This window comes from Terrapene carolina, unplaced genomic scaffold (genome assembly GCF_002925995.2).
Source record: "Terrapene carolina triunguis isolate 2854851 unplaced genomic scaffold, T_m_triunguis-2.0 Scaffold67, whole genome shotgun sequence".
NCBI classification, from domain to species: Eukaryota; Metazoa; Chordata; order Testudines; family Emydidae; genus Terrapene; species Terrapene triunguis.
The window spans coordinates 49,952,304-50,004,721 of NW_020664418.1; the positions used below are offsets into that span (position 1 = coordinate 49,952,304).

Here is a 52,418-nt window from a genome sequence, read left to right on the forward strand (position 1 = left end):
GAGACACTGCTGCTGCTTTCATGAGAGGATGGCACGGATGAAGAGCAGATGAAGATAACAAAAACAATTATTGTTCACCACATATAGCCTGAGCATGCTTAGACCGGGTAGCATTGGGCCTGGCTTTTCCCACTGCTCCAGCAAGCACTTGCTTAGCTTAGTTAACAGCCAGAGGCCGGCATGGGACTTTTGAAAGACAGAACAGATGACTTTGCAGCATCCCATCAAGCAACAGTGCAGAAAACTTGTGGAAAATCAAGCTGTATGCCATCTCTCCAGTGGGGCGGCACAGCTCCCTCCCTGCCAGGGAACACAACCACGATAAACACCACACAGGGAACATAACAGGACACAACTAAATCCATCAGGCCAATTGAATACGTCAGCAGTCAAGAGGCCATGGACGCGAGCTTTTTCCTGATAAATCCTCAGGCACAAAACAAAGTGCAAAGAGGAGCTGAAATAGAAACAAAAGGCAGAGAGTCGATCGATCCTGAGGAACAGATTCCTCGCTGGCCCCTGAGTGTTTTCAGGTACATTTCCTTCCATTCCCCTGGAACGGGACGCTTTTTTGACAATTATTTGCTTTGCTTCGTATACAGGGGCTGCTTGAACCAGAGAGCGTTAAACAAATAGCAGTTGCTACAGATGACCTTTGAAATCAAAGCATAAAGCTTCCCCAACGAAGCCCCTCATCAAAACAAAGACCAAAAATGCTGCAAGTCTAATTCAGCAGCCTGGGCTGGCTCTCGCTTGAAATACACTATTCTTTTAAACTCAGGTATTTAGAGCAACCCCCAGACTGGAGTAACTGACAAACAGGACATGCTAGGCTTCCACGTGGTCAAACCATTTGCTAAGCTGCCAAGTGAAGTAGCGACGTCTTCACTTTACTCTACGGTATTTTATAGCAACATCAGACCAAAGCGGAACTAAAAGCATCTTTACAAGCCCTTATTAATATGCAAGATAAGAAATTAGTGCACGCAGCTTGGAAAGCGATGAGAAAGCCCAGCTCATGAAGAGGGCCTTGCTGGTAGAGTAGAGGGAAAGTGGAATTAGCTTATTCAAAAATTTATCACCTTCTCTAGTCAGTGCTTTTTGAAAGGTTACAGTCAAGCCAAATTAATTATAAAGGCCAACACATTGCTGGAAGTTGTTGAAAGGAGAACATCACAATACGCATACATCATCATCAATAGTGCAACATAGGCTTGGTCCTTTAGTAACGACCCAACTCACTGGCCTAGTACAAACACATTTTTATGCCTTTGCGTTAAATTCTTCCAAAGTTTACAACAAAGAATTTCTGGTGATTTTTGTGTCGTTTAATGGCCCCATGTGTAAGTGCCTCATTCCATTCAGCTTAAAATCAGATTTAATGCACTCATAACCATTTACTGCTGTACATTATCGGAAACCCAAGCCGCTAGAGTGCTGCTCCGGCTTTTTATTTCTCCCTCCCAGCAGGCTCTGTCATGTTCAATACATCACTGGGGAAACCCCTGTAGGATGTTACATATGTCCTAGTTCAAGAAAAGTGCTTTATCTCTGTCAGGGGTCGCCTGTTCTGAAAGCAATGGAACACTAGACATTTGCATCAAATAATTTCCTCAGAGGAGACCAACTTATCCCCACCCCTCTGAGAAATAAAAATTCGGTTGCACGCCTACAGACCCCAAAGACTTTCTCCTCCCCGCAAACGGCACAGAGCATTGCATTACTCCATTTGTCAATGGAAACAGCAGTCTCACTCACCACCCCGACAGAACGTGTGGGGCAGGTATTTATGTATCAAAGGGGCAGAGTAGTGTCCGTTTGCCCATGTGCTTGGCCACAGAACCAACCAACCAAAAAAAATTAAATTACCAACTTAATTCTACATCCATAGGATGTGTGTGAAGACCAAGATCATCCCAGGGTTGATCAGTGCAGAACTGGGGCAAGATTGTTCTAAGGAGAAACTTGCACCAAGAACTTTGAAGTATCCAGATTTTCTGTATTAATTTTTGTTCAACTTTTAATTAAAGGCAAACTCTAGTAGGTGGCCAATTCTCCATCGATCTCTTGAAGCAGGTACCATTGTATTGCCAATACTAGCAGCGGTTGTGATCATCTTCCCAGGTTACTTCTTTAGTCTCTTCATCCGGGGAGTGGGAACTCTGTACAGAACAGATGTTTTCCAAAATAGGACTGAGTTTAAAAAAAAATAAAAATAATAATAATAATGGGGAGGAGGAAATCCCATCCCCAAATCTATTGGATTACAGCACACAGCCAGCTTCAAGGCCTGGCTATAGTGTTCTCATGACTTGTTTGGAATCAAACATTTTAGAAACATCTGTCACAGGAAAAGGAAAAAGTAAAATGCTGGCAGAGGTACTTTGGAGTCTCATTTAGCAGCTCTAACGTATTCTGCTGTTGGTTTGTCTTTCACAGGTGACTTCAGCAGTCATGTACATATCGTAACACTGAACAGTCACACCCATTACCCACCAGTCACCTGGGGAGGAGGAGGAACATGAGCCACATGCTCTAAACTGCTACTCTACAGTGGCAACAGGGATATAGCATTAAGAGCAGAAGGAGCAACTACAACCCTACGCACTGTGTATGATCAGGAGCTGGCCTGGGGGATTGGCCCTTTGATCTCTGCTTCCTCACTTTCCCTTCAAGTCCCGCTTCCCAGCCACTGTGCTCACGACGGGAGACAGAACAACGCAGTCGGTCCCCAGCGCAGATTCATCTCGGCGTTCCTGAGCCAAAGTTCTTCAACATCAATGCAGACTCCCATTGACTTCAAGGGGCTTTGGATCAGGCCCGAGCTTAGCAGCAACGGCCCAGCCTGTGACCATGGTGAGTAGAAAACAGAGATACCGACCTTAGGTTTCATCCATCCACCAGTCGACGTGCCAGGCTCACCGCCCGCAAGAACAACAATGGCCGTTTTGTTTGTTTGTTTTTATTAACAACTCAGTGCAGGTTTTCAGAGAGCAAATGGTTTATAGACACTTGGTTTTCAGTTGAGCTTCATTACATTTAATTTTTATTCTCTTTACTTTTTTTTTTTTTTACAAAAACAGTTGTAGTTATTAACAGCTGTACATATTCTGCTACATACTTTGGTGTAAAGTTGAGACAGTGTGACTTAGTAACCCTCCGCCTACTTAGCTACACCCAGTTTATCTTTTTTTTTTTTATTATTTAAAAAGCACCAACTTGCAAACAACCATTTTGGGACATTAGCTTGTGGTGTTATTAAAGTGGGAATTTTCACTCAAAGTTCAAAACCCTCTAACCCTTTCCAACTCATTCCAAGCTGGTTGTAAAGTGTGGCTTGTACACTGAAAAGTGACTCTAAATATGGCATTCTCTGGCTCTGTGTTCATTGATTCTCAATGGATTAATTCACATGGGGGTCTGAGAGTCAAGCTGGGTTCATTAGCACTCTCACATTATCACCAGTAATAATGATCCTGCAACTGGAACTTACGAAAATCATTCCGCGGATGATGAGGAGGCCATAAAAGAATCCGTCTCCTTCTACTATCGCAGTGCGGAACAATACAAGTGAACAGAAAAGAGTAAAAATGTGTAGTCATTAAAAATAAGCAGATCTGACTCTCATAGAAAGCAGATTCACTGAACATGGTGCCATCTTTACATAGTCATTTTTCTGCACATAACTGCACTTCAAAAAACCACTCTCTTTTTAAAAAGATGCTTTTTTACTTAAGAGCTTTTTGTGACCGTGCATAACAAATCAAAATTCACACTTTTGCATGACAGGCAAGTTTCTTGGAATCAGAGGTGCATCACTACTACTAAGTCTCCTGGGGTGCATACTTTTTGCCTTTGAAATTTCCCTTGTTTTTGTTCTGGGGGGGAAAAAGTCCAATCTTAAAATGTGAGACTTTGGGGAAAAAATTCCTATGAAGTTTACTTTCACCCCCAAATCTATATTCTCCCCCACCCCAAACCAATAGCTACTGCTGGAGGGTACTGCTGACTACTTGCAATTCAGACGTGATGCTGAATGGACGTCCAAGAACAGAAAGTTAAAGAACATCTCCAACTTCATTGTCCGTTTCTTCTTTTGTACTATCGCTTTCAAACAGGTAGTTTTCACCGTAACCCTAATTATTTTTGACCAGATTAAAATCAAAAATTAAAAAATAATCCATAAAAATGTAGTATAAAAATTCTCTTCCATATGCTACAATACAGGGTGAGCACTTCTGCTACACAAATACTTTTATTTCCTGTTTATTTATTTAACCTTTTAGTACAAAATGTTGACACACCGGCCTGTGTGGGGATGGGTTTTGCTCCGTTGGAACCAATATACCAAAAGTGACAAGACCATAAAGCCACGGACCCCTACCAGAGACAGCCCCTCGCCCCCACCTCACACAAACCCTACTTGTTAGTAAACTTTTTAAAAAAAAAGAATTGTATTTTAAAGGTTATCAATTCTAATTCTTGACTTTCATTTGAATACAAAACACATAAGTTGCTATTCTCTTTCGTGGCTCCCTGAGCTGAATTTTACTAGGCTTTCTTTGAAATTATTCCTCATCGTTTATGTCCGAAGATCAAGAAGGGCTTGAGCAGAAGTTTCTTAGAACACGGACTTCCTGTTTTCTTCAAACATACGAGCACAAAAATCCATAGAAAAATGTGATTGTTTTGCCGATGTCACATCAGTAGCTGAAGATCTGACCAATTTCACTTCAGTCCATACAGTGTTCAAACATTTGACTAACACACTGAACAATTCACATGTACGACAGTAGGAACAACTTTCACCAGTGGACATCTCTGCTCAATCTGGTTACAAGCTGCAGGTCAAAGTAGAATCTCAAATGGATACTTGGGAGGGAGGGGAGGGGAGGGGGAGAAATTGCCACCACCAAACCCATCAGTGGAATACAATTACAGCAGACAAAAAAAAATAAAAAATACACAACTAGTGTACCAGGAGGATTAACCTCACCCTTTCAGTTCTATTTACTAGTCCATTATTTACATTTTTCACAAGTCTTATATAGAGCGCAAAAAAACAAAAAGTCACAATAAAAAATAAGTCCTTTATAGTGCCACCAAAGCGCAGACAAAAGAACAACCACAAAAACCCTAAAACCAAAACAAAACCTGTTTAGGGCTTCAATGTGTGCCGTATTCGCAGACCTCCAAATAAATCCGGATATGCCACGGCTTAAAATAAAAATTGCTGAAACGCATCAGTCCATGTACATTACTTGGAGTCCATGAAGATCCACATTACACAGCCTGGCAGGAAACAATCTCTCAATGCATGGCTGCTCTCCTTTCCTTTTCCTACATCCTTCAGAATTTTGCCATTGTCTTGTCAGACTCGAGCCTAATATTCAGAGTTGACGGCCCTGTTAAAATCCTTGTTTAATAGATGACCTCATAGACTGTGGCCTTCTTGTCACCAGAGCCTGTAACAATGTATTTGTCATCTGCTGAAATGTCACAACTTAAGACAGAGGAGGATTCTTTCGACTGGAAAAGGGGAAAAAAAAAACAAAAAAAACCCAGAAAAATCAGTTCACATTCTAGATCTTCCACTTTCAACTGCAGTTGACTAAGGAGAAAAGCTTCTTTGTGATGAGACAGTTACTGTTATTTACATGCAAAACAGTGATAAATTTAAAGTTGCAGATGCACCAAAATACACTTTTCTGTCAAGTTCCTTTCAGCCACATTCACTATCAGTCATTTTTAGCCAGTGGGTTCTCCTCCCAGCTCCACATGTTTTCTGTGAGACACTGACAGGACGGCTTGCAGACATCCCTGGCCTCACTGCAGAAGAGCGGGATGTTACATCTGCCCCTGTTCCTGCGGTAGGTGAGCCCTGTTTTTAGTTTCTGTACCTTCCAAACTACACATACAATGGTGTTAGCCCTGTGCTTGGAGACCAGAGGTCACTCTCAAACCCGGCTCACTGCACAGCAGCATTTAACGTTACTCTGCGGCTGTAATGGCTCTCCCCATTGCACGGCTGGTACAAGAGGGACAGACGTTCGAAAGGCCCAAGCAAGAGCGCCCTCTTACCTGGAATATGCTTGCTCCATATGGCGTTCTCCAGGCATTGAGAAGATTATCTTTTCCTGTACTCACAAACCATTTACCTAAAACACACAGAGCACGGCGTCAGTTCCCCCACACCAGGGCAGGTCAGACACAAAAGCTGCAACTTATATTGTGTAGGTTAGTTTCACAATGGGAACATTATTCCAACGGTGGGGCTTTTCTGAGCCAAGCCTCTGTGAGCTCCCAAGCAGGAGATTATTAGTGACTGTGAAATCAATGCATGCACGGTAGGGAAGGTCACGCACTGCCCCTCTCATATATAGCACACATATAGGAACAATTCCTACCAATGAGAAGGTCTGGCAGAATCCTGGCAAGTGACACTACGTTTCCTTGTATTTGCTATCTACATATGTACCAGCGTGGGATTATAGAACAGAAAAGGCCATTTTATTATCATTAGTACCTTTTAATCAACCGCCTTGATAAAGTTACCACCACCATTTGCTGGCCTTGTCACTTCAGAAGGCAACTGGCTTGTCTTTGAGGATAGCAGCAAACTGAGGTAGCTTAAAATGCGCAATTTTTAGTTAGACGATTCACCACTCCTAAGCCTTGGCTTCCAATCAGTGCATTTTCCCTCTGCTTTGGTTAGCGAGTTAACGTGTGGGCAGGACTTTGATTAACACAGTTTTCAGTGATATTGCTTAGCACGTCACACCTTCAGTCCAATTGAGCAGGGAGATTGTTTAACAACTGGAACCTACAATTTAACCATCCTCCTTACAAATCCTATTGGAAGTCATTTACACATGGACCAAATGTCTACAATCTCTTATGGAAGTGCTCAGGATAGTGGCTCAGAGAGGTCCCAATTCAGCAGGGACTTACCCCCACGCCCAACTTCGAACACACAAGCAGCCCTGTTAAAGTCAATGGGGCCAGAGCTCTTAACTAAGCCAGAGGTAACTTACCACAGTAGGCAAATTTCAGAGAAAGGACGCAGCTCTCATGCAGGTGAAGCTGGTATTTATCCGGTTTGGTGTGGTGCAACACCTCGACGTTACTGCTCTCCATGCCCACCGCAAGCCACTCACCGGTGGGGCAGTAACCCAGCGAGAAGATCTAAAGGGATATTCAAACAGTCTTAGAACAGTCGTTCGTCTCCTCACCAGCCAATCAGCTTCCTGGATTTGCCCAACCTTCTGCAACCCACCTTGCTACAGACATGGTTTTTGCCAAGAGAAAAGGTACCGGACTCACAGGCTGGGCTGGAGACCACCAGGGTGTTCATTTCCCCAGAGCGCAGCCATGGTAGGCTCAGATGCATGGCATGCTTCTCGACCTGGCCCATGCAGCAGGCCGTAACCATGCTGGGGTCACTGTCACAACAAGGAAGTGGCTGAGACAGCTACTCTGGTGCCAGTTGTGATGTGGGCATCCATCAGCGAGGGCCCAAACTCACGCCATCAACTGTCCCACATCGCAGACCTCACCCAGATTTAAACAAGCAATCTCGAGGCGAAGATTTCTGTAGCTGGAACTACCTAATCCCCTAAGAACGTCTCTCCTTGGTTGCTGAAGTGTGAGTATTTTCCTCCTGACTGAGTACTGCCCTGTATATGACTAGTCCTAAACTAACAACAACAGAAATAACTGCACACTTCGGGGCTGGCAGAAACACAAGCCCGGTTCCATACAATGAATTTCCCCCACCCCAGAAGAGTACACATTTCCATCACCACCCAAAGCTACAAATTCTTTGAGCCCTGGTCACAGGGAGTCCAGGAGCAGTAATTGCTGAGGAAAACTGTTTACATAACATATGAATTGATCTACTTAAATGAACGGGGGGGAAAAAAAAAAAATCAATGGAGAATTATCCAGGAAACCGCAGGCCCTTTCTCTCATACCCCTATGCACACTCAGAATCTTAGTAACCAGGAACTAAACACTGATTATCCTGTTTTTCCTAACTTAAGCTTCAGTGCAATTAAATACAAGACTAAGCGTCTGCAACTGCTGGATTTGCCATGGCTTCTGCAGCCAGGCGTTACTGACTCCAGCTCTGCTGAAAGCAGAGGATCAATACAAAAGGCACATCGTGAAACAGGAACTTTTTATTTAAACACACACAGATTTGTTCCGAGGGAGATTCTGGTACCTCTGTTGATGGAGCTGGAGTGGGTCAGGAGCAGTGTTTCCCTGGAATGGCAGAAAATTCCCTGCTCTTCATTTATAGTTTTGTGTTATTCCAAGTTCCAGTAGAACTGAATAAAAATTAGGGCCTCTATGCGCTCTCCTATACTGGGGGGCACACGTGCCCTGGGTTGATATTAAATGTGTGTCCTTGCTACCACAACGGACAGCAAGATCGACGACTCAAAACAAAAGCGGTTTGGCGAGTTTGGAAGGATTCTGCTTCCATCACCTAAGCGACTGACATTTCCAGTCCAACAAAACCAGGACCCACATGAACAAGCGACAAGAGATTTTCTTCTTTTGAATCTAGCACTGTAGCCTCAAATGCAACCTACTCCAGGGACAGGTTTCCAGCCAGAGTATTTATGGAGGTGGACAGAATGCGTCTTTCCAGCATTTCCCAGCATAGGAAAACTCTGCCTGGAAAGCAGCAAGATTAACTGGGCTCTAAGTCCTGCCTGTTCATGGCCTGGAAACCACAGCAGCACTGACGGCATGGCATCAGGCTGGCCAGATTCCCAATGCCAAGCGTTAACACAGTGGGAACTCCTGACAGGCCGTGCCTGGGGCTTAGCAGCTGAGACTCTCTCTCATTCAGCAGAGCAGTCAGAAATGCATTGTTTCTATTCCCTTATCAGGCACTTACTTACAAGTTTAACTAGCAATATGGGGTCTGGGGGAACTGATGTGCAGTGACAATAGCCGCCCAGCCTCAGGTATTTGGAGTAAGCCTCAGACTACTGGGCGTTCAGTTAAATAGAAACTGGAAATCCCATAGGAAGTTGGGAATTCATATCACTTACAGCAGCAGCAGACCTGGTTAATCCAGCAGGGGTTTGCTTACCATTAAGACAACAGCATTTACCAACAGTAAGATCTGAGGTACCAGTTTACCCCTAAAGAGGTAATCCAATGAAATTAACAGGCAGCATGTTTAGAGCAAACAAAAGGAAGTGCTTCTTCACCCAACGCACAGTCAACCGGTGGAACTCCTTGCCAAGGGAGTGGCAAAGGCCAAAAGAGCGTGAAGGCCAAAAGTATAAGAGGGTTAAAAAAAGAATTCGATACGTTCATGGAGGATAGATCCATCAACGGTTATTAGCCAAGATAGTCAGGGACACAACGTCATGCTCTTGGTGTCCCTAAACCTCTGACTGCTAGAAGCTGGGACTGGACAGCAGGGAATGGATCATCCAATAAATTGCCCAGTTCTGTTCATTCCCCCGAAGCATCTGGCACCTGACATTGTCATAGACAGGGTACCGCGCTAGATGGACCACTTGTCTGACCCAGTGTGACCAGTCTCATGTTCCTAACTATGGCAATTGTGTGGCACCTGTTGACAAATGCTGGCTTCTTAACGGCAACCACTGCTCATGTCACTGACTTATTGACAAAGGAACGACCGCGGTGTTTAATTTAGACATCGTTAGTCTGTACACTAACAAGGAAAAGCATCATTCCCCTCCCACCCACAGCCCACTAGGGACACAAACCTTCAAGCAGCGCAGTCGGGTCTGCCCCTCTGCCCCACCTTTGTAAGACACCCGAGGTGCCAGAGTTGTGGCACCCTCCCGTTTAGATTGATAAGAATATTAAGAAGCACCCTGCCAGTTGCCATGGAGACCCTTGAATGACATTTCAACACAGAAGAGAATCAGCCACAAACTCCAGCCAAATACTGGTGATACCAGATAACCTTAAACCCACTGGTTAGCGCATAGCCCACCCTGCTCCGGGATCAGTGCCAAAGGAAAAACACCCCATTCATCAGACGCCACAACAAGATGAATTTTGCAATAGCCCGCTATCAGGCTGTCTTCCCTCCTCTGGAGGCCAAGAGAAACCCAGTGCTTACCTGGGAAGTGAAGTCGTGCTGCTGGAGCTGTCTTCCTTCCCTAAGGTCCCAGGAACGCACCGTGTTGTCCAGACCACCTGTCCATAATTTTGTACCATCATGCGAGATATCTATGCAGCTTGCGCCATCTGTGTGGCCTTGGAATTGCCTGAGAAGCAAAAATCCAACACACAAGAGGAAGGGCTTTAGAAATCTCACCAAACACAGTTGTGTCTCTCTCAACACTTGTGTTGCTTTGCGTTACATTCAGGGATCAACAACAACCCATCAGTATCTGTACAGTCACTCCAAGGCCAAAACAGTTGCTGATAAGGAAGCTGGATGCCATGTTTATACAAAAGAAAATTGTGCGCGTGAGACGATACAATCTAACAAATGAAGTTGCACAAGTTCCAGTCTGTTCTACAGCCGAGTATTGGCAGGGACTTAACTGGGGAACGAAGTAGTCGTTCTTTCCCCAGCTCTTCCCACAAAAGCAACCTCTCCCATCTCTCAGAGCTAACGTTTCAGGCTCGGACACCTCCACCGGTTTGCCCTCAGTTCCCATTTTTAAGGTTTCGTAGCAGCTAGAAACTCACTTTCCTTTTTCAGTAAAGCTGAGACTTGAGAACAAGGAAGAAGCTTGAGAGAGATGCCAGTGGACACTGGCGCAGTTTGAGCTCTGATCACTACTTATATCCTGCCCCCATAACCTAAACTAACACGATTTCCTTTCACGTGCTGCCAGACTTTCTGCCACCTGTCTTCTTGAACAGTTCAAGAGTGTCCAAAAATTAATGTTTTGGTATGAAAAGCACAGAATTCCAAACACCAACCTCACATAGTTTCACACTGGTGTCTTGGCAATATCCATTTCTAAAGACTCACCTAACCAGCGTTTGGTTGTGGAGATCCCACACAGCAATATTGCCGTCGCTGCAACAGGAGAAGCAGACTTTTGCATCAGGACTGATTGCCAGAGCGTAGCATGCTGGGGCAGAGGAGGTCAATTCAGCCTTGATCCTTGGCGTCGGGGATGCCAGGTCCCAGATCGTAAGCGTACTCGCTTCCCCTCCCACAATCAGGGTGCGGCCGTCGGGGAGGAGTTTGCAGGAACGGATGTAGTTGTCTCTGTTCTGCAGGAATAAGCGATGGCGCGATGGTTACTGGGAGGTTCTTGTCCAACACGTCTTGTAACAGGCATAGGAGAAAGTAAGTGACATTCTATCTGCATGGTCAGCATGAGCAAGCTCACGATGGTTCTGAAGCTAGTCAGACCGGATCAGGTTAGCAAGAGCACAGACACAGACACAGACACAGACACAGACACAGACACAGACACAGACACAGACACAGACACAGACACAGACACAGACACAGACACAGACACAGACACAGACACTCGCACCCATGGACATATTCCGTCTGCAACTTACCAAACAATCCAGCTGCGAAATGGGACTCTTACTGCCTGGCTGGCTGATATCCCAGATCTTCACACATCCCTTTCCTCCGGTGTACACGTGTCTGGTTGGATTGCTAATGGTCACAGCACATACCACCTCCCCATGACTTAGTGTGTTGATCTGCCGAGCGTGCCTTGGAATGCCGGGGCCAGCCAGGGCGTCATGAGGGAATGGGACCGGCTGCATCTGCCCATCAGCACTTACGTGAAACGAGTAGGCTCTGTAGGGGGAGGACAAAGGCGGGGGGGGGGGGGTGGTGAGAGGGATTAGGTCAGGAGAGAGGTTTGCACACATGGCACAGAACCCGCAGTCATCATGTAGTTGCTTGACTGCTCTAACGTCTGGGCTGTGCGCCACACGGCACGGCAGGACAGACAGCAAGGTCAGACTCCCTTTCCCAGGGAGCACATCCGTCAGTCACTGACTTCCGCGGGGATGTTGAGGGTGCTAAGGAGGCCAGAGTAGACGATCACAATGGTCCCTTCTGGCCTGGGAATCTCTGATGGCCCCTGCAGCTCTGAAAACGTCCAACTGGGTGCCCTGTGCGCCCAGTGATGTGACTGCCTGTAAACCCGGGGACAAGGCATCGAGCACTTTGGAAGAAGCCACGTATCTTTCGCACCAAGGCCAGGCTGATTCTGACCGGGGGGAAGGAGGGGAGAAACAGGACAATGGGCGCATAGAGGAGTAAAGCAGCATGAAAGTGGTGGCGAGGGGAGGGAGCAAACGCCCCGAGTCACCTAACCATAACACAGCATAGGAACAGAAAGGGTGGCTTACGGCTTCCCGCCGGGTATGGACGCAAGGCTTGTGGGGAGACCGGGGCCCCTCATGGGCGGATGCGGGTCAAAGCCGACCTGTAAAACAGACAGAAACGGCCTCAGATGCTGGCTACTGAATGAAACGTCCCCACTTCTTACACACACCAGCAGCGATACTGAGCCAACTCCCACGTGGCATTGGAGTGTGTGGAAGGGAACAGAGGAGCTGGGGCTTTCCCCGGCTTTCTGCATTTCACATCACTCCTCATGCCCTTAGGACAGCTGATTAACAATAATAATTCCACACATAGTCCCCCCCTCCCACCAGAAACGGGAAGCTACTGCCAGGATTACCTAGGGTCTGGGGATCTGCAGGACTAGACTGGAAATCCAGTGGGAACAGGTGCTCCCCAATGTCCTGCTGCTTCCAGATGGGCAAGGAACCCCAGGGCCAAAGCCAAGGTCCTTTCTCCATGTTCTGATCAGCCCATACTCAGGCAAGCTCCCAACAAGACTCCAGGAGAGCATGGCTCCGGACTGGTTATAAGTGGGCAGGGACCCCAGGATCTGGCCCCACGAAAACAGACCCTCCTAGCATTGTTTGAAACCTCGGCACCTGATTGCGAGCGGATGATGCTGAGATCAAGGCACATGCTCGGATTTACACGCCCCTGCAAACAGGTGCCGAGGCTGGTCCCCAGGGGTGCGGTGCCCTTGCAGGACCCGCTAACTCCACTTCAGACGGAGGCTTCTCTCCCGGCGCCCGCAGACCCCCGGACGGCACGTTTAGTCCCAGCGTTGAGGTTTGCTAGGTTTACATTGCAGGCGTTGGCACTGAAGCCAGGCTGTTCTCCGAAAGCCCATTAGAGGAGCAGAACCAAAGGCAGCTGTTTGAAAGCATCTGGCTTCATAGCAGTGACTCACTCCACCATCTCCTCCGCCGCCCTCCCCTCTCTCTCTAGTTGTATGATGCTGACCGGGTGGGAGCCCAGAGCTGGCTGTTCACTCCCTACGGGGAGAGCCCAGAGCTCAGCACACCAGCAGCTCTAGGGAAGACACCCCACTGCCCCCCCATCCCCAGTGTGACCAAAGAAGGAGCTAAAAGTTCTACGTACAGCTCCAAAGCTCACCATTGGCGACCGGCCATAGGCGGCGGCAGCAGCGGCGCTCATCTGGGGCGGGATGTTGTGGAGCCCCGCGTAGGCCCCCGGGCTCGTCAGAGAGCCGTTCATTTCATGGTGTCCCATCATGGCGAAGGGAGCCGCATAGGGGCCAGTGATGGAGATGGGGGTCCTCAGGGCAGATGCTGGAGAGGAGGAAATTGGTGATCACTAGATTCACCTACCAGGCACCTGGGAAAGTTGTAGCCTGCTAAACTACATCCACAATACCCAAGTCCTTGGGGCATCCACCCACCCGTGCTCCTGTCTCCCCGGAAACGGGCAAGGACAGGGTGGCTCTAACGGGATGAACGTTACGTCACAAACTAGCAGCGTGTGGTGGGTGAAGAGCTGGGGAGCTCCACCTGCCAGAGGAAGGGCTCTGCCACGCTTGGCTCCAGCTTCCCCAGCACGTTTTGGTGACGTGGCAGCACAAGGCCGCTGTTTCGACGCCACGGCAACAGAGACTGCAATGCGGCTCTGCAGCGGCTGACTCGGTATCGCTGCCATAAACCATCGAACTCTCTGGCATTTAGCATGTAGGAGGCCCCAGTCAGAGTCAGGGCCGCGCTGCACTAGCAATCACAGAGCAAATCCTGGCCTCTCCCCCAAAGAGCCGACCACTCTAGGAGCACATACCCAACGGGTCCATGCCTGCTGGTTTGCCCGGCATAGACCGAAGGCCTGGAGTGGTACTCGTCCCAGGAGTCGGGGCTTCGTTCCTTGGCGTCGGAGTGTTTGATTTGAGCCCAGGCGTGGATGATTTGTCGTTCTGGCCAGAAAGAAGAAAACCCAAGAAGAGATGTGGCTTAGTGATTAGCACGAAAAGACCCCTCTCCTTTCACTGCGTCTTGCTGCCCTGCCTTCACTGCAGGAGGAGCTCCTCACGGAAAGGTGCGTGCCGGGCTCGAGCTCACTGACTGGAGGCGAAATCCAGGGAGGACAAGGCAGCGTGTCGTCGTCACGGAGTTCACAGGGTCATGTGAAAGGCTGGTCTCTCGGGACGACGACATGCTGCCTTGTCCTCACTGGGGTTTCGCCTCAAGCCAGCGAGCTCCAGCAAAGAGCGCACCTTTCCCTTGGGAAGACATGGCCGAGAGGTTTAGACACCACATGACCAGCCTCCTTCCAAAGGCAGAGGCAGCCCCAGCCCCCCCCGCAGCACCTGGCTGCCGCGTACTGGGCACTAATCCACCTACATGGCCCAGGTCTTTAGTCTTCGAGGACGGCGTACTGCTGGACGAGGCGACGGAGGCAGGGCTGTTTGGAGCATCTTTCTTCAGCCCTCGGGTTTTGTCTATCCCGTTCTCAGGCGGCGAGTGGGCTGGGCTGACGCGGGGTGTAGCTGGATCCTAAAGACAAGACGGCATTTAGCACCTGCCCAGTGGCAGAGGAGGGGGAAAGTTTCAAGTACCCGCTTGTCACTGTTTTCAAAGCGCAGGAGGGCCATGGCCATGCTGACCACGCAATTCTTTGTTTCGCATGCTGTTGTTGCACTCAGATACAGCGGGAAGGGCCTGAGTTTAAGGTAGCCCAAAGAGAGAGCGTTTAAACTAAAGGGGGAAATGGACTGGCTGCGGGAGGGGACACAGCTCCTTTCACTTCTGGGCTTCAGTTCAAAGCCGATATCAAAGCAGTGGCCCATGTGAAAAGAGCTAGGGTAGGAGGGGCCTCAACACAATGCGTAGCGACTGGGCATCCACACCACAGACGCATTGACAAGTCTGACTGATCAGCGCCTCATCGGGGCTAAGCCAGGACAGGCCTAGGAACAGGGCAGCCTTCTCCAGCTCAGGACTGGGCCCGCCCCCGCCACAGCTATCCCTGGCCTGTGGGGATACAGTACTCGGGTCTCAATATGGCCGCTCTTGGAAAGAAAAAGGAGGCAGAGAAAGGCCAGGCCAGGCCTCCTGGCACCAGACCGTGCATTGTGATGGAGATTTAGGGCCTGCATACCAAATCTGGTGCCTCAATCCAAACTCTCCCCCTCTCCCCCCCCAAAAGTCAGCTTTAAACCAGAGCGAAAGCAGCAGCCTTGCAAAACGACACCCACACTCACCTCATTGGAGACGTCGACCACCAGGTCATCGCTCTTGTCACCGTCGCTGTCCTGAAACACACAGCAAGTCACGCTACTGCGAGAGGAGCCGACTCTGCCAACCCAGAAGTCAGGGGTAGCATTTTCAAAAGGGATTCTGGAGCCTAGAGCTCATTCAAAGTCAACTGGACTTCGGTGGTTTTGAAAACTGTAGCCAAGACCACTATAAAGAAGCCCCTAACAGAAGGAGCTCTCTTATCCCGTACTACGAGATTGTTTCCCCCGTGTTACACCATCTGGCTGGAACACCTAGTTTTCAGACACACACAAGTGTTAAGTGAATACCAAGAAAAGCTCTTCTGACTTACATAGCGGCTCATGCTGTCCTTCTCCTCCGCTTTCCGCTTTTTGGCGTCGATGCTGTAGTCTGTAGAACTCCTGTGTTTCTCACTAGCTCTCAGGCTGTCTGATGGCGAGACAGAATTATTCTGGAATCAGAAAAAAAAAAAAATCCAGGAAGGTGTTCAGCTCCACATTAAATGGGTTATCACAGTCTGAAGTGATTTCAGAAGTGGCAGCTTTTAAAACACAGCTAAAACTTTCTTTGAACAGGGGTGAGTCTTAAAGGCAGATCTTTGACCTCCATGGCCAGGGACCTGCCTGTTTGAGTGCCCTTCTCCTCAGGCCATACTGCACCAACAGAGGGGCTTGCTCCTGCCCCCATCCCCTCCCCAGGTCAGAAGAGGTGGGCACTACAGCTTTCTCCACTTGGGAACCCACTCTGGCTCTGATACTATGCAAACTTTGGCAGGCGAGCAGCCCGGCTAGCCCTGACCATCCGACACTACTGAGCTCTACGCAGAGAGAGACAACGAAGCCTGAAGCTGCGCCATGACATTGACTGTAGGGTAGGACTATGGACCGTTGTCTTGAGCTTTTCAATGACCAGGGCCCCGATCCTGCAAACAGCTCCACGTGGTCAGACCCTGAGCCTGCATGGAGCCCCTTGGACATGAGCAGGGCTTTGTGAGGGGCACCAGGGTCGGTCAGTACACAGCAGCCCACTGCTTCGTGGCATAGCTTGCTGAGTTTCGAGTGCATTTAAAATTGTTTGTGGGAGGGAGGGGATGTTAACATCCTTATTTAAAATTTAAAAAGAAAAATGGCAGTTGTATTTCTCCAAGGCAGCTTCTGCAGTTGATTGCAGGTGGTAAGAAGTTAAAAAGAAAGAGAGAGAGAGAGAGCGCGCGCGCTCACCAAAACTAGCCAGTACTTGGGAACTCATTTCCGCTAACATGCAAGTACGTGAATAACTTTCCTCTGGCTAGTAGCCCCACTGAAGTCCTCACTCAATTATGTGCACAAGGTTACTGACTTGCTAAAGGGTTTGCAGTGTCCTACTGATGAAGTTATGCATTCTGGGTGAAAGTCTGGTCCCCATTAGTGGCAGAATTCTCATAGACTTCAATGGAGCCAGGATTTCATCTGCTGGGTTTATTAGAAGGCAAACTGCAAAAAAAGTCAACACGCTGCACTGGAACTGTTTTACATCAATTGCAACTGGACCACGTTGGGAACCGACCTCTGCCAAGCCACAAGACATGCAGAAAAGATTTTTAAAATAAACATTGACATGATGTCAATATGTTCACGTAGTCAGGTTGGTGGGCTTTTTGTTTTGTTTTTCCTCTAAGCAACAGCATCCGATCTCAGAAAACATCATTCAATACGTCTGCGATTCCAACAAGGCCTCTTGCATGCCAAGTGTTAGCTAAGAGCAAAAATGGCAGAGCGAAGCCGCCTTCGGAGAGCGGAATTTAGCATGGAAAAAAACAGCTACTTGGCCTTAACTACAGCAGTGCCAACTGGGGATGTTCTCATAGAGACGCAATTCAATTAGTTTCTACAAGCTGCAGCAGAAATTACCATCATTTCATTTCTTAGAGGAGTGCCTGCCACCCCATGCTACATAGAAATGTTTTTAAGCTCCCCTGCTTCCTTTTCTTTGGTGTCTGAAAAGGAGAACTAAAGCAGTTCATGTTTCTCCTCAGTACCCAATAAGCAGCTTTGGATAACACCAGGCCCTTTCTTCTCAGGCAGTCATGCTGAAAAAGCTCGCAGCTACCAGAGAATCATGTCAAGCATTTAGAGGCATCGATCCATTCAGCTGTTTCTTGGCGCACTGCCAAGAAACTAAATATTTTTTAGTGCTCAGGCTAGGAAATATGAATGAATCTAGCTTTGCTTATAGTTCATATTAAATCCCCAACGGGAACATTTTCCCAATTCCAAAGAAAAAGGAGCCCAAACGTTTTTATCTTTCGTACAAAACCCGCCCTGACCGCTCCCTACAACCTTAACAAGCAACTTAATGATGGCCAATCCCTCCCTTCAGCCCCCCTTAAACGGCACTTTTATTTCCATCTGCATTTGACTCTCAAAAGGCCCATTTGTGGTCTCTGCACTGTGAAAGTCGGCTATGCACGGATGACAGGAAATCAGTGCAAAGTGAAGACTCAACTGTTTTTTGTCCTGCCAGCTTTTCTTTTAAACAGAACGCATTGTGTACCTTGGGATAAGGCCCAAAGCAAGGGCGGGGGGTGGGAGAGAGAGAGAGGAGGGGATAGAATTAAAGAGGACTGAGGATGGGGGTGGACTGTTCTTTAACAAAAAAAATATTAAAGAAAAAAAATAAGTGAGGCAGCAGGTTTGTTAGTTTCTGCCCATGCAAAACCATCTCTCTGGAATCATCTTCCCTTTTTCTTGCCAAACACCAGAGTGTCTTCTAAGATGCAACCAAGTCAAAACAAGAATTAAACAAAAAGCTGCTAGAGGCAACAATTGCCCACAACCATTACTATTTAGATGGTTAGTTAACTGCTTGACCTTCCAAGTCCTACTTAACACAATGTAATAGCCAAAGCCATCCCAACAGATTAGATGACCCAAGATAATAGAACAGTGATCAGGAATAAAATAGCTTTCCTAATCGCTGAAGGAGTTTTATCCCTACAGACTTGACTGCACTCATTCACAAAGCTTATTCAATTGAAACAGAATCTTAAAGCTGTGCGGCAATCAAAAAGATTTAAACCAAATCTCATAACTGGCATACAGAAAGTGTACTGGCCAGACAATGTGCATTTGCTGAATGTTTACTTCAGCAGAATCGAAGCGGAACATAGTCAGGGTCAAACAAAAAATTCTATTTTAGTTAGCACCACCCATATGATTGGGGGGGGGGGGGGTCCAACAGAGATCACTCGAGAGTCTAAACCCGGAAGTCTGCTTTTAAAAACAATAGATAAATTAAAAGAGCACAGCGATCAGAAACCAAGATAAAAAAGAAAAAAAAAAAAAGAAAAAGAACATAACAGAACTTACTGCATTTGAGTCTCGCTCTGTTAGGAATGAGGCCCGTGTCAGAGGTAAGGTCCCAGCCAAGATAAAGAGAAGACAGAAAAATAAAACAAGTTCAAATAAGTCTTAACAGAAAATAAACCTCACAGTTCCTCATCACGTAGTGACTTCTGGCTTAATTCAATCAAAGCATTTCTGGCTCTTTTCATTTTAAATTAGTTTCCCTTGCCCAATCACATACATCCAATATTCCCCCCCCCCCTTTTTTTTTGTCTAAGTGAATTATATGGCAAAATAAACAGTGTCTAAAGGGAAATGCATTGAAATACAAAGAGAAGTGGCAGGAACTAAACTATTTACACACGGTAAGTCATAAATCCAGGAGGAGAAGATACTGAACATCCAGACTCATCCTCTTTGTAGAATTACAAAGATAAGTGTTGCCACTTTAAAGGGATGTGGTCAGAGGTTTAGTCATTAATTTATACATAAATAGTCCCTTTCTCCCCCTAGATCGCCTGACAATTTAACCTCGTGTAGAAAAAATGAATGTAATTTGATAATAACTTTCAAGAATTTTTTCCTGAAGCTTTCACAGGGAAAAAATACCCACGACAATGAAACCTCCTAGGTTAGTAGAAGCACAAGATAACTATTCTAAAAGTTGATACATCTAGGGGGGAAGAGACCTGAGACCTTGACATATTAATAGAGAGCAGAGATGCGTGGAACTCCTCCAGCACTGTACTGGTTTGTACTTGACTTGATGCCACCATTTTTTGTTCTACAAAGATTCTCTTATTATCTCTAGTGATTAAAAAAAATGACTTTGGCAGGGAGCATTGTTTATTTCCAGACGAGTGCAAGTTTCCAAGCAGATTTCTTGCAATTAGAGAGAGACTGTGCCGTTTCATATGACTCATTAAGCCCTGGCAGCCATTTTTAAGCAATAACTCTTGCTGTGTCCATATCCAGATATAAACCTTGCTGGAATGTTTTCTCACTGCCACCTCAAGGACCCTGTAAGGATCTCGTCAGGAGGACACCTGCAAAGCATCTGAGTGCGTACAGTGTAGCTGTTTTGGATCCTCAAATAGAGAACATAATTAGGACTAGATCCCACAAATGGAGTGAGAGGCTCTGATTTTAGGAAAGGCATCAACTAAGCCTCCAACAATAGGCCTGCATATAAACATACGGACACAAATCAGACTATCAGCAGGGGCAAATCAGGCAGCATACGGTCAAATTGCTACAAAAGCTGGTCACCAAACCATGCTCACTATTACACATGGGCAAAGAAAACGGCTCAGGGCCCAAAAAAATTAAACACTTTTTTTTTTTTTTTTTTTTTTAAATAAGTTTTTCCAAACATGAACTCAGGATTTGGCTAGTATGTGCTGTCATTGTCGTTAGCAGGTGAACTGCAGAGAATGTTCTACACCAGCCAGCCAGGCTGACTTGGGGGCTCACACCTCACACTGGAAATATCCAGACTCCCTGAAAACACTAGTCCCCACGGAGTCCACTTGACATTGGCTTAGCTCAGGGGTAGTCAATAGGCGGAGCGTGGGCCAAACCCGGATCGCCAGACGCTTTTGAACAGATCCCCAAATCTTTTTATTTATTTCTTATTGTTTTGTTGTTTTTTGAATGTTCTCTGGAGTCTGGACCTGGACAAAACTAAACTAATTAGCCCCCCCGGCTTAGCGCCTTTGGGACGAGACCTCAGGAACAGAGTCTCCTGCTCTGGGCAGAGGACCAAGCCCGTGGCCCTTTATGTAACAAATGGGGTAGCCCTGATGTCCCAGCTAAAAATTTCTGGGGGTCCTTGGCTTATCCCCAAGGGGTATTAGTCACCCTATAAAACTTACCCTCACTTCTATTTTCCAGCATAAGGCATACAGCCAGCATACAAATCAAAGAGTGACTCTTCCAACCTGTTATTACTCTGCTACGAAGTATATAGCCAGAGCTACCATGAACCTATACTAACTCGGAGTTTGCCAGGTAAGTACCTTTTTAATATAACTGCAGTGCTATAGTTTCTTTTCCCATTATCCTTTGGGAGACAAAAATAACAAAACCATCTTTGCAGTGGGTTTTTTTTTTTTTTTTTTTAAAACACACATATGGGATGCAGCAAACTCCCTATGGGGCGAATGGTCGCTCTGACATCTGCAGCACGATGCATTGTGGGTGCCAGTCTATTTTTAATTGGCGTTAAACGTCTCCACCCAACCCACTCACCGGGAGAGCCTAGCGCCTGCTGCTGAACTCTGGGGAGCAGACACACTCTCTGCAATTCACCCTTAGTCTGCACGCGCTGCCAATCCAGTTCCGCATCAGAAACGTTCAACCGTCGGGAAAACGAATTAGTGCATCCCAGTGCACGTTCTCCTCCAACACATTTTTAAGCGCAGCCTCGCTCTGTTCTATTTTTTCTGCCCAGATCCGTTATAGCCAGGACCCAACCCCGGGGGAAAAGGACCAGGGACCACCTGGAAGGAGCTTTGCTCCACACAAGCACATCAGAGGGTTAATGAACAAACCCTCAGCCCCTACCTGCTAGCTTGCCTAGATAGCCAGGTCAGAGTCGCCACTACAAGGCACAGGTGGAACAGAAGAGACGGTCCACTGCTTCCCCTACGCAGGGGGATCCCATCAGTGCAAAGACCAACCGGCTGCACCTCAGAAGCCAAGCAAGTCCCCTAGGGTGGGAAGCTGTGGAGATCTCTGGAGGGTGCCGTGAGATGAGCAGTTTCCGTGCTAGGAGGCTCTGGCCACTGCTGCTTCGGCACCTCCTACAGGAGCAGAGGGTGCCCCAGGGTTCGGTCCCTGGTTGTCAAAGGAGTCACAGAAGCCCATCAGTGCTTTTGCCGTAGTGCCGCCCGGCAGAGGCATAGGAGCGTTTCTGAAGAGCCCCGAGGGGCAAAGATGAAGAGAGAGGGAGACGAGAATATGTATCTTTAAGGCCTTTTGTTCTCACCTCGGTGATCCAGGTCGTGATGGTTTTTCTCATCTTTAACGGTCAAGTGGGCTTGGCTCCCGAGGGCCCCGAGAGCCAGCAGTCCTGAGCTACTCCCCGTGACGGGAGGTATTCCTGGCGGCTGAAGGCCTGAAGGGTGAGGAGGCAGCTGTACCGGGGGGCCGTGAGCAGCATGGGAGAGGTGCTGGGCCTGGAGCTGCTGCTGCTGCAATAAAATCAGCGATAAGCAATTGATGGGAAACGGCAGGTCATGCAGATATTAAATGGTCATGTGGCATTGGGAGGAGTCACTGGAAGGGGCGGAGCCTGCTTCATGCACTCAGAACATTATGGGGGGAATATTCAACTGCCTTAAGCACCATATTCCTCTGTCTGCCAGGAGAATCCATGTTAGGAAGAGTCAGACTGAAGGGAGGGAGGCACAGACACAGGGCAGAGCGTATAACTGCAGCGCTCTGAGCCAGGGAGAAATAGCGCAGGTGTTTGAAAGACACCATCACTTGGGGGCTCCATTTCATTCCCGGCAATCCACGTTACCGAGAGAACCTGGCATTTCCGAGACATAAGCAGAACGGGGGGGGGTTGGAGAAAAGCATCCAGCTATCCTTTCACGCTGCCTCCGAAGGCAGTTCCTGCTTGTTTGCTGGGGAGTAATTTTAAGGCATTTGGCAGTAAAAAGAAAAACAGGTTATAAAGTCTTTTTGCACTTGTACTAGAGTATTCTAGCCAGTACAGCGATACTCAGACTGAGGGGCACGACCCGCAAGTGGCTCTTTATCGTGTCTCCTGCGGCTCTTTTGTGTCATCTGCTACAAAACACTGTGATTTAATTATTAACCAATCAGGATGCTTTTGTTTTAATTATTTATAGGTATGTCATATTGTTTAAATAGGACTAGATAGTTCTATAGTAAATGAAACAATGAATTCCCACGACTGTGGCTTTTGGGTAATGTTGATCACTCATTTGGTTCCTGAAACCCTGTGGTCTGAGTATCGCTGAGCTAGCCCAAGCGCCCAGACTTCCCCATGGAACAGAACCACTGTTATGAGCTTTGCATATAGCAAGGAAGAGCCACCGTTCCCCTAAACAACCCCCCCACACACACACACAAAACAGCGACATTTCTAGTGTCCAGATTCATTGCAACTCTACCCATTCCCTGAAACAAACAGGCCAATTCAGCCCTGGCTAAGTGCTGTCTCCACCACGGCAGCACATGGGGAAGCTGGCTCGGGGGTGGGTTACGGATCTGGTTTTTGCTAACTCTGTTTAGCAACAGAAAGGAGAACATGCTACTTCTTACTGGAAGTGTCACACCCCCGGGGTTAACTCCTGGCTGGCTGCATCTCTGCAGCTTGTCAAGCAGCTCTGCTGACAAGGCATCAGTTACCACCCGATAAGAAGAGTGCAGAAGAAAAAGGAAAAACCAGCCAGGTGGGTGGATGGGGGCGGGGAGCCAGGCAGCAGCCCTTCGGTGTTTGCCTTAGTGCTGAATCCGGCTTGCCCGCTGTGACGCTCCAGGTAACTGCCCCTGTTTGGAGAGGACATTGCTGCCAGCGGTCTGCAGTTTGTTTTCCTTGGCTCCCTGTAGACAGACACCTCCCACCCCTCCCTCTCAGGGCCCCCACCTGCCATTGCAACACCACCAAGTCGCAGAGTTCAGACGCCCCTTTGCCAGCCCTGACGCAGGCTCTGCAGCCGGGCGGCCTGAACTTGCCAACGCCACACCCTGAGCGAGGTCAGCTCACAAGGCAGGCGGATCAGACAGCGTGAGCCGCATCCCCAAGCCCTGCCGGACACCCGCCCCAGCAGGGAGCCACTTGGCCTTGGCAGCATCTCCTCTCCCCCAAGAGCAGCACAGGGAGCACCGCAGCTGCTGCCGGTCTAACCCCGCAGCCCTCTCCCCGCCAGAGCGACACCCAGCCTGCGGCCGCCGAGGAACCATGCGCACGCAGGATGAAAGGCGTTCCAAGCTCACTTTGCTTTAAGGAACACGAAGCGCCTGCAGGCAGAAGCTGGGAGCTCAGCGGACAAGCAGGGGCAGGCCTGGCCAGGGCGCAGCAGGAAGCGGGGCTGGTCATCCAGGAAGCATTACTTCCCCCGCTCCCTCCCAAGTCTGCCCTGAGCAGCAGGGTGCTGGAGGCGCTGCCACCAGAGGGACTAGCGCTTGGATGGGAGCAGGTGGGCAGAGCTTGGCCTACACAGGCTGCTCGGAGAGTCACTCCAAGAGAGAGCGGAGGTGTGCAATCCGGCTTCTCCAGCCACAGTGCCAAATCAGAACCCTGGCGCTCTCCTGCCAGGGGAGCGAGGGGACACACCGTGTTCCCATGGCGAGTCGCAGCACCGGGGGCACAGAGCCTCCCTGGCACCGCTACTTCCCCTCCCACGGGGGCGTCGGTCGCGGACAGAGCCAGCGCAAAGGGGGCAGCAATCTGCACCGGGGTAGGCCTGGCAACGCTCACTTCCCCCGTAACTAAGGGCAGGCAGGGCAAACTACGCCCAAGCCACAACTCGGCCCTGGGTGTGCTCCCCCGACCCTGTGCCTACGCGCACCTCCTTCGCTCAGGTCTCGTATAGCTCCCATCAATACACGGTAATTGTGCCCAGCTGGGAGAGGGTGGAAGTGGGGTGGAAACCCTCTCCCCCGGTCCTGTTGCAGATGGGGGAGGGTGGAAATGGGGTGAGATTTTACCCGCAGGACACTGGTTTGGGGTGGGGGGAACAAAGGGCCTGTGCACGCTACAGCGATGGGCTAGTAATGAGTTCGTTACACTTCCGAGCCGCGTCCTCACAGCACAACCACATCTCGTGGCCACGCCCCTCAAGTCGCTGGTGGGGGCGCTCTGGGCAGCGGTCCCATCGTGCATCAGCAGGCAACAGAGACAGGGGAAGTGCACACAGCGCTGCACCAACAGCTCTCAGGCATGGCCCAGCAGGAGGAAACAGGACTGGCCAAACCACAGCCCAGGTCAGGGTGCTGTCACCCAGCCGAAAAGCTTTACTGCTAACAGGAAGACGCCCACACACCAGCCTGGGTTACTAGCAAGAGTGACAGGTGATTCGCCGACAGGGTTACTGACCATACCGCATGTGGCTGCATGTCACGGTGAGGAGCAGCCAGATCAGCAGCTGGACACAATTCAGAGGCTACAGCGGACGCATGTGTCTCTGCTCTTTCTTGTTCTGTGTTTGGAAAGTCACTAGCCCCACCTGTCCAGGCAGGTGCCATTCCAGGGGTGGGAACAGTTAGCTCCTTTTTGGCTGGAAGAAGCTAAACAATAACGTGGCCGGGGGAAGAAATTTTCCCACTGCCTGAATTTCTGTTTAAAATACCAGGTGGCTTGGAGGGAGAGGAGGTGGAACCCCAGGGAGTGCTTGGCTGAGGATTTTCCCTCTGTTTTAGTTTAACGTGCCCCAAGCGGACTTTTGCAAGTGCCTGTCACAAGGACACAAGCTGCCGGAGCTTGGACCCTCAGCCTCGGCCTGGTGCTGGGTGCGGGAGAGCACTGCCATGCATCAGCAACACGCCGTGTCTATAAACTCTCCCTGCGGGGCAGGTGAATACCAGCACTGGGGAAAGGGCTGGGTGATTGTGGAGAAGCATTCAAGTCTTTTGATGTTTATCCAAATCCCTTTGAAGCTACCACTTCCTCAGCCCAATACCTCCCCCCCCTTGACCCTCCCTGCTGCAGCAGAAAAGCCACAATTCCCTGCTTTGACATCCTGCACCCAACTGAGGCAGAACCCACTGCAAGGTCTAATCGATCTGGCTTTCTGCTGGGGCCTGTTCCAGCCAAGCTTCCCGGAATGGCTCAGAGCACACAAGGATGAGGCAGAGACAGTCAGGCCCGATCTGGACACAAGGTACTCAACGAAAGGAGGACCTGAATATTCATGTATCCCTGAAGACAGGGGCAGAGAGAGGGTGTCCATCTCCTCCCCTTGCAGGAGGTCCCAGTTTCAGTATGGAGAACAGCCACAGACTTGGGCCTCTCTCAGAAGCAGATCCCAGGTGCGGTTGAATGAAAAGCCTAAGGCATCTGATAGGCACCATTTCCCCCAGGGACGGCTGTGGGGACCACTCCATTGCATGGCCAGGGACCCACAGGCCAGTGCTGGAAATGATGAAGTTGCAGGGCCAATTTCTGCTCTGCTGCTAGGCAAAGAACTGCAGAAACTCCTCTGAAGTCAGTGGCTTGCTTTGAGTTTACGTTGGTCCATGGACTACATAACGTAAGGAAACACGAGGAATTTGGCTTATGCCAACAGCTGGGGCACTCCTCGTTGTGCAGTTGTGAGCTCAGCTCTGCTGGGGGCCTGGGAACAATGGGGTTGTTTTATCCTTGCACCGCATTGTCCATTCACACAGGGGTTTGGCTGTAGTCTGAATTGCCTGCTTCCCTCTCCTGTATTTATTTGGGCCATTTTAAGCACATAAGTTATTTACTCTAAGGCAGTAACTCCCTGAAAGGAGCCATTAGAGCATGTTGTGTCAACAGCGAAAGTATGTGGACGGATAGTGGCTGCCGTCAGGGCCCTTTGCTGCCTTAAGGATCTGAGCTTGTTGCAAGTACTCTCCTTTCGGGCCTCCAGATTTCGCTGATGGCAGAGTTACATGCTGGGTTAGCGTGTCCCCAGACACTGCCTGCAGGGAACCCACAGAGCCGCAGATACCGGTTACAGCCTTCTACAGGGTGCAACATGCCCCTCACCCAGTCCTAGCCCAGCTCTGCGAGGCACGACCTCACCCTGCCGTCTGGGCTGGAGTCCCCTACTCTTTCACAGGCACTAGGACAGAGGTTCTGCTGAGCCGGGGCACAAGGGCGTGAAGACTCTTGGGGCGGGACTGCGGGAAAGCTCCTCGAACCCGGTCTTGCTTGCATCTGCGCCACCTCCCCCAGAAACGCAGAGAGTTGAATTGTTAGGCCCGGATCCCACCACGTGTTGACCAAGGTCAGCTCCCCCAGAGGCCAGCAAGTGGCGAGGGAGCTCAGCACATGACCCTTCGGGCTGACTAACCCTCTCCCCCCCAGCCCCGCACGTCTCGGAGGAAGTGCCGTTCCCGCCCCTTTCACCATGGTCATTTCCCATAAAGATGATCCATCCTAAGGAGTCTCCGAAACTAGTGACCTGTCAACATGTGCAGCTTAGCTCGTCTAGGCCACCGTGCGGAATTAGCATGGAGTGGAGGCTAGGATCGAGGGACAGACGCATCTTTCAACTGCAAGAGGCCCAGGGCTCAATGGAAATGGGGAAGCCCAGAGGCGATGCAGAGCGAAGGGGCAGGATGGGGGCCAGGGGAAGCATGACTGTGCGGGTGCCCTGGTGCACCTGACGGGTTTCTCCACAGAAAGCTTTCAGTTTCTAGCACTCTCAGCAGGGCACGTTTCACAAAAGGGGAAATCCCCACACGGGATGCAACTTCCCAACCAGGGCTGCGATTTGAAAGCTAGCACTATTTATTGCTTCAGAGTGAAGTGTAGGTTTGAAACACGGCCTATTCCAGAAACTTAACTTCTCAGCCATGCAAGAGGCCAACCTAGTCCTTCAAAAGTAGTTTCACTCTCAAAGTTCGCACCTCCCTACGTGCTTTGGTAGTGGATAGGGGAGGGGAAAGGGTGTGGGGATTACAGATGGCTTGATCCTACACCCACTGACGCCAATGGAAATACTTGCCACTGACTTCTGTGGCATCGGCTTTAAAGGGGATAGGCTTGAACCCAGGCTGCAAGGAACCCGAAGCTACACATCTGCATTTTATAGTCCTTGGCCCCGTCTGTTGCTGGCACTGCAGAATTGTCAACAAGAGGACGGCAGTGGCGAGGACAATGCTGTGCAAACAGGAAAGAAACTTCCCACTCTGCCTCCCAGGAGATAAAAGCAGCAGCAGTTTATGCGGTGGTAGCGACCCGGTCACGCTGCCCATGATGTTAGCCAAAACTAACTCATCGCAAGGGGAACCAAAGACCAGGCACCTTCGGAATCACCGCCTGTGGAAACGGGAGGGAGGTGTTTGGTCACCGAGCGCAGCCTCCTGCCTCTGCAGCACAGCTCCGGGCTGGGCATTCACTAGGGTTTGGTCCAGTGGAGTCGGAGATGTGCTGAGCGATGGCACCCCCACCACTTCCTTCAGCAGATTATCCCACTGACTAGCAGTTCTTAGCATCATCCTATTATTCTTAGTTACACCCTCTTGAATCATTGCTTTGCTTGCAGAAATCCGGACTCCTTTCCGATACCTACAGGCTGTCATGCTGGCCCCCTCTCAGCATATTTAACGCCGTCGTTTTGACTTACGAGGGACTGACTGACAAAGATGAACCATAATTGGCTACCAAAATCAATGAAGCTCTTTAAACCCAAACCTTCACGTGCCCTCCATTCTCCACAAACCCACCTCCTCTTGAGCCAGGCCAACATGGCCCGTTTGTGGTGAGTATTGCGGGCTGGGGGTTTATCATGAAGCACTCACCTATAAAGAATGACTTAAGTGAATCCATAGGTGCCAACTTCCTCTCTATCCAGGGGGTGTTCAACACCCCCCCACACACACACACACCAGGCCTCCCCCACACTCTACCCCTTCCCCCAAGGCCACCCCGCCGCCCGCCCCTCCCCAGAGCATGCCCATCCCTGCTCTGCCTCCTGCGTGCCACAGAACAGCTTGCCTGCAGTGGGCGGGAGGCGCTGGAAGGGGTGGGGAGAAGTTGATCAGCAGGGCTGCCGGTGTGACGGGGAGGGGGAGGCACAGGCGCTGGGGAGAGGGGGAGCTTGGCTGCTGGTGGGTGCTAAGCACCTGCTAATTTTTTTCCCCATGGGTGCTCCAAGCCTGGAGCACCCATGGAGTCAGTGCCTGTCAGTGCCTCTAGTTGGGATTATTTGTACCTCTATCTGACTTCGGGTTTTGGATAGCACCCATCTCTGTAGTATCTAGACACTTCATGAGATGAAATTTTCTTGTATTATTTATAAGACTCAACTTCCTTGCAGAGAGATTAAGCACAACACAGCCGACTACTGACAAAAGAGGGGAAAACATTTCTAATGAGCTCTCCATCTGAATGTGTTTTATGTTTCTCTGTTATACTAGCAAGGGGTTTTCTTCTCTTCTTTTTTTAAATACTTGCTGATAAATGTAGTAGACAAGAGAATAAGATTTGGGGTTTTTCTCCTGTTTTATTTGAAATTGTCCCCAAAGCTTCTCTGCTTTTGGAAAAAAAGCGTCAGTTTTTAAAAAATGCTCTTGAAAGTAAGTTTGAAGAGAGTTACTCCCTGCCCACATGGCTGGCGTGAGCCTAGTGAGAGAAGCCATGTTGAAGTCTATCTCCAACACAGCAGCAGTGTCCAAGTATGCGTGCTGAGGTTAGCCATTGAGTGGTCCTACCCAAGCTTTGAAATTAGCACCTTAGGTGCGAGTGGAGGGCACTAGCAGGAGACATCACACCTTTGCCTTCAGCAACAGTACAGCAGTGCTGGTGTGCATTAGCAGGGCTGTGGTTGAAATGGTGACACCCAGCTAGTGTGACTGTGGCTTTCACTACACTGTGAAGTGTGCCCCGGTGCAGCTTGTGCATCACACGGCCTGTACCCCAGACAGGGAGGTTAGAAAAGAATGGCTGGAATGACCATCACTGCAGTAAGGTGGGCATTGGAAACTGAGAGATATGTCTTCCAAACCCAATGGTAAACACCAGCACGGAGTAATTAGGAAGGTAAAACAAGGGGCGTGCCTCTCTTGTGTACTGGGCCTTTCACCCTAGGGAAAGTCTGATGATTTTATCCCTGGTGACTATTAGTACCGAGGCTGAAAACTTGCAAAAGCAGAAGTTTGGAATTTAGCACGGCTGTTGGAGCTCATACTTCTCTCATTTAAATCCTAATCCCAAACAAAAAAGAAGTTTGCTGGAGATGCACAGACACAAAGATGTTTTCCTTCTGGGGTCTTAACAAATATGGTTAAGCTATGAGGAGGTTACAATTTACAAGGGAGTCTGGCAAGGAGTATCTTGTATGTAGAGTGTTTTTAATTGGATTATGTACATCATGCTTCATGCCTTTGTTAACCGATTTAATGGTTCACCACTTAAGTTCACCACTTGCGTTACATTTAGTAAAGTAGTCTAATCATTTCCAGAGCTAGAACCAAATAGAGGGCTCAATTTCACAGAAGCCTGGAGCAGGAGAACTGTAAGACAATGACCTAGATGCATAAAATTAACAGTTCTTGACCTCAGAAGGGGGGGGGGGGGGGGGGGGGAGAGAAGAGGTTTTAATGATCTGCTGCATCTTCATACTTGTCAATTTTGTTTACAACATCTGAACTAAAATGCTGATTCCTTCACTAGCTTATAAAGACAAGTTCCTGATGTTTATAAATAAAGTCCTACTTGCATACTATAGCAAACTTGTTTCCTCATAAATAATTTCTTTAAAGCATCTGTCAAGTTTAGTAGGCATCAAATTTGGTATCTCCTCCCCCTTTCCCTCTATCTGTTGGCACAGGCCATGTCACTTTCTAGGTATGGGGTTTTATGTACACGCACCCCCCAACCCCCAAAAAAACAAAGTCAGCACAAGCAACCCTGCCCCACACAAACAGCCCTACAGCAATAAGCTGGGGGTATGCACAAAATGGAGAGACAGGAAGTTTGCTAAAGACACCAACTCTCAGCTTCGTGTTTCTGAAGGAGCTCTGAGGCGGCGAATGACACACTAGCTGGCTCCTTTCGACGGCTGAGCGGTTCGAGACCCTTGTCCCAGGGACTCTAGAGCAGGGATCGATCAAGGGAAGGGCTGGCTTCCCCCCACTGGGCAGGGCCCCACGTTAGAAAGGGCAGGGTGCCCTTTTCAAACAGCCTTTTACGCTTGGACTGCCTGTTGCCCTACAGAGCCACCCGAGTCCTCCCTGGAGAGGCAGGCTCTTGTTCCTTCCAAAGCAGCAGTATTGCTCTGCGGCTCGCTGCTAATGGGCATGAAAATGCAGAGGGAATTACACGAGCCAGTCGGCCCCTCAGAGATTGGGGTGATCCCCTCCCCCCTCTGCAACGCCTCGTTAGCCAGAGGTCACTACCAAGCAGATCTGCCACATCGCGGTGCGTATCCGCTAAGCCATCGGGGGCAGGCCACGCACTGCATTAATGCCAAACCCTCTCTCCTCTCGCACGATCAAAGCTCATGGTGATCTCTTGCTGTCTTTCTGACAGCAGCCACTTTTGGGTTCCTTCCTTGACAAGATAAAAACGCTTGACTGGATTAGCTTTTATCCTTTGCAAGTGTGCAGTCAAGCACGGCCCCCAAGCGAACGCACTGCGCGACTGCCCATAATTCCTGCCTTGTGAAAATGTGTCAGGCAAAACGATTAAATGGCTGCCTGCTTAACGATGGGACGACAGTTGCATTCACTCTGATCCGAGGAAGCAATTACCTCGGAAATGGGGGTCACAAGCCCCTCTCATTTACCTTAATTGAATTCCAATATCTGCCTCAAGCTGCCTTGACCTGCCGTGTAGCCTCCTAAACACTACTTAAAAGAAGCTAATCAAAGCAACCGTCTCCATTTTCACACTTGCACTACTGAGCCCCAGGATCACCCTGCGCACCGGCCAGAGAGCGGAGCAAGAGCGCACGACTCCAGTGCGCTGGCACCAGAAATGCCAAGAACGGGAAGGCAGCAGCAAGACAGATGACACAGCAGGCTCATCTCTTTAAAAGTCATCTTAAAACCCTAATTTCAGAGGAGCTGTAATGAGGAAAGTTTGCGAACGACATGGCGAATTGCCTGCATTGCTCTGTGCCATCGGCGGCCAAGGCACAAACACCACTGCAAAACATTAAACACACTTGAGAACTAGACACCCATGCCAAACAAACAAGACACATTCTTGAGTCTATCAAAGCGTTTCCATGTGTCCCTAAACATGTAATTCAAACTTGGCCCCCACAAGGGGTAACGTCAAGGAGTCTGAGCCAAAGTTTTGATCTACCTTAGAGATTTTGGGGGCCAAATACCCAGTTAAAACCATCAATCCAGATTCTGTTTTGAGAGCCACTGTTTTCCTGGGGGACACACCAATTATTGAGAGAGTCCCACACTGACAGTTCACAAGACAACAACGATGAGGCTATTACCAGGGAAGAGGAGCCAGGTTTGCCTCTGCTCCATTAAGAACAATGGAAAGAACTGAGTGCTGGCAGAATGGAGGTGACAAAGTAATTCGGGGGAAGTTTCTTTTAGCTTAAGAGGGCACCATGAATAATTACTTTTAAAAAAGTATTAGAGTTTATTCTTTGAAAATCAGACTTCTAACTGACCCCATGGTTGTGTGCATCTAGCTCCAATAGACACAAGGGCTCTGTCTACAGATGGGAACGGAATAGTAGTACTCAACTACTGTACATTCTGTTGGGATTTTGAGTAAATACCTGAAGTACATCAAATGTAAGGCCTATTTTGAGGCCCGATCAAGAAGAACAATTGGCAAAGGTAATTCTATCACTGCTAGAAACAATTAAAACCATTGCAGTGTTCAACTTTTGGGATCTTAGTGATAAACACCCGGAACATTTACATGAGTAACTTAATGCATGGAACACCAAGTCAATCATATTTACAGCACATTTCACATAAACAATACAACAGAGACATACCTGATCTCAGGTGGCCAGAAGAAGGGCTAACACATCCAGACCAATTAAAAGAATAAAAAACAATCAAGAACAGCCCCAAATCTCAGAAAGGTTTAGCTAGTTTCCCATATTGTGCTTAAATATAGATTTTTTACAAAAATTTTGCATTTTGACTGATCTCAGTAATTTGATCTGTAGCAGCAACATTATCACCAGCTGCTAAAAGGAGAAATCAGTCCCTTTCCCCATGGCTGATGAGGCTTTGAAAGAAGAGTAAAAAGTGAAGCACTAAGAACAGATGTTTTCATCACATTGGCAGCACCTCACACCGTTTAAACCCACCTCTAAAGTCAGTTACAACACTTAGAGCGTGCACTGCAGGACTGCTCAAAGACGTCGTTCAGGATCGGGGCCTCACTGCACTGGGCTACAGAGACATGGGTCCCTGCCCTGAATCCGTTTTCTGATTCCAAGACCAGCTTGATCAAACTGGGAATTTCAATTAGTAATGTGCAGCCCTCTGGCAGTGACTAAGGTTCAGAGAAACATTCCTGATTGTCAGTATATTTGCAAGCTGCCATTCTTCAAAGCCAGCTAAGTGCAGGGTTGTCTCTGGTCATGGTAAATGATAGGAATAAAAGGGGTATACACACGGTGAGAGGCAGATTTGGAAGTCCACGTACCCCGATGATAGCATTCAGCTCTGTCATTGTCACTTGCTTGGCACGCTCAACAGCCTGGGCAACCTGCTGTTGGTGCTAAGGGAACAAAATTTCAAAGGCACATTAGAATAAGGAATGTTTCCAAACAGAGAATGTAAAGAAAGATCAAAGAAAGCCTGGACAGCCGAGTCAAGGGGCAAAGGCATCAGCAAGCTGCCATCACTTTACTTGGTGAGTTTGCTCATGAAAATGAGGCGCTAAGGACCAATTGGATTCAGTTCCCTCTGAAATCAATAGAAAAGACTCTCTGGCTCCACTGGCAGTTGCATTGGCCCAAAAAGCTTTGAGCAGCACACAACAGAGCTGGAGACTATGCAAGTTTCCTTTTACTGCTCTGACAATGCACATGCATTGTCTGCCGTGTCTGCATCTGTGGCCCCTGTTAAACAGAGGCGGACTGTCTTGCCACATTGTGATTGCGCAGATTGCAAAACTAACTGTTAAACAAGTCCGAGACCTTTTTCACTTGTGCCATGAGTCAGAATTTGAACCCGAGTCTAAAGACTTGTAGCACGAGTGGGTCACATCTAGCATAACCTCCCCTTGGCCCAAGATGACTTTCCAAATTGTTCTCATCAATATCAGCACTATGTGAACGGAAGACACTCATACAATAACAATTCACATCCATTCCCTTACCTCTTGTGACAGAAAAGGCATGATTTGAGCTAGAATTGTGTTCAATCTTTTAGCAATCTCGGTCTAAAAAAAGGAAAAGAAAAGACCGCATTTAGTTTAGTCAAAAATCACCTTGTGTGGACGTCAGAAACATTAAAGCATTTAGAAACAATCAAAACAAGACTTCTCAGAATAAAAAAAATTTCATCCCCAAAACCAACCATTTTCCTCCTTTCCTCCCCCCTTCCATAGATCACGTCACATAATAAGGAACAAATTTTAAAGAGGCAACAAGAGCACACAAAGATACCTTCTCTAAATCCTTCATGCCAGGTGCATGGAGGAAATAAATGATGATTTATTGATTTGGCAAATTTTGAATTCCTTTCCCTGACAAGAGCTAAAAGATGCAAAACAAGATTGGGATAAACTGAATCAGTTTCATGTCTGTCTGTATTTTTTACCACAATGGTCTCAAGAAAAAATAATCTAAATGGTTAAAATACTGATGTTATCCAAATTAGCAAGGAAGCATGTGAAAAATTTTATTAGCCTAACGTGTCAGTTTCATATCAATCTCCCTGCAGCTGCTGCAAGGACATTGTGGTTACGCTGGCAGATCACTTAAGCGACAGCAACATCCACAGGTTTATGGAACCCAGTCACACAGACACTTAAATAAGCTAGGTTGTAAAGTAGCACAAAGACCATCTTGGTTTTATTCACACTTTAGCAATTAAGCCTCATCCCAGCATGGACTTGTGATCCTTGTCCATTTATCTAGGCATCTAACAAAGCATCTAATCACCATGGCATTTCTCAACTCATAAATCGACGTTCTCCACTCATCTGTTCACTTTAGGTTATAACTTTATTTGAAAGGGAACTTTAAAAGATCACTGTTGCATTCAGATAGCTTATATACAATTCCAAAGTGGAGGTGGCTTTGAGCTATGCTGATTAACATAATTCTGAAGATTTATCTAAACATTTCTGCAGTTTTTGAAGAAATTTGCTTACGACAGTTCATGTCTTTCAAAGGTAAAATGAATTCTGCATTCTCAGCTCAGATCTGCGTAGGACAGCTTGTTGAGATCACATTGCATTCACGCTACTTATTTCCAAGTTTTACGGGCTCTCTTTAATTAAAGAAAAGCTTTACATACAAACCCTGCACAGGTAGTTAGTCAATGGTGAACCTTAGGTAGTGCTGTGAACAACCAACATTTTACCCTGATCTCAACTTTCATCCACAATGTTTTTTAAAGTCATTCTAGTTAATTCTGCAGCACTTGCATCACATTCAAGAACTTTAACCCGAAACCATTTGCACCTGTCAGCTGACCACATAACTCAGAAGTTTAATAATAATGTTCTCCACTGTCAAATTGTGGTTTTTGCAACATCTCTGTTGAGTAAAATGTTTTAGGTTAAATGAAAACCTAGATTTCATATGAGTCAGCAGTTCATATTTTAAACTTAAATATTATAGACCTGACTTCACTAAAACCCCTGTACACCACTCTACCATTGAAAGAGGACCTTAAAGTGAGAGTGAACGTAATGTACATCCACATTTGGCAGCGTAAAGGGGCCTTAAGCACTGGGTCTTGGAATAGCTGAGAAGTAGGCCGTAGACTCAGTTTAAGACACAGATAACAGACTTTAAGCTCTCCAGAAAGGAGAAATCCTAGCTATAGGGCAGTACAATGCCAAATGAAGGAGTTAGGGAACAGAAAGTAAATCAAATGTTGCATTAGCTTTCCAAAGTTATGTGCCTGTACCAAGCACAGCTTCTGGGTCTCACACTTAGGGCCCTGGTGTGAGGGAGAAATGATAGACTACTTAACTACCACCAGATCTTGTGTGATCATAAGGCTGCACGGAAGAGACGCCAAAGCCCTATATCCGAATAGTTGCAGTGTCACATTAAAGGTGTTTCAAGAAAGTGGGTTTTGCCACAACAGCTTCAGTCCAGGGGAAAAAGTTACAGGTAAAATTTTCAAAAAGATCTAATTTCCATTTTCAATAGCGACTCAGACACTTGGGATCCTCAGCTCTTAGTGAAAAACCAATGAGACTTCGTCCTTTTTGAAATCTGTATTCCTGAGCAACATTCCAGTCGTAGGGATTTGTGGCGTGCCAGTCAAGCACTCGCGTACTAAGAGGAGGAGCACAGTATAAATGCCTAGTTAGAGGATCACCCAAGCATTTAGGCACTGAAAATACACCAGCATTAGACCCACCCACCAGGCATGTGGCCTGCTCTGAAACAGCGGGGAAGAGTCAGTGCTCTGCCACAGCCACAACACAGCCCTGAGGAAGAGTCATCGTCTCCTTTCCCTAGTCCACCCAACCAACTTTTACACCATGCACAGCTGAAGGCACCATCCTTTCTGTTGACTGGATGGGATTCCATTCACAGGAAGGTGATGGACATGAGATCGCTTTCCCTGATCCGGCTGCCTGCCTCTGCAGCAAGCCCAGCGCCTCCTGGCCAAGGGAGCTTACAGTAATGCAAACTGATGTCGGTCAGTCACACATTATACTATAGCATCACTATGCCAAAAGACATTAGCATTCAAACCCAAAGGGGGCGTGAGAGTTCTCCAAACAACTGCTCTTTTTAAGATTGAAGGGGGAGGAGGGCAGCCCTGTATTCCAAGGGTTAATATCAGCAGCCTTGCCCACTAAGACAGCTGTTAAAACAGCTTTTGATCCAACTTAAACACGGTCTGAACATCAGTAAGAACCCAAGAAATACGGCTTCAACAATGGAGGCTGGTCGAAAGCACACTGGAACACGATCAAACATTTAAAAATTCCTTTTGATAATTCAGAGCCGCTTGTTATCAATAAAACAGAAATGATTAATGAGGTCAACCTGCATCTCCCCCCTCCCCACCACCCTCTCCTCAGCAAGCTGCTACTTTAGCAACAAGATGGCCAGAAAATACCCCCCCTGTTAGAAAGCAACATGAAGGCAAACAGGAATCTGTTTTCCAGAAAACTCACCATCCCCCCTGAAACTGCACAGACTCAGCCCATGTACCTTCCATCTAGCAAACGCTTTTCTAGAGCACTCAGCCATGTAGTATCTAAGCACTTAAAATAGCAGTTTGAGAACATAAAAACTGCTAGAGTGGATCAGGCCAATAGTCCATCTAGCCCCAGTATCCAGTCTCCAACAGTGCCCAGCACCGGAGCTTCCGAAGGAGTACATGGAACAGGGTAATTTTGGAGAGATCCACCAGTTTTACCCTTCCGGCTCCTGGCAGTCACCCCGAGCATAAGGTTACATCCCTGACCATCTTGGCTAACAGCCATTGATGGACCTAACCTCCAGGAACTTATCTAGCTCTTTTTAACCCAGTTATACTTTGTGCCATCGTAACATCCCAAGGCAATGAGTTCCACAGGTTAGTTGTGCCTTGTGTGCAGAAACACTTCCTCTTGTTTGTATTAAACCTGCTGCCTATTCATTGCATCGGGTGACCCCTAGTTCTTGTATTGTGGGAAGGGGTAAATAACACTTCTCTATTCACTTTCTCCACATGATTCACGATTTTATAGCCCTCTATCATAACGCCTTAATCGTCTCTTTTCTAAACTGACCAGCCCTAGTCTTTTTAGTCTCTCCTCCTGTGGAAGCTGTTCCATGCCCTTGCTCATTTCTGTTGCCCTTCTCTGAACCTTTTCCAATTTCACTATATCCTTTTTATGATTGGGCAAGCAGAAATTGACACAGTATTCAAGGTGTGGGTGGCACTGTGATATTTTCTGTCTTATTTTCTATCCCTTTCCTAATAGTTCCTAACATTTTATTAGCCTTTTTGATCGCTGCTGTGCACTGGGCTGAAGTTTGCAGAGAACTACCAAGGATGACACCAAGAGTTTTGTCTTGGGTGGTAACAGCTACTTTAGACCCCCATCATTTTTTATATATGTGTGTGTGTGTTGGAATTATGTTTTCCAATGTGCATTACTTTGCACTTAACACTGAATTTCATCTGCCATATTCTTGCCCAGTCACCCACTTTTGTGAGATCCCTTTGTAAGTCTTCACAATCAGCTTTGGACTTAACTATCTTGAATCATTTTGTATCATCTGTAAACTTTGCCACTTCACTGTTATTCCCTTTACCAGATCATTAAGGAATATGTTGAACAGCACAGGTCCCAGTACAAATCTTTCAGGGACCCTGTGTTTACCTCTTTCCATTGTGAAAACTGACCATTTATTCCCACCCTTTGTTTCCTATCTTTTAACCAGTCACTGATCCATGACAGGACCTTCCCTCTTATCCCATGACTGCTTACTTTGCTTAAGAGCCATTGGTTAGAGACCTTGTCAAAGGCTTTCTGAAAATCCAAGTACACTGGATCCCCTGGATCACCCTTGTCCACATGCTTGTTGGCATCTTCAAAGATTTCTAATAGATTGGTGATTAGAGTTTATAGCTTCACGACAATATTAAAGGGGCATATACTTGAATTCTGGGCTCCCTCATTTTTTACATACTTTGAACAGAGATATTTCAGTTAAACAACTTCCAAAATATTTCGTTAGGGGAAGAAAAAAAACGACAACAACCCGCACACAAAGTAGTTGGGCAACAATGTTATAGATGAAGGCAATGGTTTGCAGGAATCAATAGGACAGGCCATTGTTAGTTAAGTTGCTGCACCCAGAGTCTGAGTAAAATCAAAGAAGATTATTACAGCAGGCAGATGTTTAGAGAGACTCATGTCATTTTAACATAGGGTCCTCTTTCCTTTCCAAAGAGCCAGGAAGTAACTATATACCCCATGACTGCTGGTGAAATTGTCTCAAGGAAAAGTTCTTACAAACCATTGTTCCCCCCCCCCTCCCCCCAACATGCAAATAATTTTACTAACCCTGTTCTCCCCTGTCCTCGTCCTCCCCCCACTTCAAAAAAGTCAACCTTTGTTTTTGGCATCACCATTGTATACTTCCAAATCCACAGTGACATTTCTGAAAAGCCTTACTGATCGGATTGCACCCAATGCTTTTACTAGCTCTTTCAGAGGTCTTCACTGCTCTTTGTTTTGAATCATAAACCTCTTGAAGTTACTACATTCTGAAGCCTGTACATACAAGTACATTACCAATGGCTTGACAACACATTGTCTAGCAGTCTGCCCACTGAAGTTTCCAACATTGTCAGTTCTATTGTTATCTATTTGTATTAGAATTGCCCTAGGCACTGCACAAACCCAACAGACAGTCCCTGCCCCAAAGAGGTTCTGTATCTACTGAACTTTTAAATGTGTAAGCACCTGTGATTTCAGTTGACTAATCTGAAATAACTTTGCACCTTTCACCCAAAGATTCCCCAACACTTTGCAAACATTGAGCCTTGCACCATCCTGATGGGGAGGGAGATTATGGCCAGTTTACAGATGGTAAAGGGAGTCTTGGAAGTGTAAGCAATTAGCCCAAAGCAAGAAATCTATCCAAAGGCAGAGCTGCGACTAGAACTCGTAAGTCTTGGCTCTCCATCCCCTCTCCTCTAACTAACCTGCCCCATCTTCCCTAGCTGTTGGTTACAAAAGCGATGCCAGGACAAGGTTCATATGTTAGAACCTCAGAGTAACGAAGACCTCAGGAATGGAGGTTGCTCGTAACTGTGAAATGTTCGTAACTCTGAACAAAAGTTCTTTCAAAAGTTTATAACTCAACATTGACTTAATGCAGCTTTGAAACTTTACTACGCAGAAGAAAAATGCCGCTTTCCCTTTTTATTAGTAGTTTATGTTTAATCCAGTACTGTACTGTATTTGCATTTTTTTTTTGTCTCCCCTACGGCCTGATTGCACACTCCCGGTTCCAAAGGAGGGGTGTGGTTGACTGGTCAGTTCGTAACTCTGAGGTGCTACTGTAGGCTGTGTACAGTGCAGTACGCAGAAGAGTGACATTAACAGTGAGCTGACATTTTACACTCTTCTGGGCAGCCTCTCCATTGCCCTGCGTTGCACTCCGTGGAGTTCAATCAGAAAGGGAGCGCATGTTTTACTTTGCGGCGGCGGTTGTACTGCGGATAACAACCGTGGGGCCTTGCAGCAAGGTTTCCGCTTAGATCACAAATTGCTGTGTGATGGGTAAGCCCCTTTAAAGACCCTTTTAGCATTGGCCTATTGATCAAATTATACATAAACTACAACTCCATTAAATATTTATGCCTTCGAATGAAGCATATTGTACTCTTCCTGCAACGAGCACTAGATGTATTGCTCTTTTCGGTGTGATTACTTCTCGGGGGCAGGTCCGGTTTTGTTTTTCCTGGCCCTAACAAATCCTATAGCACAGGGTCCTCATTTGACATGGATCCAACTGTTCACTGCAGGCGGGAAGAGATACCTCTCTGGTCATATGCCGGTAGTGTTACTGCAAGGTCATCTCTGTGCAAAATAAAGAACCTTTCACAGTTTTACCCAATTCTCAAAGAGGGCATTGTATAGGAGAAAGAAGGGGACACTTGCTTTCACTCAGAGCTATTTCAGAGCTTGGTTTTGTTTTGTTTTTGCTATTACCGGTACTTTAAAAATCAAGTTTTGCTTAAACTTCCAGCAAGGATTTGGGAACCAAACTTAGGTTCTGTTTTTAAAAAAGGACAATTTCCTTGTGGAATTTAGAAAGGAAATAAAAAACAAGAAAACTAGTATCTGCAGAAACGTTCTGTTTACGACTGCTAGGTTTCCTGTTAACATAAGATTCCATAATCTTTAAATATTTGTTCACTTTAATTTTGCAGTTCCCAAGCATATTAAACGCTGTTTGTCCCCATTCAGGTTGAATAGGGGTCTAAAGGGGACCACTGGCTGGCCTAGAACAGGGGAAGGTTTCATGCATTACACCTTCCCAGTATCACTACCCATTCATCAACTCCCCTCCAAAGCAACGGAGCCCTCCCCCGAGTGCCACCGGGCAATTCCTGCCAAGAAAAATCTCAATTCATCTCCGTTAGATTGCCATGGCAACCTCAACAACCTAATCCCCTCAGAACATTATGCAAATTACGCCTTTGCTTGACCGCAACAGGCTGTAAAACCATATTACCCATGCCAAGGCAGGCCATTACGATGAGTTTTCGGGCTGCCAATCTGATCGGCTCCACAAATTAACGCTGGATAAAAAGGACCTGGGTTTTTGCAGGGCAGGTGGGTGGGGTTGGAGGAGAGCAGGGGAGGAAAGAGAGACAGACGTGTCAGCTGCTAAAGAGTCTTGAGTCACAGCAAGTCTAAGACACTTTGTCAGGGCAGCTCTCCCCGGCTTCCACGCCTGACTGCAGCTTCATGGCCTTCCATACAGCCCTTTTGTTAGAAAAAGATATGGGGGGGGGGGGATTAACCAGTGTGCCAACAAAGCTAGCAGGACTCACAGAGAAAGACTGTCTTGATTTTCAGCCCACATTAGTACTTGCCTGCAGTCACATGACCTTGGGCTGTGGTCTCACTAGCTAAGACAGGCTCTGGAGGGCCTGATCGGATCTTCGTTGGGAGACCTCAGACAGTGCAGCCAAAGTGGCGTGGGTTGTGCGCTTTCCAGAGGTATCCGTCCAGGACCTGACCGCATGTGGTCGTTTCATAGCCCATTGCGTTTTCCATTCAGACCAGATCCTAGTTTGGGTAGTTAAAACTCAGTCCAAAAAAAAAAAAAAAAAAAAGCCACCTTCCTCTGCAGTCTTGACTGGAGCTGTTATTCTTCACTTCTGAGAACGCCAGCTCAGCATTGCGGAGCGACAGCTGCGTTTCAGCCACGGATGAGTGATCGCTACGTGTGCAGGGCCAGAGTCACTGCTGGGGTAAACAGGCCCAGCCCCACCGCGGCTTGCGCCACTGGCGAGTCTGAGCCACGCTCCACAGCACTTTGCTTTGCTGGTGCAGGCGAGAGAGAGACGACTGGAGGTGGGGGAAGCACGGTCAGATGCTTGTGCTACAGCAATCTTCTGCAACCCTGTAGCCACTGCAGCCTGGGCTAAGGTGAAGCAGGTCATTGGCTGCTTTTACACAGTGCCCAGTTACAAAAAGGATCAGGGCAATGCAAAGGTGAGTTTAAGCCTCACCCCGGGATCCAGCACACATTTACAGGAACCACACAGAACTCCATCCAGCTGACCCCGAATCACATCCTCCAAGAGCCTGCAGCAGGGGGAGGTAGGCCGGCCACTGGCGCGGCTAGCCGGGGAGTGAGTTTTTCAGGGTGCAATCCAGACCCCAGGTTCACCGCAAGTCATTGTTGCCCTTGCACAGAAAGGCTGGGGCCCAAGCTCTACTCTCCCCCTTTCCGGGGACAGAAGCTTGAGGGAGGGGGCACCACGCTGATACACGGTTCCCAAGAGAAGAGGAGTGCAGGCCTTGAGCCACTACGTCCTTCACAGCACGGAGGCTGGGCTCCTCCCTCTCCAGCCCCCTCTCCTTAGGGGACATACCCCTGCCTCTCCTCGAACCAGCCACCAGCTCCCACGTAGCCTGGCTCTAGGGGGAGGGGGAGCAGAGGAGAATGGGGCCCAGTGCTGCCAGAGGAGGGGAGAGCCTCTGGGTGCAGCCGAGCCCTGCAGAGCCCCATCTGACTTGAGGGAGACGAAGCAGAAGGAAGGGCTGGGAGCATGGGTGGGAGCAGAAGGGGGAAAATGTGTCTATGGAAGTTCACATGGGGCTGTACTGTCGAATGCCAGAGACAAATCCGAACTGCTTGTTAAAAAAGGGAAAGGAGACAGACAAGTCTTGAATCTTAATGAATTCTCCCCAGCCCTACACAAGTCCCGTCTCTGGTTTGGGGTTCTAGTCAGGGCGGGGGGTTGCTGGAGCCGCAAAAGAAGGAGAGAGAACATTTGCACAAGTTATAAATCCTGCTCCATCAAGAACACAGCCAGCCCTGCTATCAGTATGCTTTAGCCTCAGGGGCGGTTACAGCCACCCGCTCTGAAAATGGGCCGAACAGCTATTCCCGCTGGGCTACCAGAACCCATAGCACTCTAGGACCCAGACAGGCCATAATGGTGAAAAGAGTTTGGAGAGAGCAGGGTCTGATGCTACTGCATTACGGGACTTTAACCCTGCACAGTAGCAATTGCTCTTGGTTTCAGACACACCCATCTACTGCTCCACCTTCAGAAATGGACACGACAGAGTGAAGTTTAAAAAATACGCATCACCTTTTATCATAGGAAATACGTGGAACTGGATTCGAAACACTGAAGGTCTCCCATAAACTGACTTAAGACACAAACTAAAAAACTCAAAAGCCAAAACTGGCTGAGGACAAACAATGTCATGGGCTGTGGAGTATTGCAATGTCTGTGCAGCTGCATTTCTAACGGTCTAACCTTGCACCGGCTTGACCACCCACAGATACCCACTTGAAATCTTAGAGCACAGCCTGCGTCAGTACATAGAATGTCAGAGCACCCCTACGACACACCTTCAAAGCCAACCAGGGCTACAACCCAAACAACTGCAGTGTAACTGGCTTGCCAACTGGCATGTAAACAGTCATAGCACCAAGTCAATTAGCCTCAATTTTCTGTAAGAATATAACAGGTTAGCAACACGCAGCCAGTGAAGGAACCCAAGCCGGACCGTTCCAACATCACAGCCGACTCTCCTCCAGAACAGACACGACATCACTTCGCATCTTATGGCAAAAACTCTGACTGGAAAGGGATAGGATTTAGGATACTATAAATACTGGATCAAATTCATCCTTGGGGTGGGTATGTCTGCTGCTGTCAATGGAGTTGCCCCGGGGAGGAGCACGCCGCGTGGAATTTTGATACTTAAATAAAAAGTTATGAAAAGCAGCTAACGTGCATGCCCAGTAGCCATTTTTCAAACCTGTGTTCAAGTATGTTCAGAACACTCCACCCCAGCAAGCACCTGAATGCATTACTCCATATATCTGAGTGTGCAGCACCCCCTGTACATTGATGGGAGGCACTTTAAGCCTAAATCACTGTAAGGAGGTTCAAATAGGTCTGCCAAAAATAAGCTCTTTTGGCAAAGGAATAAAAACCAAATTTTTATCTTGTACACCAAAGGTCCCTCACTGAATTCAATAGGGGCTGTGGGGGGAGGTCATATGTACAACTGAGGGCAGAATTCAGTCCATTTTCTTTCATCACTCACAATTTTGCCAAAATATTCGCTTTTTCCATAGCCGATTTCAACCTGGTGTTTAAACTCTGAACACCACGGATTACTAGGGTAGTCTCTCGCGATATGCTCTGCTGGCCACGCGGTAACATGGCCCCAACGCTATTCAGTGACTAACAAAAAAAAAGGGGGGGGGGAGACAAAAAGATGTCCACAGGAAAAAACAAAGTCTTACTAAATGATCTTTCAAACTCCCATCTAAACTTGGAGGTTCTCCGGTTTAAGTGTAGCCACGTTTTTACCTTTATTGAAAGGAAAGGTGTAGCTTAACCAACACTCTCAATTACCCATAACGTACCATTCAGACTGGTCTGATTTTAGATCATTTGCTCGTTGGTAATCAGGGATTTTTGTTGCTATCTGTGCCCTCCCACCCCATGAAACCTTCATCCAAAAGGGAGGGATGAATAAATACTGCCCGCGAAACACTAGAAGCATTTGTTGAAACCAGGATATTGTCTCTTTAAGCACATGAAAATAAGGTCCTTAAGCAGTGTGGTTCTCACTCTGGTACACAATTATGGGTACTTTCAGCTGTCTAGCACTATTTCAAGTGCTCTCTCCAAACAGGCTGTCAATGGCATGTTGAAAGCTATTTGCGGCTGCTATCATTATTAGCAAAGTGGAGAGCTTCACTGATGAGAATTAAATCAGGGAGGGGGTGTGGAGGGGCAAGCCACAACCAGCAACAGCAGAAGGCAAACAAGGCTACTTTAGGGAATAAAGTTCAGAACAGGTATCTTTTGATCTGCTGCCAGGATTCCTGACATTAATACAGAAAACACCACGAGTTAAAGGTGGGAATTCATGAGCCAGCTGTCACTAAGGGTTAAAATAGCTGGAAACGATTTGTTTCTACCTTAAGATGTCAGAAAGTATCATAATAAGCAGTTACTTGGCTTCTCAAGTGTTTAACGAGTTATTATCTGGCACGCCTTGCTAACAAGAATGATAAAGTATACCCTGTTCTTGGAATATTCCAGAAGAAGCAGGATTCTCTCATGAAAGTGTCAATATGGTTTAAATGTGGTCCAAGGCCAAAGTTTTAGTTTAACTCTAAAAACAAGAAATCCTTATGTGCTGAGGTCTTAGCCATCAAAACTAGAAACTAGCAGTATTTACCACAAGGTGTTTTGTCTCCCAACACATGATTAGTTGCTTTTCTGGATTATTCAATTAGATTATTTCATCCAAATCTTTCTAGATGATAAAAAGCAAAATAGGACCAATAAATGGATGCAATGCAAAAATCAACGTTGGAAAGGGGAAAAAAGCCTCAGAAAAACTCTCTGGGCAGCAAATATATATTTAAATGCTATGCAGGTAAAACTTGTATTTAAGAAGACTGAATTTGGGTAACATAGCACTTACCACAAAAGATTGTGGCAGACACTAGGAGTAATTCCCTGAATCATATGCAATAGAGTGAGTTGTCACTTCATACATAATTCCTCGGATATAGCCTATGGAGTCATTCATGAAATCACCTTTATTCTTACTTCTCTTTGTGATTTGGTAAAGAGAAAAAACACACACTTTTAATATTCAATGTAGAAGAGATAATCTGTTATATAAGCCTACAGACAGGCAATCCCCTTTTGCTTAAAGATGAAGTATCCATCAGTGTTTGTCTCAGGCAGATGTAATCACAAGCAGTCAAGTCTGGAGGGCAGGACACTGCATGAATAATTCAAGCACTCCAGTCTACTTGATTGTGTGCAGATAAACACAAGTCAACCGCTAAACAGGTCAGCTGATAAACTTGTTTGTTCAGGACTAGCCACCCTCAGCCAGATGCACCCAGGACCCACACTGCAATTAGTGGTAGGATTTATTTTGTAAAGCCCTTGCAGTTAGGAAGAGTGACAAACCCTTTTAGATTATACTTGCTCTTCTCTCCTGAGTTCTCACGCCCTCCCTCCCCCTTGTCGTCTTTGCTCATTTCACCCAATTCTGAGATTCAGAAAACAGACTATACGTTCATTTCAGCTGCTAAGACAGGGATGGTGGCTCTGTTTTTCTGCAGCATCAAGCACACCATTGGCAATCAAACAACAAAAACAGCTTCACCTCAGAGAGCCTCCCCAATTCTAATATAAGGTACTGCACATACAGCCACCGGTGACGATGAAAGCAGCCAGGAAAGGTTCCACTCAGGAACCATTTGAAGAATATTCTTATTTAGTCCTTTAAAATGGTGGAATGGAAGACAGGGAATACCAGATCCACCCAGGCTTCCCTGTTAGGGTTTGGTGTTTTTGAACAGTGCCCCAAGATGTAAACACTTGTACATAACTAACATTGTTGCACTGTAATAGCACCACTATGCAAACTTCCACCAAAGGGAAGAGGGTCTTTTACACTCTCACAAAAACACAAACTGTAACACAGCTCGCAATGTTACAGAAAACGGAAGTCTAGTAACATACACCAACTCCACCCTACTGCTCTGCCACTAGGCATTTTAAAGAGAATAGCCAGGATGAACACCTCAGAGTTTGCCTCACTAAACGCTGCTCAAGAAGGTGCATTTCATTTTATGTCACTGCATACGTCACAGATTTCCAAAAAGAGGAAAAGAATTCCAGCGTAAGTTGTAGAGGTAAAACATATCCTGTAATAAAAGCAGCACATTTTGTTTTGTTCTATGTCCCTAAATGTATTCTCATAAAAATGTTCAGGGTCTATTGTCCTCTTGACAGAGGCATACAACTCCCATTAGCAATGGGATATAACTGCACCTAAAGGTGCCTATCACCCAAAGAGATCAACGTAGAAACGCTTTCCTTACAGGTCTCTCTGGCTTTATCAAGCCAGAAAATGCTATAGGTTCTCCCAAATCACCCAACCACGAAGTCAATCTGAACAGTCTCACAGGTCTTTGCATTTCCCCCTACACAGGTCACTATCCAAACAAGAGGACACTTAGCTATACTAGCTAATCTACAGCTTTCTCACAGATGAATGCATATAAACTATCAAAATAGGTCTGTAATCCTAGGCAATGATCCTGTCAGAGGGGAAGCAGCAAAAGGAAAAAAAGTATGGATAGTCAGCATGGGAAGAAGAAATCTTGCAAGACTAAACACCATGTTAATTATTTGTGTCACTGTTTAAATAATTATATATACCTAGCAAGTCTGTATGAACTGAAGAGGAGAAAAGATATCAATAAGGCACGTAGCACCGTGTATTTAAATAACATGTATTGAATCTAGTCCGCTAGCAGTACCTTGTTATTTAGGAGCGTGTCAATACGATTTACATTGCTAGTAACAAAAACACTGAGTCAAATTGGTTTGATTCATGAATTGCAAAGATGATGTCACCTTATATCTATCTTAAGTTCTTAGAACGACTTTTAAAACCAATAAGCAGCAGCAACACGAATAATCAGGTCTAATCTCAATAATAACTTCATTCCTTTAAGTTTTACCATCCTGTGCCCAGCCTTTAGGCTCTTTAGCTTTAATCTTATCAAGGTAGCACATCACATTCTGCAACAGTCCTTCATGTTTTCCCTTTAGGCAAATTATACATTAGAGCAGACAAAAGTTGCAAACATTTCTTCACCTTCCAGATGTAGGATGTAAACCATGGCGTTGAGCCACATTGCAGTGGCTGCTAAAATCCTACAAGACAATTTGTTCTGAAGTCATACATTCCAGTGCTGTATTAATTAGAAGTATGACCTTAAAGAATGCTGAGTTGCACCAACAATCAAATCTGTATTAATTAGCTGAGTTTTTCATCTTTAATCATATACACAAGATGGACTAATCCGGGTATGCATCTCATACAAGAAGTTCACAGCGTTACTTTCATCTCTCCTTGTAAACCATTAAAAACAATCTGAACTCTTCCCTAACATATACAAAAAAAGTTGGACTTCCATCAACTCAATTTCATATATACACTCATGGTCAACAGCTCCACACTGGGTGTAACACCAACAATTTGAGCAGTGAGCTTATTTATTTATCAAAACCAGGACTTCATTTTCATGGTTCAGGGAAGGGAGACAGGATATGGAAGAGAATCACTCACCTGTTTGTGCATTTCAATATTCAAACCATATGACATTTCGTAGTACTGAAAAAAGAAAAGAAAAAAGATTTTTTCATTGATTTTGCATAAGACCATTATCAGGAAAGCTTCCTGGGCAGAACTGTGCTTAAAGCATATTAGACAAGGAAATTTTAAATCATAAGTAATAGCTACATGCACGTAGGGTTTAACAGACACACATTTAACAAGAGAATACTCCTTTTTTTGTTCATCTTCTCTCCAGAAGCTAGTTAGAAGAAACAGAACAGCAGCCTACCCTTTTCCCCAGAGCTGTATGTGACCAGTATGTACAAGTTTGAATAGAGAAGTTAATATACTGCAGTTTAGCAAACATCTTATACTTTCTCCTTTAAAGTTCTTTCTGCACTTTGCCTTTTGGAGTCAGGGAATGGGCCTGTACTCTTTCCACATGCTTCGAAAATGAAGGCTGGTCACGCTAAATTGATTAGAAATACAAATCAAAAGAATCACCTCACCTATTGCCCCTGTAATGCAACTAGAGTGAAAAGATTTCTGTAGCAACAAAAGAATCCACTTTCCTCAAAGCAACTGGGAGAGAGGATGTCGTAACAGGCCTTCTCTGGCCTCAGGCAAAACAAGGAGCAGTCTGACCCCTGTCTCCTAACATCAGAAGTTAGTTCAAACCCTCCAGGGTCAGCAAGTTGCAAAATGCGTTCTTACAGGACTCCTGCCTCTAAATGCTTCAAAATCCTCTTGGAGGGTGTCAGGCGAGAGGGTTAACAGGAGACTTGTATTAGGTTTCCAATCTTTTTACGTCTGCTGTCCTCAGGCACAAGTCAGATATTTGGTAAATATAAAGGGAGGACACAAGATGATCAGCGCCTGTCAAAACAGGGCAGGAAGACTGGTCACTAAAGGTATTGTTTCTCTCCTTAGAGGACGGTTCACAACCAGTCAGCCAGATAACATTGAAGGGACAGCTGTAATGTTTAGAGATAGGAACCATCCAGCCCCAAGCAAGCCATAGAAGGAAGACAACTTGTTCTGAATGGGCAATATTCATTTTAAGGGTCTCGCATCACCACCACCCCATGGCCCATTTAACTGCTCCATTATCAGCGAATGCCATGTGCAGCCTGATGCAAAATCTGATTAAAGTCTCTTACCATAACATAATGGCGCTGCATTTCTGTCTTTTCGTTGGCAAGCTTATCATACTCCACTTTAAGACTAAGAGGATAAAACAGAATAAATATATGTTTAAGATCCCGCAGTGATGAAGTGACAAGTCAAGTGGGGGAGGGGAGGGGAGAGAAGAGACACCATCTTGAGTAATACTTCTTAGAAACACGCCACCAGAGATCAGTAGGTTTTTGTTTTTTTTTAAATAGCTCCTGAAATTTACCCCTTAGTACGCCCAGGTTTCTGCTCAATCAATGGCAGGCTAGCAGAAGTCTTGCAAGCTAGAAAGATGGGAAATTTCAGCAGAGCAAGGGGGTAATTATTTTTCTGGGTGATTCCTCATGGCAAAGCAGGAACCTTGCGCGGGGGGGGGGGGGGGTTCTTGGAATGGATCAAGGGGGGGACCCGCTAGTGACAAATAAAGGTCCCAGCCAGCAGGGACTTGGAGGGGTTACTAGAGCGTTTCCGACGAGCCCAGGAGGCAGAGGGTTAAAAACTGGGGCAGTTCCGAAATGACAAACAGGGAGGAACAAAAGGAGCCTGGGCTGGCGATTGATGCTCGTCAACACAGAGCCATAAATTGTTCTTCTAAAGACATTTTAATACATGCTCTAGTGTGCACTTAAAATCGGTCATTAAACATTTAACCTCTGTTAGGCAGGGGAGGGAGACAGGCAGGCCAGAGAGAGTTACCTGTGATACTGGGCTTGCAAAAACTGGAATTCATCCTTAATCCTATCGCAGGATTCAGCCACAGTGAATTTGAAGCCCGGCTGCCCAGGCTGGTGGGGAGCCTAGGGGTACACACAGACGCACCGGGAAGAAAACAAGCAGTTTACAGACCGGGAGGAGACGCCCGGCCCCCCAGTCCCTGCCCAACACCCCCCTCCCCCAAATGACCAGGCTCCAGCAGGGGTCTGAGATCCCCCCCCCACCGCCACCCCTGAAGTTTCCCTGGCTGGAGACGCGGAGCCGGGGGCACAAGCCCCACGGCGATGCACGGGCAGATTGACACCCCCCCGCCCCTCCCCCGCCCCCACGGAAAGATCCCGCGTGGGGCAGGGACGTGGGTGACCAGGGAAACGCCCGGGGGCAGCGAGCACTTACCGGGTGCCTGCCTTGGGGGTACATCGCAGGAGCTCACCGGCCACCAGGTCACCCCCCCCACCGGCCCCAAGCGCCGTCTGCTCTCAGGCGAGCCCGGCCACGACGCTGCCCCGGAGGGGCCAAAACTGGAACAAAGGAAGAAGCGGAGTCCCGGGCGGGGCGAGCTCGGGGCGCCTAGCAGGCGGGCAGGCTCGCCGGCCCCGGGCGCGGGAGCCGGGCTCCCCTCGGGCGAAGGACGCACCCGGCGGGGGGCGCGGGGCAGCGGCCGCTCCGGGGCATCCTGCTCGGCCGCCCCTCCCTGCTTCCCGCGGGGGGCTGCGGGCTCCGGCCCCCGGCCGCTCCTCCGCCCGGTCCAGCCCCGCTGCTCGCCGCCGAGAAAACCCCAAATCCCGCTGGGGGGCAAAGCCCGGCCCCTTCCCGGGCTCCGCCGGGCGCTGCGGCGACTCCGCTCCCGGGCGTCAGGTCCGCGCCCCGCCTCGCCGGCCCGGTAACTCCGCAGCCCGGCGGCGGCTGCTGGCGGCTCCGCTGCCCCGGAGGAATCCTGGCCGGCTCCGACGCGGGCGGGCTCAAGCCGCGGGGACGCCCGGCCGCCGGGAGCCGGAGCGCGGCGGCGAACACATGCTCCTGAGGAGAGGCGGCGGTTGCTGGATCCCCCCTGCGCCGCTCCGCTCGCGCGCCCCGGGACCCCGGCGATGCCACCCACAGCCTCCGCCGCCAGAGCACGAGGGGCCGAGCCGCCGCGCGAGAGCGCTCCAACGAGGCAGGGCAGGGTAACAAAAAGGAGCCCCGCGTCCCCGGGCCGGACCAATGGCAGCGCGGGGAGCCCACGTGGGGCGGGGCGGCTCGGCCGGCGAATGGGCGCCGTGCAGCGGGAACGTCACAATGCCATCTTGTGTCGGCCCGGCGCCCTCGGCCCTGCCCCGCGGCTGGGGGGCTTGGGCGGGCGGGCGCGCGCGCGGGGCTTCCTCGGGGAGCGCGCGCGCCAGGGAGCGCCACACCCCGCCCCCCTCGGCTGCACCCGGGGCTCAGACCTGGACCCGAAGAACGGGGGGAGGGGGAGCGAGCCCTGGGCCTGGGCCGTTCGCTCTGCCGCTACAGAGCCGCCCCGCGTCCACACGGAGCCAATGCGGTCTGCCCCCAGCCCCGACGGCTCACCTGCAACGCCGCAGCCCGGGGCTGGCGTGTGCTTGGCCAGGGCTCTGCTGCTCCCCTGGGGGCAGGGTCCTGGGCGCGGGGGTGGGGAGTTCTCGGGGCTCTGCTCCCGCTGGGAACGAGCCCCTTCCCCGGGGCCCCCGGCGCCAATCCAGCCCGTTCTGCGGCTCTCCCTCCCCGTTCCCCCCGCCTCGTGCTCCCCTGGGCGCCTTTCGAGCCCGAGCCGCTTTCGTGGAGCCCACGGGTAATGGCACTACAGTGACACACTCGCCCGACCCGATTCGAATCGCCCTGGGTTTACAGGCCAGTGTTTATTGTCACTGCTGGGGGGACGGGGCTGAGCCTTTCAAGCAAACACGAGGCCGGCAGCCCGGACTCCCACGGCAAAGGGGTTTAGCTGCAGCGGCCTTTAAACGCACCGTGTTTGCAAACTCCACTTCCCAGCATCGCTCCCTTCCTAGGCCGATTAGGTGAAAACAACAGACAGCGCCTAACACCGCAAAGCAGGGACTGTGCCCCCCCCTTGTTCTCCCTCCCGGGGTCCCCCCCCCAAGGCCACAGGGCGATGTCAATCCCGTCCGCTCGGCCGAGGGGAACACCCCGGAGTCAGGGGAAAGAGGCGAGGCGGCGTGTGTGGGTCTGGCCAGCCGTCGGGAGCGCTCTGGTCACGGGCTGTGGCCAGCTCGCCCCGCCGCAAGGCCTGGAGAGGGGAATCCCTAAACAAGGCGCTCGGGTCACTTTCCCAGCCCATCCTGCTCAGGGCTCCCCCGAGGAATCACCCGCCCCGTGGGGCCGGCTGCGGGCCAAGCCCCCCCACCCCGCCCGCTGTTCGTGCTGGGAAAGCCGGGGTAAGCTCCGCCAGCCAGCAGCACCCCGGCCCTTCCCACGCGCGGAACCGGGGGTTCGGCTAGGGCCCCGCAGGGAAACAC

General features: G+C 48.2%; 1 protein-coding gene across 9 annotated transcripts; it reads right to left on the bottom strand.

Annotated features, from left to right (window-relative positions):
- Window positions 1-3,058: 3,058 nt before the first annotated feature.
- Window positions 3,059-50,430, bottom strand: TLE3 (TLE family member 3, transcriptional corepressor). Of its 9 annotated transcripts, none has more exons than XM_026648408.2 (20): window positions 50,338-50,430; window positions 49,924-50,024; window positions 49,215-49,278; window positions 48,067-48,111; window positions 33,865-33,927; window positions 33,187-33,261; window positions 21,874-22,075; window positions 18,909-18,925; window positions 15,893-16,012; window positions 15,546-15,596; window positions 14,686-14,838; window positions 14,126-14,258; window positions 13,457-13,632; window positions 12,346-12,422; window positions 11,536-11,785; window positions 10,988-11,235; window positions 10,121-10,268; window positions 7,035-7,185; window positions 6,082-6,158; window positions 3,059-5,529 (listed from the first exon to the last, which is right to left on the bottom strand). In XM_026648408.2, exons 1-20 carry the CDS (start codon window positions 50,359-50,361, stop codon window positions 5,422-5,424), a joined length of 2,283 nt encoding a protein of 760 aa, XP_026504193.1. In that variant the 5' UTR covers window positions 50,362-50,430; the 3' UTR covers window positions 3,059-5,421. The 9 variants fall into 9 exon arrangements, with proteins under 9 accessions (XP_026504193.1, XP_026504190.1, XP_026504192.1 ...); XM_026648405.2 differs by having other exon boundaries at window positions 13,442-13,632; XM_026648407.2 differs by having other exon boundaries at window positions 21,874-22,078.
- Between the last annotated feature and the right edge of the window lie 1,988 nt (window positions 50,431-52,418).

Coding starts and splice junctions, on each gene's coding strand:
- TLE3 (XM_026648400.2), bottom strand. CDS start 50,361: ATGTACCCCCAAGGCAGGCACCCG. Junction 50,025..50,337: donor ACCCCCAAGGCAGGCACCCG/GTAAGTGCTCGC, acceptor GTGTACCCCTAG/GCTCCCCACCAGCCTGGGCA. Junction 11,786..12,345: donor TCCATACCCGGCGGGAAGCC/GTAAGCCACCCT, acceptor CTCCCCCTACAG/AGCCTACTCGTTTCACGTAA.